This window comes from Pygocentrus nattereri, chromosome 2 (assembly GCF_015220715.1).
Source record: "Pygocentrus nattereri isolate fPygNat1 chromosome 2, fPygNat1.pri, whole genome shotgun sequence".
NCBI lineage: Eukaryota > Metazoa > Chordata > Actinopteri > Characiformes > Serrasalmidae > Pygocentrus > Pygocentrus nattereri.
The window spans coordinates 37,931,531-37,986,489 of record NC_051212.1 but is presented as its reverse complement, the minus strand read 5'-3'; the positions used below and the strand labels follow the sequence as shown (position 1 = coordinate 37,986,489).

Here is a 54,959-nt window from a genome sequence, read left to right as displayed (position 1 = left end):
AGCACAGTGCTAGCCAGCACAGGTGTCTGTTTGCTAACATAGCAGAACTGGCAGTTCTAGTGGAAGCATATTAAGCTGTCCAATGTTGCGTAAGTGGCAGTTTGACCAGATGTGGCTGGTTTGACATGACTTGGAGGAAAGACATGCTAGCATCCAACATTTTATCACTGGTAATATCACGTGATTGGGGGAGACCTAGCTAGTGGGTGGAATTAGACACAATAAAATGGGGGAGAAATTTGGGGAAAACGGCAAGAAAAATAGGGAAATGATGGCTCTATTTTCATTAGAACGTCTGTGGAACGTCTTAATACATCTGGCATCTGTCAGCAAAGGAACTGAACTTTGTTGAGCTCTGTTTTTTGTTGGATCTTTTTCATCTAAAATTAAAGAGATAAAATGAAAATGTAACCATCCCTATATCTATTTTAAACAAGCCTACTTGGTTCTTAAAGCGGTGCTGCAGTAGTTTGTAAAGCAAGATTTTTTAGTTTAAAGACTAGGAGGGCACCCTTCTGATGATGTTTTAAAGTTGGAAGTCAGTTTTTTCAAATACATTCAGGATGGATACTTGGGCGTGGGCTGTTTGTAATGTTAACACAACAAATAATATCAAACACTGGTTTAAGGCTAGAACTCCCCTTAAAATGCTAAAGCTTGGAGGTGAGAGAACCAACAGAACAGAATTAAACACAAAAAGAGGAAGCTAATGCCTAAAATATAACTCTTGTACAAAATAGATTTCTTTCCACAAATATACATCCAACGTACTCAGGCAACACAATTCATTTAAATACATGTAACCAAGTCAACAAGCTTTTACTCCCCGTTAGTAATAAAGTTGTGTTGTCAGGAAATATTTGCCCGTTGTACCGAGTAGCTTTTCTTTATTTGTTTTTGGAGACGAGTTGCTCCTGCTGCTTACAGACATCCGTTTATTATAATTGCAAGTCGGTGAAAATGTGAAGGTGCCTTAATATCTCACTAACCAGCTCTTATGATCAGACATGTGTCTTAAGAACACAGAGTCTTAAGAACGACTGGAGAAGTTGAGTAATCACTTTTCTCAAGAATTGTTCTGGATCTTTTTGCATCTGTAAAACTATCAATTACGCATTTGGGTTAAACATCACCAGGTTTACATTAAACGTTAGCTTAGTTCTCTGTCTTCGTCAGCACCATTTGAAGATGTGCTCATGACTGGCTTTGACTAAATTGCTGTGTCATCACATTATTGCCATACAAGAAGAATTGGAATCTAATAACATGGGTTAACTAAATGAATGCTTTGAGGTCAACTAGAGGGTCTTCGAGGTCCTGAATGGCTGAATAAGAAGATTTATGCATTTACTTCAACAACACACTTAATCTAAGACATCTTAAAAGAGTAGTTCAACCAAAAAAATTGGGAACTTTGTCCCAATTTCACATAAACAAATACATATTCTCTACAGTAAACAAACTTAAATATGGTATTTTTATAACGTTCTATTTATTTGCTGATTTTAACATTTTGGAAAAGATTTATTGCTGCTCTCGGAACAAAACCTTTTATCTCCATTTTTGTCGTTTTTCTGTTTTTGACTTCATTTGAAAGTACCTGTTGCCCTTTATGTTGTCTGTAAACTTCATGATAAATGGACCAAAAGAAACGTCCTAAAATTACTTGGACTAAAAGTCGAGTAACATTGACTTACATTAAAAGTAAAGGATGTTTTTTCCTTCTCCTGTAAAGTTACCATTTTGGAGATACGAGTTATAAAATGTGCCATTTTTTTGCATACGTTTCTAGAATTTCTTAGCCTTGTAGCCTCCAGTGTAAAACTAAAGAAGTAAACTTAAGACAACAAACATGTCTTGCCAGATTGACGAGAACATTGTGTAAATTTCATTCTGTGGACGATAACAGTAAAAGTGGCCTGTGAAGCTGTTCTTCCTGACGCTTTTGGCAGATCTTTGTAGGTATGTTTGCATAATGGTCATCTCCTCCACACCAGCGCAGGCTAGCTGGAGCACAGAGATGTTGCACAATATCAGAGATCATGCCAGTTAATTCTGCCATGATGCAGGCACTTTATCCTTTCTTATTTCCCAGAGAGATTTGCTGGGATGCAGAGTAAGTCTCTAAATGCAGACAGGGAGACTCTGAGCCAGTGTCTATGAGACCCTTAATCACTGGTTGAGCATTAGACATCTGCAGCATGGGTTCCCATCACCTACCTTACCAAGTTGGGACATAACAAGACCACACGGAGAGCGTTGAATACCCAAAACAGCCACACAGCTCACCTTTCTCTGCGTTATCATTCATTTCTTCTGCAGTACAGTGATTATGGGCTTAAATGTAATCTACCCATTTTGTCCGCTTCAATGACACATTCTGAGTTTCTTGTTTGAGCTCTCTGTAGGTGAATCAGTTTATGTTGGGTTGAGCCCACTTTAACACCAAAATAGCTTCGATCAGGCCTGTTACTTCTCGGAGTGGTCAGTTTTAGCCGACCATAATTGCTAGCTAAGCTGCTCTGCGGAAGAAGCAAATGAAGATTTATGAGGCCTTTTGCATCTTGCCAAGCCTTTGTTAATTTTCTTCTACAGTGTGGTTTCTTGGCCTGCAATACACTCACGCTCTCTCTCTAGGAATGCACCCCAAGAAGTCCCACTTGTGTAAGATGCTTCTCGTCTCACTGTCACTTGCCAGATCCTTGAGGTTCTTTTTTAAATGAGTTGTGGTGGTCTTTAATGCAACTACGTTTATAGCTATTAATCTGGCACTTTTCCTCAAATATCTCTTTCTAGGGGGCTCTTTGCTCTTCCATCACATTCTCCTTTGCAGCTCAGCAAGTTAGCAAGCTAATTTAGCAGATGTGAATGGCAGTGGTGGCACAAGCAATGGCTATGACATGGGACTTTCTTAGTGATTATTCTGCTTACAGCAGTAACCTTGTCAGAAGTCACCTTGTCATCAGACCCAACGACAAATAAGACTATTTAAAATGATAACTTAAAATAATCTTATTGAAAAGTGATCTTGGAAAGGCACCATGAAGCAGTAGTCTGCCCACTCCTTCTTAAAAGCATGTCTAAATAAAAGCTCTTTGTTGTCTGTTGTGTCAGAGTTTACAAACATTTTTAAAGTGTTGAACAATTTTAAAGCTTCATTGCTTTGCAACATGTTATGATTTTAAAGCATCTCAAACACAAAATCACGAAAAACTACAATATATTAATTAGAAATGTGTATAACTGAAATCACAATTTGAATAGTTTACTTAGCCTGTATATATTGTTGGACAGTCATACCACTTGACATTAATAGGCATAAATGGCTAAAAAGAAGCACATTCACAGGGAGATATTGTACAATAATGTGATGTACATCATGTATTTATATTAAAGGAAAATAAAAGATATGGTCGCAAAAAATACATCGTCATTGATCCTAATATATTTTACTCTCATTCCCATCAAGTTAAGTTCACTAAAAGAACTGAACTTTGATCATTTCAAGAGTCTCTAGACGAATCCTTCAGTTTGGGCAACCCTGGCGCTGAGCTCACTGCAAATGCCCTGAAAGGCATTAATCTCTTACAAAAACAGGATCTCAGGCTGTACCTTGTGTGACCTTAGTTTAATTTTCAACATGTAAAAGGAGGGGGGAGGTGAGGTGATGGTGGAGTTTGCCCCCTGACTTCTTGGGAAATTTTTGCCCATCTTCTGGTTCAAGGAATCCTTTTCAGGGAATCCTGAGGACCCACAAGATGCCATTTCTGATGACCAAGCTGAGAAAACTACAGTTGTTTTAAGTACATTGTGTGTGTGTGTGTGTGTGGGGGGGGGGGGGGGGGGGGGGGGGGGTGTGGGGGGGGGGGGGGGGGCATATCTGAGCATATTATGGATATTATACTATACACTGACTATATATACAAAGTGAGCTAAATAAGGCCTGTTTCATTTGAATTAGCATAGCATAGGTTGTAAAACATTGAATAAGAATCATTGCAGATGTAGATTTATTATATTACACTACATTATTTGGTACTACAGGTTCCATTGTCTGCTCCAACTTATTAAATCTTCAAAAAAAAAAAACCTAAATATTATGATGCATATTGTGTATCTTGAAAATATCCTGATAATAAATAACCACACACACACATTTTCTAAGCCGCTTCTCCTTCAGGGTCGCGAGGGTGTGCTGGAGCCTATCTCAGCGGTCACTGGGCGGAAGGCAGGATATACCCTGGACAGGTCGCCAGTCCATCGCAGGGCAGACAGACAGACATACACAATCACACACACACACTCACACCTAGGGGCAATGTAGCATGTCCAATTGGCCTAAATGCATGTCTTTGGACTGCGGGAGGAACCCGGAGGAAACCCACGCAGACACGGGACGAACATACAAACTCCACACAGAGAGGACCCTTGTCGCCTGGCCGGGGAATCGAACCCAGGCCCTCCTTGCTGTGAGGCGACAGCGCTATATCCTGAAGTATTGTGATATAATATTTTTGCTGTATTGCTGAACTCTAGCATGTAGTGTGAATTGCTGAGTCATGATAATAAAACCAGCTTAAACAACACAGGAGAATCATAACCGATCACACTCATTATTCACGCTTGTCTTGATTCAAGTGTACCAAGAAAACACAAGGTATTAACATCCTGTCTTTTCCCATGCACTGATCACTGCATATTAGCATTGGCCCCTAAGTTCACTAAAGCTGTGCAGACAAACTTTTAAGACTAGAGTGCTTTCTATTTATTAAATTTCTGCACCAGGAAAAATAAACCAGTTGTACATGTGCGCTCTCAGCCCTGGGACCCTGCTGGCCCCCCTCTTTGGCCTACACTACCTGTAGCCCCTTGGGTTTGTTCACACTGAGCTGTTACTGGAGTTACATCTCTTTGTTTCTTTGTGTATGTGATCTAATATGAAGAAGGTGAAATTAAACCTAATTTCCTGAAAGCCAAGCTGAAGTCGTGAGATTTTCCCCTGCAAGCTAGGATGAATTCCAGATGTTGAATTATCTGTCTGTGGCATCTGTTTTAACTGTAACTGTACGCGCCATCCACACATGCACACCGTGCACACATATTTTCTTAACCTTGCCTCCCCAACATGGGTTAAGTATTAACATGCTCATGTAAATCATGCTATAAATTAAAAGTGAACAAGTTTGTTTTCCATCACAAGTGAGTGGCAGCAGCAGCCCGGTGTTAGGAGGCTGTTCTTTATTTCTTATGGTTTAGAATATGAATGGATGACAATGGACTGAATTTGGATTTGAATTTAGGAATTGGGCACAGTTTTCCTGAATTACACCTGGATTTCTGAATTTCCACTGTGGGATTCTTCAATACTGGGAATTGATCTTTTTGGACATATTACTGTTTTCAACATCTCTACTGTCATCAAGGAAAACGTCTCAGGATTTTCAGGTACCTTTTGCCTTACAAATCTACAGCATTTTTAGCACTTCAGCTCTTTATATAAGCTGAAATGACAATGCGGTCTACAACAGTCTAATAAAAAAACACACTGAAAGAATCCAAAGAATGCACCCATTTTCTTTTTGCAGTTTGTGGGTAACTGCCTTTGTTTGAAGTTCTACAGCTGATGGCTTCTTGAAAAGCACATGTTCAGCCTCGAAATTTGAACAGAGATATAACACCACCGTCAATATCACTGAGTTAACGATTCAGGTGTTCTATTCAAATGGAAAACAGTAAACAAATAAAACATACACAAATGCTCAATAAATAATTGAATATTAATAAGAATAGCAAACAACAATTCCTCAGCCAAGCACCATAGTTCGCAACCAGAATGGCAAGTAACATCCAATGAACAGCACAATGGCTTCAGAGACCTTCATTTATTTCACTCACAGTCAAAATGGCCATTAGGTTTTAGTTATATATTAACATATATTTAACAGAAATTAACTACAGATGTTTTACAATATTTAGTGTGTCCATTCTTTGTCTTTATTAGAGCTTCTTTTATTTCCAGGAGTCTTGCTTTCAGTTTTACAGAGAAACTTGCAGGAATATTTTTCCACAATTCCAAAGTTCAGTCTTAGAAGTTGGTTGCATTTTCTGCTTCTTACAATTGAAATAATGCCACACACATTCAGTGATGTTGATTTCTGGACTCTGGGTTGGTCAGTCTTTAGTTTTGAGAACACCACCAGCTTTGTTTTAATTTGCAAATTTTCTTCATTTCTGTCTATTACCATTTCTCAGTAACAGCTGCTATGACAGCTATGCTATGACATCCTTTCACACTCATAATGTTGTCTTCTCTCAGTGGAAGGAGAGACAGACACACTGAAGTTTTTCAGCTTTGAAGCAAAAAGGGAGCTTGTAGCCTTGTAGCCTAGTTTTGGTGGTCTTCCAAGGCTCGTACAGTTGTTAGGAGTTCAATGTTACCATGTTTTCATTTTTTTCGGAAAAGCCTGTTTATTCACTTATTTTCATTTGACTTGCCCCTTCTTATATCTAATCTCCTCAGAAACATCTCATGAAAATGAATTGTCTGTACATTATGGCTGTTTTGACTGGAGATGAAATAAATCAAGGTTTTGCACAGTACTGTATATCCAAGAGGTAAACTTTTCAAGTGCATGAACAAATCCCCAACTGCAGTCTCAAAGTAAGCCTACTGAGAGATGTATTAAGTCAAGAGAACTTAATATTGAAATTGATATGGAAAACACAGGGGGTCCTGTGAAGCACTCAGTTGCTTTGCCATTAAAAGCTGAAACAACTCACCGTATTTGTTCTGTGCTTATATAAGTAATTCCACATATAATTAAACGCATGGATGAGAATGCTAAGTGCTTAGTGGATAAATTCTCATGTCTCTTAAACTGCAGACACACTACTATAAAAGAAAAGCTTTTCTGCTTTCTGAATCTCTACAAATGTTAATCGGATTAACTTCTCTCACATGCAGTGTTGTTTTTTCCCACCCTACAGTATAATCACTCCTCTGTTTACTGCAACACAACCACCTTTCAATCAACATGCCCTTCTACTATGGGACAATTACTTCTAATTATTATCAACACTGTTAGATGACAATAGAAGACGCTAGCGTTCCCATAGTTCATCTGTTTGTAGCCACTTTATTCTCTTTCTTAGTGTAGGTAAGGGCCGGTTTGACGTTCATGGGAAAGAAAGGCATAATTACACACTAATTTCACATTATCTTTAGAGGACTATAAAGAGCATCAACTGAAGTCCTGTGTTCTTGTGACACAGAACAGTTAAGCTCAGTCCCATTCCTCCTGTATATTGTTTTTGGTCAATTGACGCAAACTTGTTACAGTAGCACTTTTAGCACTTATCAGATTGTTAGTGGTATAAACTTAGCTTTTTCATTATGCAACGTGCTGCAGGATTCAGTAATATCTTATTACTGAAGCATTTTCCCAACCAGTTTGACCGTGGCCCATGTCTATAAATAATCTGAAAGTCGAAGCGCTGATCTAAGATCAGGTGTCCCAATGCTCACACTGATGTTTCATAATGTGCTGAGTTGCCCTTACTGACCTTAAAGCAGCATTCATCCTCCGAGATGCTTGATGAACATGCCCCTATTTATTGCATAACTGGGAACTGTTACCTACATCTTTTTTTAAGCCACACCATAAATTCAATTTCTTAGGCCTCTGAAAATCTCCAGGTTGCTTGCTGAATTTCTATGAAGATGCAAACTGCCATCACAATTGATCAATTTAACTGGATTATTATTTGAAAAATATTCAAATTTACATTCTTAATGATTCACTGACAATTTGAATGATATTGCAGATGTTAAATTCTCCTACTGGACTGAGAGGCAGGAGACACATGTAGGTTCACTGGTGGTTTTGAATAGTAAAAAATGGCAAAGTCTGGATTATAAACACGGATTCTATCACCTCCGTTATATAAAAAAATCAGTTTGTAAATTTGTCTCTAATGAACCATTTCACTTTAAAATGCTCTGAAACTCATTTAAATCTCAGCAAACGCATTAATCTGAAAAATTTGTGGAATTCCCTTACAAATTCCCTTTTATTGTTGGGCCTTTAAAAAAACTGAATACTTGAGTAATTATCAAAATAATTGGAAGATTATTGAATCACTAGCATAAATGACAGTCCTGTGGATTGGGAGAAAGAGATAAAAGCTTTCCTATTTCTGGACATTTCAGAGGTTGCTCAGCACTCATCTATAGGACAAACACAGACCTCAATATAGCAGAAGAATGCTTCACATCATAGAGATGCATCAAAGCACAGCATGAGGACCACAATGGCAGGAAAAGGCCTGGGGTTAAAATAACAGAAGGGTTATGCTACATAAGCAGGACACTGACTTGAACATTAATCTGCAGATTTTTGCTGCTCTTTTTTGCTGTTCTGTTGGCAGTGATTTACTGCAAGGATCAACAAGGACAAAACCAGACACAGCTTTACAAGGACATCATGTGACACACACACACAAGGTATTATTTGAAAAGTATAGGCAAAACAGTCAGAAAACAAAATGTCTGATAGGAAAAAAAAAAAGTCACCACCACGTACAACATGTATACACACGGACACAATGGAGTGTGAAATTGGGGGCTAATCTGTGTGCTGTACGTCTGGAATGTGACTATGTTGTTGTTGCCACTCTCTCGGCCACTCTCCTTATTCCCTGGGGATTTAAAGGCTGACCAATTAACACATGAACATGCGCACACATTAGGCCATCAGTCTCCTTATAAAGTGTGCCCTGTTCAAGAACTCACTAGCTTTTCTGGGGGAGCTCTTGGGAGAGCTAGTTTATGACAGTGACCCTTACCTGTCTGACCTTTGCATGCTTCTCTCAGAGGAAAATGCCTCGTTTTTGGTCACCTTAAGCGTGCTTTCTCCAGAGGCTTGACTTTACACCATCAAGTGCACTATTTTCCATCAGGACGTGACAGCCCATTCCCTTGTTCATTTAAAGCACAGGATACACCTGGGATGACCAAAGGAAGGTAAGTTTGTGTGAGCCAGGCACACAGGGCCTGCAAGGGGGAACTTTTGAGTTGTTTGATGTGAACTGAAGCATTGTAAAGAAACATGTTTTCTTTGAGCATTTTGCCCTAAACTCCCTCTATGGACCTACCTGCCATAAATAGATACTTAAAAATATGTTAAGGGGCACAACCTCAGCCCAGAATTGTCGTAAAACTATGTCTCAGGAATTGGCAGTGTTTCAACAATGATTTATCTTTAATGATGCATCTTTTAGAGGCATTAAATGCTGTTGATGTCTGGTTCCTATCACCACAACTGTGAACAAATCTCTAGCTACATTTCTCAATGGGGCAGTTCACATTAAACCATATATACATTTTGAAAAATAGGTGAAATTACCGCTTGAGTCACTGAAATGTGACCATTTTTAATCCACCCACACTAATTACACATTGTTTTGAAGCTGTCACTTTATCCTGTCTTTGGGCAAATCTAGGGCAGGCCTGCATCTGTGGACGTTTAACTACCTTTCCACGGCCACGCTGAACCACAGACTTGGCTTGAGTGCTGACTAGCAGGCTAGCTAACTAAAGAAAAGAAAAGTAACTTTTATTCTTTAATTTTAATTCTCATCATTTATAAAAGTAACTTTTTGGTTTTGTTTCTAATAGCTCTTGCCTGTGTACATCAGCCTGTATGGTCGAGGGATTCCTTCAGTTAACGTTAGCTCACACTTTCCTCCACAGCCAGTTCAGACCGGCGGTACGGGTTCATTTCACGAAGCCTGGTGGGCGGTTTGGAAGACTTGTGAGGATTCTGGGTTGGTAAATCATTTTTCAGATGAGACACGTGGAGTATCCAACATCGCTAACCTCACATGAATTGAACAAAGCGAAAAACAGTCCACGTGTTTGGTTCTCCAAAGCTGCAGATTTATGCCCCCCTCCAGTAAACCGAGACAGGCGACGGTTTAAGCCCGACCTCCATTGGCCACGTTTACTTCTTCCCCTCTTGTTGGTTTTTAGAGATGGGCGAATGCTTTCACAAAGCTCCGGAGTGTGCAGGCAAACCGGACGGCAGGGCTGGTCATAACTAAAAAGACCACAAGGGTGCTGCTGTGTTTGTGCCAGACAGCTGCTTTATGGTCGGTATGTGTGGGTTGGTCTATTTTTTGCTTCGTCCTTCTTCTGCGACCAGTATTGTTTCTCTAACCTTGCGTTCGAGGGTGGTTGTGTGTACATGTGCGCTGCCCTTGTAACTAAATGAACCTACTCTGATCGAGTACTACTCTCTCCTCTCAGTAGGTGTGATGAAGAGTCAGGCTGCTGGGTTTATCTTAGTTGATTGTTTACCACTGAGACCGCTGAATTAGTACAGATTGTTCAGTGTAGGCTACAGCAGTTTAAAAAAAAGTCCATGTTCCATTTTCATGCAAAAAAATTCCTCTCGGCCGGAGGAAGTTTGTCATTAGCTCGCCTGAATCATATGTGAGACACGAATAGAAGACTGCGCAGGATTTATTTCCAGACTGAGGATTGGATGTCAGCCTGAGCACCAAGTCTGCAAATATAAAGGAACTTTACCATCAGAAGAGCTGAGATGATGGTCTGTCATTAAGCTAGAGTTTCAAAGGTTGAGAGGGTAAAATAAAAGTGTGACCGGTGAAGGAGTAATTAGTAGACGTCTGTTAGGAAAACTAAACAGTGCCCTAAACAGATGGTTCTTTAGTAAAGAGAGTGGTTCTGTATAGAATCATTTCATGCTTAATGGTTCTTTGCATGGTGAAATAGTTCTTTATGATTAAAGGAGGATGTTCTATACAGAACCTCACAACACCCTTTAAAAAGGGTCTGTTAATCTGAAGATCCATTTCACCATGTAAGAACCATTTAAGCATTAAATGGCCCAGTACTTCCTATTCCAGTCTCATGTGAATGGCCAATAGTGAGCTGGTGGTGCTCAAATAACACAGAATGGTGAGTAGTTAAAGGGGAACCCCAGCAGTATTTCAGAATTTCTGTATAATTAAATCATTAAGATGTAAACAAAGCCACTCAGTGGTTTGATGTGAAATCTGATGTTCTAGAGAAACTTACTAATTCACATTTGTTCTCAGTAGTGCTGAAAGGAAGAAGGCATCTGAAACCTTTTAAAGTCAGCTACCTCACATAAAGCTATAAATAATGAAACGTGTATATATATTTTTTATGCATGCATGCTGGCAGAGAAGTACATTCAAGGTGTTACAACCCCAATTCCAATGAAGTTGGGACAATGTGTAAAACAAATAAAAACAGAATACGATGATTTGCAAATCCTTTACAACCTATATTTAATTGAATACACTACAAAGACAAGATGTTTAATGTTCAAATGGATAAGCTTTATTGTTTTTTGCAAATATTCAATCATTTAGAATTTGATGCCTGCAACACATTCCAAAGAAGTTGGGACAGGGGCATGTTTACCACTGTGTTACATCACTTTTCCTTTTAACAACACTCAAGCGTTTGGGAACTGAGGACACTAATTGAAGGTTTGTAGGTGGAATTCTTTCTCATTCTTGCTTGATGTACAATTTCAGTTGCTCAACAGTCCGGGGTCTCTCGGTGTCGTATTTTGCACTTCGTCCATGATTTCCAAAAACAATTTGAAATGTGGACTCGTCAGACCACAGGACACTTCTCCACTTTGCGTCTGGCTATCTCAGATGAGCTCGGGCCCAGAGAAGCCAGCGGCGTTTCTGGGTGTTGTTGATATATGGCTTTTGCTTTGCATGGCAGAGTTTTAACTTGTACATGTAGATGGAGCGACGAACTGTGTTCACTGACAGTGGTTTTCTGAAGTGTTCCTGAGCCCATGTGGTGATATCCATTACAGAATGATGTCGGTTTTTAATGCAGTGCCGCCTGAGAGATCGAAGGTTACGGGCATTCAATGTTGGTTTTCTGCCTTGCCGCTTACTTGCAGAGATTTCTCAAGATTCAGAGAATCTTTTGATGATATTATGGACTGTAGATGATGAAATCCCTAAATTCCTTGCAATTGAGAAACGTTGTTCTTAAACTGTAAGACTATTTGCTCATGCAGTGGTGAACTTCGCCCCACCCTTGCTTGTGAACGACTGAGCCTTTCAGGGATGCTCCCTTTATACCCAGTCATGACACTCACCTGTTTCCAATTAACCTGTTCACCTGTGGAATGTTCCAAACAGGTGTTTTTTGAGCATTCCTCAACTTTCCCAGTTTTTTTTTTGCCCCTGTCCCAACTTCTTTGGATCATATTGCATCAAATTCAAAATGATTGAATATTTGCATAAAACAATAAAGTTTATCCATTTGAACATTAAGTATCTTGCTTTGTAGTGTATTCAATTGAATATAGGTTGAAAAGCATTTGCAAATCATCGTATTCTGTTTTTATTTATGTTCTACACAATGTCCCAACTTTATTGGAATTGGGGTTGTATAAGGCAAAATAGTACCCAGTAAAAAAAAAAAACAGCTTTTTTCAGATATTTACAGTCATCAAGATTAGACTGTTGTAGATTCACTAGTCATTTTGGATAGTAAATAAAATGCCAGAAAGTCCATAGGTTTTTTTCCCCATAATGCACCATTTTACATCAAACCACCCTGAATGACTTTGTTTCTTAGTGATCGAATTATGCAGAAATTTGTAAAAACATTGGCGTAATTGCCCCGTAATGTAATGTAGGTGCTGTCTATTGTGAATTACAATGTGTATTTTCAGTAGATTGTAGACTTCAGCTGTAGTAGTTGATTCAGTGTGATATAGTATCAGATTAAAAAAGGTTCATTGTGTGCATGTCTCTTCAGCTGGGTACACCCATGGTATGTTGAATGGACTCCTTGTATCATCTAACCTCTTAGTCATGTTTATTTGCATTACTTCTTAGTGATTATGGGCACGTCATGTAGTCATAGAGCATTTGGATGGCTTTTTGTAGACACAGCCTGCAATTCTTGACTTAAATGGATAATCTCTTTTGACTCATTTAGTCTAGGATTAGGTGAAACCTATGGGGGTGAAACACCCCTGACCCTGTCAGTTCCAATCCTGACCAAACACACCTGACACGCCTGTAATCAAAGCCCTCATGAGCATCCGATCCTGGATGCAGTGCTATGTTTGTCTCTAGTGATATTTTTCTCTAATATTATGAATATTTTATAAGATTTCATGTAATGAGCCTGAGAAAAATGGGAATTGTAATGTCTGTACAAACATCCTTGTTTGTATGACATGGCAATTTTGGTCTCAAATATAGTGAGGCAAATGTGGATTTGAAAGGATAAGTAATGTGGGTTTATTTGAAAAGAGTTCAATGATTTCAATACAGTATCATGTATTGAATGTTTGAATGTTCAAGTGTATAAAAATTGCATATCCTGTGGGTTTTTTCCTTGACATCCTCCATAGAAGTCCATGTTCTAAAGTTGTATGTCGTTCTATAGTTGTCTATGAGGAACTCTGATTCTAAACATATTTTCTCTATGTGAAACATGAATTTTGAAGAGCTGTGCTGTTGCGTCCTGTTTTAAACTAAAATGTTCCAAAGCTGATATGTTTTGTCCAGCGTACATTTTCCTTGACTCTCACGCCTGTCAAAATATGAATAAAACATCAATACTATTGAACCTGTGCATTGATATAGCATCATGAAAAGAAGTCTACTGTTAACCTTCAGCACTGTTATATACCAACACCAGTTGCTCAAACTGTAGGTTGACTACTGCCAAAGCCACTTAAGCTGCTTTTCCATGGTGTCGTCTAAATTTGACTAGACTTTGTTCACCTTTTACTATTTTTGGCATCACCTACGTCAAGGTTCAAGTGAATTGGGCCTATACCAAAAGGTGATTGCTGATTGGCCAGGGAGAATCGTCACCATCACCCTAAACATATGCTAATGTTAACTAATAGGTAAGCATACTCTCCTTTGTCACGTTTGAGAAATCAGAATCGTCTCATCCTCGGAACTTTGAAGTATTTTGTCTTGCTGCCAGCAGCCTTTTCTGAACAAAATTTGTTTCCTTCATGTCTCCTTGTGTGCATGTCGTCATTATGATGACTACCACGTGTGATCGGTTCAGTGTGCGACATTATTAGTTTGCGTGCAGCAATTGCTGTATTTTGACCTTATATTTTTTCACTACTGAGGGGTTTTCCTGGCAGTTCAGGTTTTTGTACTGTTTATCATTATTATTATTAATTGTGCTCTTATAAGATCTCCCAGAAAGAGATGCTGCTTTTTCTGAGCTGAAACCAACCGATGTAATACATAAAGAGAGATTTGTTGAATCAAGACATTTTTAACACATTATGAAATTCAGGGGTCAGAGTGTGTTCAACACAAATATAGCCATTTTATTTGCTATCCAAAACCACCAGTCAACCTACACAAGTCTTCTGAGTTTTATACGTTTTATGTGTTAATGAAAGTAAAATAGTCATACATTTAATAAAAAAAATAAGAGTGGGGACTATTTTGCCTTAAAACACCCTGCGTGTACCCCTCCTCCTTGAATAGATTTAAATAAATAAATGGACTAAAATACATTTTAAGCCAAAACTATCATTAAGAAATGTGTCAAACACCACCACCACTGTGAATAATTCTGACTCGACAAGTTTCTCTAGAACGGAGCAAATCTCACCAAACCGCTCTGAATAACTGTTTACACGGTAACCACTGAATGATGTCGAATTTTTAAAACTGGTGGAGTTCCCCTTTAAGAATTTCTTTTACGCTCTCTCTGTGTAACCGCCCATGCGCCATATGATTGGCTTAGTGACGTCTTTTGTAGAAATGCGATTGGCTCACTCATGCGTTCAGCTGTGATATGATTGGCTGAGGTTGCGTAGCGGGCTCGAAGTTGAAGAACTATAGCTTCTGGCTTCGAGAAACGGCCATTCAGTCCGAGCCGAGCCGAACGGAGCGGAGCCGAGAGAGCAGAGCAGCAAGTTGCTGAACACTAACATGTTCGTCCTGAATAAGTACTGAAATCACTCTGCCAATAACGCCCACGAAGAGATCGCTCACAGGAACCCTGCCGCTGTCCGGAAAGGCGAAGCTTAGTCACAACAGTAACTTCACATAAGCTATTTGCTCCGCGTCTTAGCGAGCTAACTCGAGCTAACAGTCAGAGAGCCGTGCTGGATGAAGCAGAGCGCGACCTCACAGAGCCGCTGTGAGTCAGAGCAAATGACTAAACTGGCTTGGTAATAGGAAAAAACTGGGTTAAACTCGCCCGTTACAGGCAGATGTTTCCGCTGAAAATACAATGCGACAGTAATTTTCTCAGTCGTATGTCAGGGAGATAAACAGGAGGAGCGCGGATCCAGGTGAGCGTTATCTGCTGGAGTCTTCTAGTTGCCTGAGGTTTCAGTGGTTCACTGGTTAGGCTTAAAGGAATAACGTCAGTCCAAGAGTCTGCTTTTCATTTTTCTTGAACCGTGAGAGTATAATGCGTTTCAGAGATGATCTCCAGACTTGAGGCAGAAAAATGCCTCCAGAAATCACTGCTGCTGTAACACCGTGTCATTGTCACCGTGTCGTAGCTTCAGACTATGTAACGTTATAACTCATCTGACACTATTTTACAGCTTTTAATAATAAAAAAAAAGAAACGCATTTATTTTAATTTTAATTTTATGTGAAAATACATTGGACTGCTTCTTTAGCCATGATGCTAAGAGATGACCAGATTTGATCCTACCATTTGATGCTGGTTGAGGGGAAGTCCACCACATGTTTAAAATTTTTGCATAATCAAATTGTTGAGATGTAAACCGAGTAATTGAGAGGTCTTCACAGTAGTTGTGAAGGGAACCAGACATCTGAAAGCTACTCTCCTAAAGTTATTATTAGTTGTTGTAATTGTTGATGTATTATTTTATAGGTGTTATGAGTTATGCTGCCTGATCCCTGATGCACTGTTTTGCAGTAATTCTGAGGGAACACATTTGTCTGAAACGTTTATAGAAGTATATTTGAACTGTAGGAAAGACCCCTGGTTTACAGTCATATGGAAAAGTGTTGGCGCCCCGGTCAAATAACGTGTTGTTGTGTGTTTTTTTTTTTTTTTTTTTATAAAGTGAAAATAAGTTACACAACCTGTACAGAGAACACAGTTGTGCACATTTTGTTGAATTTAACACATTAGAGGGAAAAAGCATACAATATAGCCAGTGCAAAAACTACAGTGTATTTTATATATTTCTTTCCAATCTGTTCCCTGTAGATGATGTGTTAACTGCATGTGATTGAGTACCAACTTCAAAATTGATGAAATCCCTCTTTAAAGTTATTTCAAACTATGTATTGTGTGTGTGTGTGTGTGTGTGTACCCTCTCCACCATTATGAAGTGAGTGGAGATGTCAGTCCAGTTCTGCATTTAAAATGTTGAAAATGTCTCGCTCATTGTCCGTAGGATTTCTGTCGCGTTGGCTGTTAGGTGTGTTAATGGAGAGATTCATTTTCAAGAATATGAAACGTAGGAATGAATGATGAACATCACCAGCCGTTGCTGTGTTGCAGTACTTCCCGAGATTGTGCTTCCCTTCGTTTGTGAAATAAGGGTGGATTTCTGTCCTTCCTCCACTTTCTTGCTCTCTGATGTGTTCAGTGTGTAAGAGCCTAATGATTTTTAAGAGGAAAGCCCCTTTAGCTCAACGAGATTATATAGTTGTGGTGAGAAGGTAGCGGTTTACTGCTGGGTTCTTGTCACAGGACACTTGCTGGAGGTTGAAATGGACGTAACACATGGCTAGTCCAATTCAGTGCACTTTCTTTGAGTAAGCGCAGTTTGTGCCGACCTGCCGTCCGTGCACAGTTCTGTGAGGGTGTGTGTGCGTGCGCATGCATTAAGTCTTAACGTGACCGTTCAGTGAAAATCAAATTTCCCCCCTCACCCCATCCCCATTAGTACAGTAAGGCAGCCAAGACACGTTTGGTGTCCGGAGTTTGCTTCTGTAGTTTTGCGCTGGTGCTACAGTGTAACTAACAAGTAATGGAAGCTCATAGCTCATCATTCAGATGCCTCAGAGTCAAGTGACAAAATATAGGCTTCAGTGTGATTTCAATGTGGCTTCTACTGCTCATAGCTGTGCAGTATACTTCTGTCCATGTTTACAGATCTGTTTGTCATTCGGTACATGAAACTACATGAAAACGTCTTATTGATATAAGGTATTGAGGTAAGTGTGTGATGGTTTAGTCATGCACTTTGCATAATGCTATTAAGTGGGGTATAAGCTTCTGTTATTTCTTGCCTACATTAGTCATGTAGCCCTAGTGCAAAAGAAAAGAAGCAAACTTCAGATCCAGAACAGGTCCTGGCTGATTGACTGCACTGTAGTCTTAGCCTACGTGTAAATGGAGTTTCATGATGTCTGTTTCACATTAAACTGGCTACAGCTATCATGATTTAATTGGTTACCTTCTAGTTGCCGCTCCACACGTTCATGTGTCCACACTTCCATGAAGCTGATTTCATCAGTATCACAATAAACAAGCTTTTGCGCGTAGTTGGCCACTATGTTCGCCATGACTGAGCTCTTCAGAGGAGTATAATAGGTGGACTGACAAAAAATCTGTGAAAACTTATTCAAAAGTGTTTTCTGAAGCATTTAGTTACTTTTAAGTAAGATTTCCTTGCAATTGCTGATATGCATACCAGTATTTTTGCATGCAGGATTGTTTTGATCGTAGCATCGTTTTGAAAATCCTGTGCCTTGTGTGTGACGCTGTGGTTGGTTGTAGGAATGCACAAAATATTCGTTGTTAGCAGATATTTACTTTAAAATTTTTTAGATTTTACAGGCATTTCAAACCTATAATTGATGATGTATCTTTTTGTGCTCATTTAGAAGAAGCTACAAACAAATGAACATTTTGTTCACTTTATTGCTTTATGAATATGTTCCATTTGTCTTTAATACTGTTCCAGGTTTCCAAATTTTGTCCCAATTTCTACATTTTATAAATGTTTATAAATCAGAATTGTATTCAAATGTTTGAACACACCTGGTCAAATCACATGTTTTCTTGATTTTCTAAGTGAAAACAAGTAAACGCATCCTCTAAAGAAAGCACACTTAAATATGGTGTTTTTCTGTTAATTTTAGTGCACAGTTTCTGTTTAATTGCTGATTTTAACATATTGGGGGAAAAATAAAACACAAAATATGACATGTGCCATAACTTTTACACGGACTACTTTTTGTGTTTCAGTCCCCCACCTGTATGTTAAATTCAGTCAAAAACATCATTGTGCATTAAAATGTGCAGAAGTCTGTTCTCTGAAGATTTATACTTTATAATGTATAAATCTATTTCTGTATAAAGTATAATGTCAGCATCAGCCTCCAATTCCTATTTTGGTGCATCTCTAGTCATTTTACACCGTACTCAAATGACCCCTTTCTGACAGCAAGCTGTTCTTCACCACTAGGCTTTCTGATGATGGGCAGAACTCAGGCTTGCAAAGACTAACTATGTTGAAAATAAAGGGTTTTGTTTAAATATTTTCCCCAAACTGTAACTTTAAGGATCAGAGCTGACATCAGAATGTGTGGTTGAGTGTATTGGGACATGAGGGGTGTTCTTGTGTGTTTAGTGAGATTTCTAGAGTTTAGGGCCCTGAGCTGTAGTGTTGAGTCATGTCCCCATGGTCACATGTTTGTCAGAAGGCTAAAGGAGGAAGCCTAATCGCAGGGGTAGGAGGGTGGTGGTGGCGGAGGGGAGATATCAGTGGGCATTTTTGTGTTTGGAAGTGAACAGCACATGTGGGAATGTGTGTGTCAACGAGAGAGGAGGAGGTAGAGGAAGAGTGTGAGGGCTGGAGGGTAATGTAAAAAGGGGGTAGTGTGTTACTGGAGTCAGAAAAGCGGTGCCGTTCTCCAATCACAGCCTTTTCTTCTCTCCTCATGCCCCTCCCTCACTCTCCCTTGCTCTTTCTCTGCTGCTTCGCGCCTGCTCTCGTTCACAGTAGGTTTGCCATTGCACTACAATGACCACTGTGGCTGTAGGCTCCCTGCAGTAAGCACTTGAAAGGTAAGCCCAGCTTTTATGTCTGTCTCTTTCTCTCTCTCTTTCTGTGTCTTTGTCTCTGTGTTTGCCTTTCTTTCTCTTTGTCTCTTTCCCTCTTTCTGTCTGTATGCCGTTCAGTGCTAGCTTGTTATATTTTCCCTCTCTTGCCAAATTACACTCACCCTTCTGTCAGTGTCACTCAGCACTGATTGAACACATGTTTTTTCAGCCCTCTCCAGTGCTCGCTTTTGTTGGTATGTGTGTGTGTTTAGCCTTTGCTCTGCTTTCTCTGTCTGTAAATTTGATTCCATTTTGTCACAGCAGCTCATATTGTTGTGGTGTTTGACAGAAGGGCTGGTCATGTTTGCGTGGAAGAGGATGGGCACATACTTTTGGTATTTGCCTAGAAAAACCCTTAACAGCTCCTCCTGTGTTGCAGAATGTTTCCTGTCCAACTTAAAGTGATTTTCGTCTGTTTCTGCTGGCAAATGTCTCCAGCAGAAATATGCAGACAGAAGCCGCATAGCAGACCGCACCGCTGTGCTGCTCCGGTTCAATGCCGTTTAGATTCTGGGTTTGTGAGCGCTTGGAATGTGACTTTCTCCTGTCCTACATCGCAGCGCAGCGGTGATAATGCGTTCTGCTGTTACATGCGTCTCACAACACCGACACCGACTTTTAATGAGAGCTGTTCATGATTTGGCGGTTTGTCTCTTGTAATCCTTCCGTGTGCGCTTGGAAAAAATTTTACACTAACTCAGTTAACCTATTTTACTAAGCCTCGTGACAGCTGTTGGTCCGAACACTGGAAGTTGTTTTTTAAGCGAAGATGCGCTTCGTCTCCTCCATTGACATTCTTCTACTCCGTGTAAGGGGGGTGTTCAAGTGCCTCTGATGGCATTCTTTCCATCACTGTCCACTCACAGAAGCTGGACCTGCACTCAACATAACAGAGAAAACAAAGCAGACTGTTAATTTATTATGTAAGATTTTCTGAAATTGTCCAATTTTTTCATTATGTATTTTCTACACATCTTTTTAGTTATTAAAAATAGTTATTTTCATCTTCTTTGGAAACGTTTTAACGTTTTTCCTTTTTGCAACCCTAGACTCCCTCTTTCCATTTTTTTTTGTCATCAGAGTGTTCTCTCTGCTGATTCACTCTGTTCTTTAACTTTGAGTAGGCACTAAACATCATGGTGCCAATTTTCAAAGGACCTTGGATTTTAATGTACATGCAAAGTTTTGATTTCTTCATTGCAGTATCGTAAAGTTTGGTTTCACAGGCTTTTGTTTTCACTTTTCTTCCTTTATACCCAAAGACTGAGAGCTGTTCTCCTGCTGATCCCCTGTGTAATCACATGTTTATAAAGAGTTTCTGTTTAGCAGGATGAAACTTGGAAATGAGACTGATAAAGAAAGTTCCTGTAATTAAAAAAGGCACTCAGATCGTTATGTTTGCTTGTGAAGGGCTGTCCTGAAATGGAAGTGCTTACTTCACTCACATTCTGCCACTTACACGCAATCTGAATGGACAGAGCGAAGCAGGAAGTTTCAGGCTATAGTCATTATAGTTAAAGGAAGTGGATAAGGAACATTTACCAGGCGCATTAGTAGAAACCCTCGGAGGAACTCCATTGCGTTCAGAAGTGGTGCAAATAGAAATTCTTGTCTGCTCAGTCTTCAAATCAGTTTTTCGTTGTTGAACTAAGGCCGCTAATATGACTAAGCACCTTGAATCTGTGAAGTAATCAAGCTTTTTGTCTGGACCGCACCTCCTGGGGCAGATTTGTGTAATGCTATTTAAACTCCTCACCCTGAAAAACGAGAGTATGTACTGTAGAGTGTGTCGTCTACTGAATGTATTGACACAGAAGCGTAAAGCAGATTTCTGATTGTTAAAATCTGAACCATCCTTTTGGTGTAGCTCTAGATAGACCTGTAACCCAATAAACTGTGGAAAATAATGAACAATACTTCAAGTCTTGGAAAGTATCCAGACATTACGTCAAGTCATTATCTCTTATCACAGCTGACTATATCAGCTGGACTGCAGAATCAGGTTGATGACATATCATCTGCCATTCATATGATCTGAATTAGTCTGTTGGCTTTTCTGCTTTATTTGTGGGATAAACTCTATACTGGGGACTTTACTATGATTCATTGTGGTATTTTCCCTTGATTGGTGATGGTTTATCAAGAATGGGGAAAGGCACGAATCCAGGTTTCACAGATACTTTTTGATGGTGAATTTAATTTAAATGGTGAATTAGAAGTTAAAGACGGAATGGTATCAATTTTATGTTGATAGATTTAACACTATACAGCCTCAAATTCTTCCCCAGTGGTTATGGAATACTTGTGCCTGTCGTTATTTTGGTTGCTATTAGTATGACTAGTTTTTTTACTCTACCCACCCATCCCCAAAACGAGGCTAAATATTTATTAATTTATACAATTTTATTTAATGTGTTTTTTTTATTGTTTTATGGGACTTTTTTAGGCTTTTATGGTTACTGTTATCAGGACAATGTGTCATACAGGGCATCATATTCTCTGTTTCTGTGTTGCTTCTGCCTGAGTGTTCATTATGTAGTGCTTTACATGATTAATGCTTGGGAATTTGTGCTGTAAAATATGATTGTTATACTTGTATGGAGACTACGTAGTTCAAACTTCTATTTGCAGAAATAGATAATAATTAATTTTTGATTATAACTCACTCACATATAAATATATATGGAAAATAAAGAATAAATAGATGCAAGTATTCAAAGGGAGATAATCTTGGTCGACTGTAAACGCTACGACTCCCTTCGAGGAGACATCCCTGCTAGCTTTGACCTTGGTGAGATCCCTAGACAGGTCTGCAGAAGGGCTTGTCTGAAACAGCATACCGAATAAGAGGTGCCTGCCTTTGTCAAGTGCAGCGGAGAAACACAAACCTTCCCTGATGGACTCTGAGGTCTTTTTGTGGGGGAAATGCAAGCCAAAAATGTTTCGAAGAAATATCTTTTTGCCTTTTGTTGTTGGAAAGCCAAAAATTTATTAGATGGTGGTCGCATGATTCACTCTTCTCTCTCTGCTTAGATGAAATCAGAGATAAAGTGCCTGTTTACTTGAGCCTGATGGTTTCTCTCTGAGCCTTCCAAACCTATGTCATAATGAAATTGCGATCAAGTTAGCAGCTGACCTCCCAGAAACGAAGAGGACGCTTCCTTAGATAAAGCCGAGCAGTGTGTGGCTATTTATTGTGTAAAGAATATGTCTAGGATTTTGATAAACTAAATGTTGTCTCTTTGTTTTATTTTTTTTTTGTTCACTCAGGTTATGCTGCCCGAAAGCTCCCAGCTGAGTCTGAGCGAAAGAGAAAAAGGCTAACACACAAAAGCAGATCTACGCACGCAGACCTTACGGAACCATGAGTGACTCTCAGGACGCCAGAGACGCCACTGCCACTGCAGGGCTGGCTGGACACTTGGTAAGTACGTGCTCGTGGCCGGTTTACCTAGGCTCATTCACACGCTTGTCACTCACCTGAGCTGCCTGTTAACATAAGATAAGCTTTCTAAACAATTAGTGGCCAAATACTGGCCATCTGTTTTGGCCGCTGTGCTTTTGAACTGTATAACCATTATGATATAACCATATTTGAAAGGGTTTATGAGGCTGTGCATTTTTGTCTCCCTAATTGTCCTTTAAATCAGTGTTTCCCAATCTAGTCCTTGAGGACCCTAAATGAATTCTCTGATTCAAGCTACCAAGAACTGAAGCCTGGTGCTATTGTACTGGAAAGTGAGAGAGCGAAAAAGAGGACTGGGGGTTAAAGAGAACTGGGTTGGGAAACTGATGGCTGATTGGAAATCAAAACCATGAACTAAGGATCAACCAGAGGTTTTTGTGGCTTGTTTTTTTAGGGGCTATGCTAAAATAGCAATGATAACTGTAATATCTTAATAATTCTTGAAGCTTTGGTATGAAGTGCTGTGGCAAACTCTCATGTTTGTACCAAGTAGACTGCAGATTTCAGTTCTTATAAGGAGTGTTAAAGAAAGAAAATATCAGGTTAAATATCCCATTACAGCACCATTATGAAAGTATCACACTTGGCGTTTAAAGACTAATTCATAAACAACCCTCAGATGGTTCCACTAAAGCAAGAGCTTTTCAGTTGATTTGCATTCATATCTTTTTTCTTAGCTTAATTAAGCAAAGGATCCAATAGAAATAATAAGGTAATAACATAACTGTATTGACACACTATAATTAGACAATGGAATAAAACAATCAAAACGAGCATTAGAGCAATAAGAAACCAACATTAATGTGATTTATATGATGGAGTGAATGCAGTTTTAGAGTCTCCTGTGACTTAGTTCAGCTTACTGGTGCTTAATAAATGAAACCTGCTTTTAAGTTCAATAAAGGCTTGAGATATTTGAAGCATAAGCCAGCTGTTGGTATGTGTTTGGGTTTGGTACCGTTGTTTAGACAACATAAATATGATATACTATGACCAAAATTATGTTACAACAGCATCCTGCAGTGCTTCATAAAACAGGTTTACGTGGCTGAGCAGCTCCACATAAGCCTAAGATCACTGTGAACAATACCAAACGTTGGCTGGAGTGATGAAAAGCATACAGTGACTGGACTCTGGAGCTGTGGAAACATGTTCTCTGCAGTGTTGAATCCTGCTTCATTATAGCTACAAAGCAGGGGCCAGCTCCATATGCCCTTGATTTTGAAAGGGGATGTCCAACAAGCAGCAGATATAGGCATGATGGTCAGGTGACCACATACTTTTGGCCATATAGCATATATTACCAAAGAAGGCTTTAAGAATATGGACTAAACATAAGAAGTAACGTTCCAGATGAACTTGTCTGAAGAAGGCTGGACGTGGACACCCTGGAAAAGTCTAGATCCAGCACACTTAATTCTAATGTTTAGATGCCTCTGAATGCCTTTGCTGTCTGGAGCAGGTGTGTTAGATTTGGGTTGGCCTGAAACTACAGGGTGATGGAGAAGTCTCGGGTTAAGCGCCTCTGGGGTAAAACATTTGAGGATGCTGTGAAAAGGGGAGAACATTCTAGAGTCTCCCTCAGATATGGCTGATCAGTAAAACGTTTTGGTTTGTTAATGTTTGCTGGATTAATGTGCTGCACTTGCTGCTTGTTCGTCTGCACCTCTGCTCTCCAGTGCAGAGAGGACAGCACCTCTCTTGTCTTGCAGGCTCACTTTGAGGTTCCTTTTGTGACTCCTGCTTCTTGTGTCTCAGCTCTATTACAGGCTGTTCCTCCCTGAATACAGCTCTGCCCTTGATCGTGCAATAGTGCCAGTGTTTTGGGTGAAAGAGCCTGTAAATTCAGCGCTTTGAAAGTGGCCCTGTTTGGCTTAGAGCTGCAGTGGGTCATGCTAAGGGCTCTGGTGCAGGTCAGGCCCGTCCTCTGCCGTGGGTGACATGCGGTGGTACAACACCTACGCGCCAGCATTCCAGCGCAGCTTTACTTATTAAAATCAGCTTTGCTTAACCGAGTAATCACTGGGGTGTGTTCGTAGGAGGTCGATCGTGAGAGCGGGGGTGTTGCGTGGGGCGTGTGTGTGTGTGTGTGTGTGTGTGTGTGCGTGTGTGCATACGTGCGCAAGTGCAGCGTACGACAGTAAGTCCACTCTGGAAAACCTTGCATGGTTGTTTTTGCTCTATCAGCTTAAGGACAAGTCTAATCACACTGCAAAACAATGGCCATTGATCCTTCAGTGGTTTGATCCAAAACGCAAAAAGAAAATAAAAATCAGTCGAGAAACACTTCTTGTCACTATGGTGATGGGGGCACCTGCACGCTGTGTTCCCAGAAATCAATTTACGGCTGAGGGACTTCATGCCATTATGTCAATTATGCAGCTGTGATTAGGTCTGAATGTGCAGCTGGTGGATTTAAAAGTCCTCCCTCTGCATCGTCTTTGGAAAAATATAATGTTTCAGTGGTTTCAGCGGTTTTAAGGGATGATCCACCCCAGGTGATTTGCTTCTCTGCCAAGAACAATACAACCATCACCATCAGGCTGCCTTGATGTCCAGCTGAAGATGTATAGATGACCCATGCTTGCTTTAAATGGCTCTGTCAACTTGTTGCACAGTCTCAGTTAATCACTGCTCAGTTCGACAACCGTGTGGGTGCTTTTAAAGCAGGTCAGTGATTACCACATTGATTTGGACTGTAGTCTTCGAGCAACTGGACCTGTCTGCTTCCTGTCTGGCCTTGCAGCCTTGGTCATGTGGGGAGTCAATAAGCAAGGCCAAGAATTTCACCAGACAACAGAGGAAAAACAAACTTTATTGGCTCTGCCATTTTTGTAATTTGTGCTTTAATGCCAGTGTTTTAGTTCGGTTCCTCCCTCACAGCCTCGGTTTGAGACACTCTGCATGACCTCATGGACTTGTTGCTCAGATTGAAGGTGTGTATTATTATGCTTTGCAAGAAAAAAGTCAGTAGAAGACTCAACCCACATGAAATGATGAAAACAACTAAAATGATGTAGTCCTTCAATAGTAGGTTCTGCATCTCCAAATATTGCTGTGTAATCGTGACTACTTCCTGCATATCTAGCTCCTGTATACTTAGCTGAGGACAGTTTCCACCCATGGCTGTAAATGTTTAAACAAACATTTCATTTCAGAAATCTGGTTCATTCAAAAAAAAAATACTTCAGCCAAAAAGACCAAAAACAAAGTTTGAAAAAGGGCTTTTATAGAAAGCTTGGTTAAAAAAATCTTTTGCACCGTCCCTTTATGTGAGATGTGCTCAGTCAGCCAAAATATGTTTATTTCTTTACTTTAGCACTGGAACTACAAGGCTAATGTAGTTAAGAAGAGATGGAACCTTTTTACAATGAGTTGTGCAAACTGTTAAATCACATCATAGTAAATAATATCAATCCTGTATAAGTGGATTCTGACATTGTATGATTGATAGTATCTATTAAAATACACAAGATTGTTGCATAGCTAAAAACAGCAGTAGTATCTGTCTTGAAGCCTGAGTTTTGTCAGCTCCTTTGTCCATTCATTGTGGATTGTTCCTTTTAAATATACAAATATTTTGTCTTTTAATAACAGTACTGTTGGATGTAAAAATTTTAATACAGCCAGGCAAATCATCTGCACTTAAATATGGAATTTTTCTGTTAATTTATTCTATTAAACATCTCACAAAAAAAAAAAATCCAAAATGTGCCATAACATTTTTCTTCCCTCAACAAATAAACAGTAATTGTGCATGTCACTTGACCAGGGTCACCCATTTTGCTCGCGACTTTGCATCTGTCATTTGTCGGTCTCTAATGTACAGTGTCTCTCTGTTCTGGAACGTACTTCTTTTATCTAACAAGTCATTCATTTTTTTTTTTTTTTTATATGCGACCAATATCAGAGGAAACAGCCTGTGACTTAAATATCGCTTTTGAGTGGGTGGCCTTCCTGACTGATGTGATTTCATTTTTAAAGGTCCCTTCTAGCACATGATTTTAGAGGATTACTCTGAAGGTCGATGGCTCTGATAAAAGCCATGTACTGAAAGGGCATGAGGAGAGCCAGAAGCAGCGTATTCACGGGGGCCGTTGTGTCTCCTGTAACGCGATCGCCCGATTCAGCTAGATCTTGGCTCTATTAGCGCCGGCTTTGTACTCAATATTAAAATAGTGTCCAGAACCCTGCTGAAGCGACACAGTTTCTGTGGGAAAAAGTAACCCAATACGTAAGCTTTGTATGTTTGCTGGTGGTGGGGGGGTGTGAAGCACCTTTTGAAAAACATCTCAGAACCCAGCAATGAGAAGAGTCACTGTTTGGAAAGCCAATTTAAACAGAGTTTGTTTTTCCTGCAGGTTATGTTAGCTGTATTTCAGTCAGATGATTTCAGTCCATGATGAAGCTGAATTGAAAATGGGTAGACCCTCATCAGGAGTGCGTGTGCTAGTCTGTTGTATTTAAAGCCACAGATATGCTGTGCTTGTTCTCGCACTATAAGTAAACACAATCAAATTGTGCTGCTTCTCTGCGTATCAAATGCGTCTCTTATTGTTTATCTGAGGGACTGATAGTTCCATTCACTGAAGGGACACTGCATGTGTCATTGGAAATAGTGATGATGTCAGTGGCTGGCATGAAGATAAGTGCTAGATTGCGGGGCTGACGCGTGGGGATGTGGTCTGCACTGTGATGAGTTAATCACATCCTGTGTCAGAGGCCACTCCTGGGTCGAGTAGCCATGGTTAAACGCAGCAGGTTCATGTGGGTTTCCACCTCTGCTAGTCTGTAGTTTCCCTGTGACTTTTCAGTCAACAAACACTTGCAACAAACACAGCCTACACAGAGTCTTTCCACCAGAACATCAATACTTACTTTTCATCTGAAGTTCAGTCTGAGGTATTGGAATTACTTCTTGAAGGAGTAATTTGTCAAAACGTAGTATACTCGAATTGCTTCTCTGATTTTTGCGTGGCTGATGTGTCTAATAAGTAATGAAATCTTAGACCCCACCTCTTAGCACTATGCAGACTCCATGCTTAAATCATCGCTTGCCTCAAACCAACATAAGCTCAAATGGAGTTTGTGGTTTCTGACACTGTATGGCATAATGTACAAATCAGCAATACCAGATCACATGGCTAAAACAGTGCTACCAGTAATCTTGAATTGTGAAGTTTGTCTTTACTTTTGACTAGGTTGGGGTTAATTGGTGTACATAAGCTTCTTATCTTGTTAGCTACATTAGACACACAGCTCCAACAAGAAACTGAAGAAGCAAACTTGTTCTGAAGTATTATGATAATTCGAGATGTATATTTTTACAAGTTATTTCTTTGAAATTGAGGTGTTTTCCCACACAAAGGCTATACTTGGCCCTCCAATGTATGTTGCCAGCCACACAAGTGTATATATTGTCGTGTGTGTGTGTGTGTGTGTGTGTGTGTGTGTGTGTGTGTGTGTGTGTGTGTGTGTGTATATCATTAACTTATTGAAAAGGAGTGCTGTGCATCAGTGATACCATGAGATTATATATATATATATATATATATATATATATATATATATATATATATATATATATATATATATATATATATATCTCATGGTATCACTGATGCACAGCACTCCTTTTCAATAAGTTAATGATCCAGGTGGTCACATCTGAAAAGAAAAAACATGGGAGGTTTAACATTCACTTATTTGATGCCTTTTTCAAATTCTTGAATAAGTAAGCAGATGCTATGAGTTTGGATATCCCTGCTTTAAAAGAACCTCCCCCACTCCTCCCACAGTGCTCTCTCTAGGTTTATTTCAGACCTGTGCAAAACACTGAACTCATTTAGGGGCATTCCAGACAAAAAATAGCCTTCAAACTGTTATTTTTTGTGTTCAGTTTGCAGAATCTATGGCACACCATTGCATCCCCCATCGACTCACTTATTTTCACCTAAAAAAAAAAATCAACATTACGTCATTTCACGAGAGAGGCCGTACATTTTTACATTCCTTTTACATATGTGTGATTTGTAGATCTTTGTTGATCAACACAGTGTCTATCTGTTCTTAAAAAAAAAAGAAAAAAGACAATAAAAAAATCCTTGTAAAATGACTGCCACTCTTTTCATCCCCTTTGGGTTAATGTGGTCTCACTAAAGATCTTTTTTTGTTGATATTTTAATTCCATTTGTGGTTTCCACACTATTATGATCAGGGCAGAGCATGCGCACATTTCAGAGGTGGTCATGTGGAACCGCTTGCTTTCATTAAGCTGTGGTTTGGTACAGCTCGTGCATTGGTTTACGTTCCAGATTGGGCTAGTAAAGTTGCAGCTTCTGGTGGGTGGCTTTTAAGAAAACCCTGGGCTGAAGATTTTTGCTGGACCTGGCAACCTTGATCTAAATAAAGATATGTGGGCGAGCTTTAAAAAGATAAACAAATATGCTAGCCAGTGAGAGAGGTCTGGAGCTTATGGTCTTTGGGGATTGCCGTAATTATATGAAAGGCAAACATATATAAATGCTATATGATTTGCAGCACTGAGAGTCGCTCCTGTTTTACATTTTATAAACAAATGCTAAATGGTAGTACAATGAAAATGTAAGATGACATTGTAAAAGTTATATCCTGCACTGCTTGTAGGTTTTGAAAAGTTCTTAAAGATACATCAGCTTCTAGAGATTATTGTGGCACAGCTGTTGGATGCTACTGAGCATGTTCTCCATCGCATGCGGCAGCCGTTGCATCTCTCATTTTGAGTAAGGTGTCCCTTGAAGGGTATGTGTATAGCTAACTGATAACTCTGGAGGTCATAATGGATCTTCACTTCCATTTAGGATAAATAAATCAAATACGCTGTCACTTCAGCCAGACCTTCTGCAGCGTAGTCATGCTGTAATGGTTTGTGTTGAGAAATGAGAAAAATGTTTCTTGCTCTGTTCAGGTGTGTTTCTTTCCAGAAAGTGTCGTGACTGAGGATTTAGGGCCGTGTCAGTAATGATGGTGAACCTGCAGTGCTCTGCTGCATTGAGCCACAGTAGGTGTGCTGAGTCACTCTTTCTCTCTCTGGCTCCGCTGTCAGTGGGACGAGCTTGAGGACACCGGCTGCTCCTCACTGAGCATGTGCCACAGCCCGCCTCGTCTGAAGAAGGCCTCCTGCCCAAACACACAGCATTTAAAAAGCACGCTTACGCAGACCACAGACAATCCCTGTGATAACATATCCTGGACAGCAGGGGAGGAAAATTAGAGAAAGAGAGGACACGCGCGCACGCACACACACACACAGATTAAGTGAGATCCAGTGCATCCACACTGAAGAGAAATCTTTTGTCACATGTTGTGTATTTCATGGATCCAATTAGTGGAGGTTGAGAGGCTTTAATTATGGTTCAGCCCTGTAGAATCTTCAGAGTTGTTTGGTAAACTTGGGAGTTGGGTGGAGTAGTTGACAGTAAAATCGTGTAATAAATGGTCTGCAAATAAATGGAATGCAATTTTATTTATTTTATTTTTTTGCGTAGCTCAAATGTCAGTTTTATTGTTGAAAAATGCAGCTGTTGCCATGTGCTTGCTTATTTTAACCATCACGTGAATGTTTTGTCTCCCTCTAGTCTCAGTTTCTGGCTACTGCATAGTCTTTTCTCTCTATACTGTAATGGATTTTTTTTTGGGTGTGATTTCCAGTGTTTTGCAGCAGGTCTTTCTGCATGGATATTATTAAACCGCAAATTTTTGTATGGAAGCAAAGCGTGAATCCAAGTGTTCCCTTCCCTTTATTTGTTTTTTTGATATGCTTGTAATATAGACATATCTCTGTACAGTGTATATATTCATAAATACGTAAGTAAAGGGAATATAAATACATTATTAAAACAGGTGCGCACATATTTTACTGTTATTGGGATTTTAAACAAGGATTTTTTTAACTGCTATTTAACCAAAGGTTAAAAATATCTTTAGCTGAAATAAGCAGCAGAATGTATAAAATTAGTTTCAGCATGTCAGGAGACTCATTCAATCATGTTTCCGTCACATATTCTTTTTTGCTTTTAGCCGGCTGCAGTACTCCTCCCCCCTCGACGGCATGCTGACGATGAAGACGACGATGATGGGGACCTGAATAAGACTCTGGGAGTTCAGCGTTTCCAACAGATTCTTTCTCCTGCGCCACGAGTTCCTGCTGAGCAGCACCGCACCTTCAACGAGGAGGACTTTGAGTGTAAGAATTGCTGTAGTCAGCATTCCTCCTTCGTTATTGTGGTACATACCACAACGTGGACATTACTCTGCAAGTCCTACAGTACTAGAATGAAAATATGTCTGTGTGCGCAAAGCTGTACACCTGTGGCATTCTAGGGTGCATTTCTTAGAACACTAAACTGACAAAGTCCAGGTTTTTTGGGTTAGGTTAGGTTTTTAGGTTAAAGTTAGTTGTGTGTGTGTGTGTGTGTGTGTGTGTGTGTGGGTTTTTTTTTTTTCTCCTTAAACCTAAATTAAATTTTTTTTTAATGAATATTTCAATGATTAGTTAATTCTTTAAATAAAACTATTTATGGATCCCCAAACCTTTATTGGATTTGCCATAACAAGGTCAATAATCTGACTAGACTAACATTTGGCAAGTTAGACTAAGAAGTTAGGTTGGTAGTGCTAGTATAAGCAATATAGGTTTTTAAAAATACTTTGTTCAGAAAGTGTGGCTGAAAGTGCCTGGCAAATACTTGTTAAACCACCACAAACATTCAAAATGCAATGTTGATGAATTAATAGATTCTAGGCTGTTAAAGTCAGTATCAAATAACGAATCAAAACTCTGCCAGACGAGCTTTAAGTGTGGACCAGTGGTGTAGGAAATCAGTTTATAGCAGGAAAACTTGCGGACGTAGGAAACTGAGAACTGCCTCTTATTGTTAGCAAGACTGGTGTTCTGGTAGTTGCTAATGTTTGTCAATATTCTGATGGTTGTGCTGTTTGTGCCATTTTCAGACCACCGCCACTCCTCACTACACATCCACCACCCCCTATCCAAACACCTGCCCTCCGAGGGCCGAAAGAAGAAAAGTGGACGTAAGAGGAAATCCTCCGGCCGCAGGAGGGGCTCAGCTAGCAGCGGCGGTGGCAGCGGCGGCACCGCCCCAACTATAGAGGAGGATGAGGAAGAAGAAGGAGAGGAGGAGTCCTATAGCCAGCCAGATGGAGATGGCAACACCACCACCCCTACACCTGATACAGATACAGATGCGCACACGGATGCAGTGCAGGTTGGCGCTCGGCTCTTCATACTAGTATAAAGATACTCTCTCTGTCTTTTGCATGTGTTGTTGTAGTTTGAGTGGTGCTTGACCAGACATTTTCATATTTAATGTTTCATTTTTACAGTATGTTGAGCTCAGCAGAAAAGTGGAAATGTTGCTTTAAAATGTGCAGAAAATATTTAAGTGTGTTCTCTGTAGAGGATGTGGTCGTATCTTTTCACTTAGAAAATCAACAATGTGTAATTTGACCGAGGGAGTTCAAAAGTTTCTAAGTTGGTGGACTGTTTGTGGGGTAATGACTTCTCATTTACAGAGGATAAATAATGCTGCCTGCACCCAGCCGGGCCCTAACTTTAACACCATTAACCAATGTGAAATCTTGGCTATTACTGTTCCAAATAAATATATATTTTGGTCAAAAGTTTCACATATTCAATCATCCTGGGAACGTTTAATATCCACAGAGCTAAATATGTGGCCACACATACCCACTGTGTGCAGTCTTAACGTTTCTGCCTTCTCTTCTCTATGTGTTTGATTCACAGTTCTATATGTGTGATGAAGAGTCTGGTAGCTCTACTGTGGTTCGGGGAGATCTGAGCTCTCCATCCCGACAGCTCATCATCGTTCCTGAGTCAGCTGTGCACTCCATCAGCAACACCCCGGAGGATGCCACCATGACTGAGTGAGTGTAGTGTTTGCAGTAACATGTCATGTCATTGTGTCATATTATAAAGAAGACTGTTGAGATATTTGCCATCTGCAAGTGACTGAAAGTGCTATTTTGCCATACTTCATAATGATGTCTCGATTCTGTCAGCTGGACTGGGATAGAGTCCATCCAGACATTGGATGTCGACTGAAATAAGCCTGATCCACTTACAGTCCATCGTTTTATGCTCTCTCAGTTTATGCTGCTGTCATTGAGGTGCCATGAATTAATGTTATCTGCAACCTTTGGCAGTGTTTGCAGACTTCAACAAAGCCATTTAAATATCTGCAATATGGAGCCATTTTACAGTGGAATGTGAAAACGTAATATATGCAGTTCTGGTGTTTCGACTGTGTCTGAACTTTCTGCCTTTCGTTTAAAGAGAGCCACATAAAATGTGAACGCATGGCTGCTAAATCTATTTTTGCCTGTTTACTGCAGACAACATGTCACCAATGTCGTGTAGAAAATACTCCCTTGTGTCATTTTCACTTGTAAGTCAAGGAAATGTTCTGCTTTACTGGTTGCAGTGCCGCAGTGCTTCTAATGGGATAAACCAGCATTTAAACAGCTCATTCAAAACCAAGAAAAAGGAGCAGGCTTCTGTGCACATGATAAAGAAATACTCATTTGATATTGTTATTTCACATAAATAGTCCAAGAAAAGCAAAAGATATTAGCTCAGACTGTATACTGCTGTGCAAATATCAAAAACGAAGTGATTTTACTGCAGCAGTTTAAAGTAACTGGCAGCCAAATTTATTAGAGAGGTCAGTCAAATTTGATCATAAGCCAGCCTCAAATACGCTGTAAAATAGTGGCTTGTAAAAGTAGGCCAAAGCAAAACATAAGAATGTAAGATGTCACATTAGCAGTATAAATTAGCAGGCTAGTGTATCTTGCCTAAATTGTATGGCTGTACTCTTTGAAAATGCAAATATCTGACCATTGTTGGCAAATGATCAACATGAAGGTACTCAGAGGCCCACTCCATGCTGTGATGTCCACTTTCAAACATTTCAGCTGTTTAAATGACCTTTTGAGGCAAAATATTTTCACTGTGTGTGTCCTTTTAACAGTTGTTTGGGAAAAGCTGTGAAATTATGTATTAGAATTTTATGCTTTTCAGGCATTTTGTTCTGAACTAAAAAACAGACTGATCACTGGGTCTTTTGACCTCTGTAGAGATGCAGACTCCGTGGTTATGCAGGCCAATGGCAGGAGATCCTCTGTGCCTTGTGTGTTCCCACTGAGCTCTCCTGAGGGCAGCTTCAAGCCAGGTCGCAGCTACGACCTGCAGGAACGCCGCCGCACAGGAGACCTGACTGGCACTGAGCTCTCTCGCTACCAATACGTGCCCACTGACGAGAGTGAGGCACAGATGCTGGCCACTGTTGATCTAGATGGCATTAAGAGTAAGTGTCTGTGTGTGTCAGTGTGAATTTTTAGGGCCAGTCTGATGTTTAGACGTGTGTATTTCTAAAAAAAATTTTAAATATGGTGAAGGCACCAAAAATATGAAACGCGTGTCTGGGGTAATGCAGTGACAAAGAAAAATAAACAAAGACTTTATATTACATTTATATTTTGGGTTAAAATCAAAGTATGTGTTCAGAAAGCTTTGCACATTCTTGGCATTCTTTCAAGTAACATTATGAAGAGTTAACGGAGCTGCTTTACCAGAAGGCTTATAGGAAGTACACACATGCCAAGAACCTGTTGTCTACTGTAAACTATTTAAAATCAACTTCATTGTTTCTCCTTATCTTTAGAAACAAATTTCAAGTATTTAGTCATTAGCCTTTAGAGCAGAAAGATCACATCTGAGCTGTTTGTTTTCTCAACCATTTTATGTGTGTTTCAAATGTGGATCTAACTGATGTTTCCTTGTTGACTCTTGACCTCTTTTGCACGTTTTTATAAGGGGTTGTTTTGAAATACAATCTTGCGCTCTTCTAGAATAAATCACATTTTCAGTCATTCTATCTGGCCATCTGTGGCAGCGATTCAAGAATGTGGGCATTTTATAAGCGTCCAAAGCTGCCCACGACCACTGTACACACACTTCTACTTCTCTTTTGTTGTTGTTGGGGTGTGTGTGTGTGTGTGTGTGTGTGTGTGTGTGTGTGTGTGTGTGTGTGTGTGTGTGTGTGTGAGAGAGAGATTCACACATCCAATTCTAAATCTGACCAAACAATAGTTTACTTTGACTGTGCAGACATAATGAAGTATGTTCTAACGTCAGAGGTTAGAGACGGAGGCAAGAGGTTTGGTGAGCTCAGTTGATCGGTCCCGTGAGGGCAGTTGCAGGAACATTCAGAGGATGCTGTATCCATTCTAGCTAATTCCAACTTTATAGTCAATATCTGACCTATGGTATGTAATATTGTTTTAATTTGCAGACTGGCCATTATGTAGATATGCTTCTAATGTTTTTTTTTTTTTAATGCACTCTCTCTTTCTTGTTTGTGTCTGACTGTCCCAGGTCATCGACTTGAAGATGTCCCCGGTGTGCGACGTCACCTGGTCAGGAAGAGCAGTAAAGGTCAGGTGGTTCACATCAGCAAGGACCACAAAGAACCCAGCGGCCGCAGCCGCAAACTGGACAGAACTCCACACGAGGTGAGGCCCTTCTGGAGGTTACTCCTTTTCTCTGCAGCAGTGGTACTGCTGCCCTGCATAGTTGAACAGTTTCAGTTAGAAGAGCTTATTAATTAGTTAAATCAGCTGTGTTGGAGAAAGGGAAACACGAAAATACTCCAGGGCCATGACTGCAAACTAATGCCCAGCACTGTGCTTTTACCTAGGATTTTAAAAATGTCATATATTTTACAGAGGAGTTAAAAAGAAAATAACACTCTCCTAAATAATAACGATCTCCCTGTCCCATATCAAGGGGTGTCTACACAGTAGTGGGTATATATGTTGCCAGCCTGCAAGATTTGATCACAAGCTAGACATGTATGTCCATTTACTTGACAAATATTCTTTTGCCTTTATCGGGATTCTGTATTTGATTAGTATTGGTATTTCTGTTCTGGTGCCGTCTGGTGAGTTCAGGAGAATAAATTTAAGCTGCATTGTCATCATGCTCAGTTAGTGGGTTAGGGCCCCTGCTGGGACTGATGGCTTACCCAGACTGCTGTTTTTATCAGAGGAGATCGTGGCCTTGCGCTGCGGACTACAGCAGGGTCCGAGTGGCCCGGCAGCTCAAGGTACGGCTGCTTGAAACAAGGCTGAGTGGTTTGGTAGACCAGTTGTTTGCTTAGGCTTGTTCACCTTTTTTGATTTGCTTCCAACCTCACATCATGAATTGAGTGTCTGTGTGCGTGTGTCAAGTTGACTCTCAGCATGTTTTTGTGTCTAATGTTGTCGCTACATTAAGGAACTTTTACAGTTGTAAGGATTTATTTGGTAAGAGTATCAGATTCTCTTCATTTGGCTGATGAGACAAAGCATGTCAGCATACCCAGAAATTTGTGCATAATACATATGTCCGTTGGTTTACTATTAACTGTGAGATGTCTAACTAATACCTGCAATGCAAAGTGGACTGGATGTGAGGACTTGATTAGTTAGAGCAAAAATATGAACTTTCACATGATCTGAGGTTTCCACATGCATGGGTGTGCAAATATTGTCTGTTTTGGGTTGCATTTGCCAGTTCTAATGAACTAGATTGTGATTTGGAATCCTGAAAATGCCTCTTTATCAAGCAGCTTTTAGTCCTTCAGGCTTTATTCTATAACTCATATTTCAGCACAGTAAAAGCAAGGTAGATATAGCGACATAAGTTGTCATATTTGTTAGTATATTAGCAATCCTGTCACTTGGCAGCACTATGTGTGTTAAACTGTCTTTCTGGGTTGATTCTCAGGTGTTTGTAGAGCTAAACGAGCTGGTGATGGATAAGAATCAGGAGATGCAGTGGAGAGAAACTGCTCGTTGGATCAAGTTTGAGGAAGACGTAGAGGAGGAGACGGATCGCTGGGGCAAACCTCATGTTGCCTCACTGTCGTTCCGCAGCCTGCTAGAGCTCCGCAGGACCATCTCACATGGTAAGCACAAGGCTGGAGCCAAGTGGGCAACACATGCACACACAGAACCCAAAGCCATAGACGGCTACATCAGTTTCTCAGTTTTGGATATATCAGGCATAACATTATGACCACCTCCTTGTTTCTGTGCTCATTGTCCATTTTATCACCCCGCACATATAGATGCACTTTGTAGTTCTACAATTACAGACTGTAGTCCATCTGTTTCTCTGCTTACTTTGTTAGCCCCCTTTTACCCTGTTCTTCAGTGGTCAGGACACTCTTGGACCCTCACAGACCAGGTACTATTTGGATGGTGGATAATTCTCAGCACTGCAGTAACACTGACTTGTGGTGTGTTATTGTGTGAAGTGCTGGTACGAGTGAATCAGACACAGCAGTGCTGCTGGTGTTTTTAAACACTGTGTCCACTCACTGTCCACTCTATTAGGCAGTCCTACCTTGTCAGCCCACCTTGTAGGTGTAAAGTCAGAGACGATGGCTCATCTGCTACTGCACAGTCTGTGTTGGTCATCCTCTAGTCCGTCATCAGTGGTCACAGGATGCTGCCCGCAGGACGCTGTTGGCTGGATAATTTTGGTTGTTGCACTATTCTCAGTGCAATAGTGACACTGAGGTGTTTAAAAACCCCAGTAGCACTGCTGTGTCTGTAAAAGGAGCTGATAAAATGGACAATGAGCGTAGAAACAAGCAGGTAGTCATAATGTTATGCCTGATCGGTGTAGACTATAAAATGGTATCTCTTAAAATTGCATGAGTAAAAATGCATCAGGGTGTCATGATTGATCTTAATACAAATATCAGTTCAAAAAAGTTGGAACATCATATATGAAATGCAAATTGAACAACAAAAATCAGTGATTTGTAAACCTGTTTTGACCAGTATTTAAATAAAAAAAAAACAACATAGTACAAAGTCAGTAATTTTATTTTATGTATTCTAAAATTGATGCCTGCAACACATTTCAGAAAGTTTGGGACAGGCATTTTAAGACTAGGAATGTTATGAAATGTTAAAAAAAAATATCTTAAACGGGTGATTCAGTCATGCTTGGTTATAAATGGAGCATCAAGGAAATGCCTAGGCCTTGATGAGCGTGGATGGGTCGAGGCTTGCCCCTTGCCAAAAAGTGTAGCAGCTAAAAATCCAGCAGTGTAAGGACAACAGTGTGAGCAATTGTAAGGATTTTAGGTGTTTCCCAACACCCTGCGCAGTGTATAAGATTCAGGGGAAACCAAAGAAATCTCTGTGTGTAAAGAGCAAGGCTGAAAACTCTGACTGCCTGCCTGTGACTTTCAATCCTTCAGACAGCACTACATTAAAAACTGGTGCGCTTCTTGTGATGGATATCACCACGTGGGCTCGGGAAAACCATGACAAAACGTAAATAAACACGGTTTATCACTGCATCCACAAATGCAAGTTAAGACTGAAATATACAGAGCAGGTGCCGTATGTCAGCAATATCCAGAAATGCTGCAGCTTCTCTGGGTTTGAGCTCGTCTGAAATTGGTTGATTTTACAGCTGTAACATGTACTGTTGTCCAACTAGTCAACCTTTCAGAATGCTTATATAAATAATGGACAGTGTTCTTAAGACTTATAAAGAAAAGGACCAGATTGTTACTAATGTAAATGTAAAGGGGGTTGGGGTTGGCATTATTCATGAGTAAGTTGCAAATTTGTGAGGACGCTGAACACATTCTGTGTGTTGCAGCTAAATTACTATGTAATCAGAGTGTGGCTGCTAGATGTGTCTGCCTGCAGTCCAGACCTGTCTTCCACTGAAAGCGTGAAACATGAAACACAAAATACAACAATGAAGATGTCAAATGATTCATCAAATTATTAATTAATTAAAAAGTTTTTTTGTCTTGTTAAAAGGAAGGTTGGTGTAACACAGTGGTAATCCTGCCCTTATCCCGTCTTTGGAACATGTTACACAGCAAATTTTTGACAGGGTGTATACTTACAAAAATCCTATGAAGTTCATAAGGAAAAACCTGTTAGTTTTTGTGCTGTTTTCAGTTTGAAACAGGCTAAACAGAATTTACTGACCACTACTTTTTGTTTTTCTTAGCATTTTTATATTGTCAACTTTTTTACAGTTATGTTTTGCAATATTCAGTAAAAGATGCATTCATTTAAAAAAAAATTGTTTTGGTATGTTGTCTGTGTTCACTGACTAAACAGTTCCTAGTTGTTTAGCTGTTCACCATATTAACAATCATTCTTAATCAAAATTTGAGATTTTATGATGCATTAAATAGTTGCCTGAAGAATCATCATTTATTTGAATTGTAAGGTCAGAGATTTTACATGCCTGTTGAGTATTTGATTGTGGGTACTGAGATTAGTTGTGTTTGTGAGCAGGTGCTGTGCTATTGGACCTAGACCAGAGGACCTTGCCTGGCATTGCTCACCAAGTGGTGGAACAGATGATCATCTCTGACCAGATCAGAGCAGAAGATAGAGCCAATGTGCTCCGAGCTCTGCTGCTCAAACACAGGTTAACACCCAGCCCCCCATACATACAACGGTTCCTACACATTTGTGCTGTAAAGTGTGACTGAAATGCATCTTCTTTCTTCTCTCCTGTCAGCCACCCAACTGATGGTAAGGAGCACAGCTCGTTCAACAGAAACATCTCAGCAGCCAGCCTGGCTTCTCTGATGGTCCATCACAACAGCAACAATCACATCGCCCCTCCAGAACCTTCTGCCACAGATCCACTTATAGCAGGAACTGGTGACTCCGACTCACAAACTCGCGTCGACATTGAGAAGAATGAAGTACTGCAGGTAGTGCTGTATGCACATGTTTAACTGAGAGAGACTGCTTTTGTTTTTATCTGTGTGTATATAACTGGTGTCTGTGTTTCTGCAGAAAGATACTTCAATGTCAGGCATGCACAGGTCTAAATCAAAGCATGAGCTCAAGCTTCTGGAAAAAATCCCAGAAAATGCAGAGGCCACGGTCGTGCTTGTGGGTCAGTTGGCTTCCACTACATAACATATCAATTAGGGATGGACTTTTTTAACACTTGTGTGGTGTTCATGTTTTTGTTGCTCAGTGGGTTTCTTGGACCCACTGTATTATTGGTGTATTGGTTATACAGCCTTAACAATTTATGTAAAAATACCAGATGTTAAAATATCACAAGTGGCAAGTAGAGTTCTCATTTAGCTGTAGCCAGGCAGCAGCCTGTCCATGTTGTACATGTCCACACACACACACACACACACACACACACACACACACACACACACACACTAACAGCAGGCCATGTAGGAGGAGGACACGGTGAAGAGACACGACACTTCCACACTTTTATTCCCCTTGGGTTCACCCCAACACCACACGTGTAATATAACTGTATAGGGGTGAACAGTGTGACGTGATTAAAAAATGTGGTGTTTTCTGTTCATCACAGAAAATGAGTAAAGGCCAAGAAATCTGGGGTTGAAATAATAAAAATTGCATAATTTTTGCTTTTTGTAAACATTGAAAATGGGTCCCACAGACCCAAACACCACACAAAGGTTAATAATCTTTGCTGTTCAGATGTTGACGTATTTAAATGAATAATATACAGGTATGCTCGTGAGGAAACACTACTGCTACTTACAAAGAAAATCACAGCTAATATAAAAAGGTCATGCCTCATTTGGTTGATTGTCATTTGTCTTTGTGCTCTAGTCGTAGTAATTTAATACAGCACTATATACACTTTACCTTTTATTTTTATTTTTCCCCTTTGTAAAATTTTAATCTGATACTCAATAATTTAATGCCAGTGTTTTTGTGACTGTATACTAGATGAATGGAATATGATTTTTTTTTTACCACAGGCAGTGTGGATTTCCTGGACCAGCCATCTATGGCCTTTGTGCGGCTGCAGGAGGCAGTTCTGTTGGAGTCGGTTCTGGAGGTGCCAATACCAGTGCGCTTCCTCTTTGTCCTTTTGGGTCCCCCTATTGCCAACATGGACTACCACCAGATTGGCCGCTCCATATCTACTCTTATGTCTGATAAGGTAACTTTTGAAGAAAAATGTGTAAGTTCATTACTTCAAAAGGTTATTTAATAACCAAAAGTACACAAGGTTACACTTATTTTACATTTAACTTTTTAATGACCGCTTATGTGTGTTTGAATTGTTATTGTACTTTAGATTAAATATAGATGAAATGCATTTAGCTGTGCTTTTGAGTGTGTTTTTAACTTAAGTTGCACTTAAGTAGATGCAATTTGTAGACATAACTCTTATTATACTTGGAATATATTATAAATTTCAATTTAGGTTACGTACCACTTCAATTTCAATTTAGGTTACGTACCACTAAGTACACTAAAATACAACAAATACATTCAACAAATAAAATGGGTTTAGGTATTTTTTTTATGTATTTAAAATAAAGCAATTTGGTATACATTTAAATGTCTTATTGGGAATAAGTAAACACAGATTATTCAAACTTATATTTAAGCAGTGTTGAAATACATTGCCTTTACCTTCAAGTGCTTGTGTGTTCTTAATTGGAACAACTGTTGCAGTGAAGTTAAAAAGTTAAAAGTAAGCTTAGACAATCCACTGGATTTAGCTTCACAGTGTTATTTAAACTGTTACTTGATGGTAACAGTGCATCACAAGCTTGAAGTGTATCTTAAATCAAGTTAGACTCATTTGGACATATCCATCCCTCCACATGGCAAATACATGATCTTGTCCAATAAGACCACTTTTTCTTCCATCTTGACTGTAATTAATTTGCCATTATGCCACCTGACCCGGTGTCTTCTTTTCTATTAGCACTTTCATGAGGCAGCGTATCTGGCAGATGAGCGGCAGGACTTGCTGACGGCTATTAACAGCTTCTTGGACTGCAGTATTGTGCTCCCTCCCTCTGAAGTGGGTGGAGACGAGCTACTCCACTCAGTGGCTCGCTTCCAAAGAGAGATGCTGCGCAAGAGGCATGAGCAAGAGGTCAAGCTACAGGCCAAAGAGCCCAAGAGCCCTGAAGATGAAGGTACAACAACAAAGACACAGATGCAAACTTTCATATACACAATTTTTTCCTCATTTCTGGTGATAAACATTTTTTCCTGCACTTTTGTCCAGCTCTTTTGCCCCCATTTAAACCCCGAGATGATCCCCTTCGGAGAACAGGCCGCATGTTTGGTGGTATGATCCGGGATGCGCAGAACCGTTACCCCAAATACATCAGTGACTTTAAGGATGCCCTCAACCCTCAGTGCATGGCTGCTGTCATATTCATTTACTTCGCTGCCCTTTCTCCTGCAATCACCTTTGGAGGACTTTTGGGTTAGTTGGTTTAACATGTGAATGTTTTGAAAAAAATAATTGCTTTTATTGTTTGACTGTGATTTCTAACACTGGTACTTCCCTGCATATTTTGGTTTTCCCTGCTCTGATGCATTGGATCCAACAAGTCAGCTATTACAAAGCCCTTCCTGAGTGAATTGGGTGTGGTAGAGCAGGAAAGGCTCTAAAATGTCCAGGCCAGGGTACTCCAGGAACCACTACTTAATGAAAAATCTTTTTGCACTTCTTCCTCCTTGCAGGTGAAAAGACTGGAGGGTTGATTGGTGTCTCTGAGCTTATCATCGCCACTGCAATGCAGGGAATCGTGTTCTGTCTGCTAGGTGCTCAGCCACTCCTTGTGGTTGGCTTCTCTGGGCCACTACTGGTGTTTGAAGAAGCATTCTTTTCTGTGAGTATCTTATCATGCTCTTATATAACCATTCACCTGCACTTTTAACAGCTTTCCTTTGCATAAACATCTTCACACTATTATCATATATTTGTGGTAGTTCTGCAAGTCCTATGGAATGGAGTACCTCACTGGTCGTGTATGGATTGGGTTTTGGCTGGTCATCATCGTAGTGCTTATGGTGGCTTTTGAGGGAAGCTTCCTGGTACGCTTTGTTTCCCGCTTCACCCAAGAGATCTTCTCCTTCCTCATCTCCCTCATCTTCATCTATGAGACCTTTGCAAAGCTTGGCAAGGTATAAATTGACGTAGTAGTAGTAGTAGTAGTAGTAGTAGTAGTAGTAGTAGTAGTAGTAGTAGTAGTAGTAGTAGTAGTAGCTATAGCCTCAAGGTTTGCAGACATTCAAACTCCCCTTGTCTCTCTCACAGATCTTCAAGGACCACCCTCTCAGGCCCTGCAACAGGACAGCAGAAAATGAAACTACACTGCAGTTACATAGCAATTTTAGTAGCTCTGCGGACACACCTGGAAAAGTCCTGAACCAGCCCAACACAGCTCTGCTGTCTCTGGTGCTCATGTCAGGAACCTTCTTCATTGCCTTCTATCTACGTAAATTCAAGAACAGTGCCTTCTTCCCTGGCAGTGTAAGCTGCTTGTTGTCTCAAAAATGCTTCAATTTACTTAATGGATAAGATACAGAGAAAACGCAGTAAAATAGTCTAACTATTACATTGTTATTATATTATAAAAATGTATCTCTTCTCTGAATCAGCTCCGTAGGGTAATAGGAGATTTTGGAGTTCCCATTGCAATCTTCATTATGGTTTTGGTGGATTACAGCATAAAAGACACCTTCACCCAGGTGAAAACCCTTTACTCTCAATTACACATTTTCATACATTATTTCACATTAGGTTTGAACAATTAATTGTTTTTCAAACAATCAAAGTCACAATGTGCTGCTGTCAAATGTCAAGTGTTGCAATTTTAATTATATCCTACATTATTAATATGAAAATATGACCCAATAATGCAGATTTTGGGAAATGGCACAATACATCCAGTGTTTGTCTGATGCATATAAAATAATTTCTTTTTAATAGCAGTCACACTATTAGATGGTTTCCTAAATTTTGGGGCAGTTTTTTGGGGGCAGTCATGAGCTGGAGGTTAGGGAACCAGCCTGGCAACCAGAAGGTTGCAGGTTTGATCCACTGAGCTGGCAATACATGACTGAGGTGCCCTTGAGCAAGGCACCTAACCCCCAACTGCTCCCTGGGTTTTGTGGATAGGGTTGCCCACCACCTTGGGCAAGTGTGCTCACTGCCCCCTAGTGCGTGCTCATTAGTGTGCACGTGGAGTTTCACTGCACGGATGGGTTGAATTTCCCCATTGTGGGACTTAAGGATCACCTAATCTTATTTTTTCAGCCCTTGTTTGCGTCATAGTTGGCAGAGAGAAGTTAAGGTTCAAGAGAGCAACATCCACCCTCCAACTTTAATTAATGTCTTACTTCATTATGCTCTGTTTTTACTAGCATTGCTCCTTTCTCTCCACAGAAACTGAGTGTGCCAGATGGCTTCAGTGTGACCAGCCCAGACAAACGTGGCTGGGTGATCCACCCACTGGGCTCCGATGGCCAGTTCCCCATCTGGATGATGGCTGCCAGCATTCTGCCTGCCTTGCTTGTCTTCATCCTCATCTTCATGGAGACACAGATCACCACGTGAGCAACCATCCCATTCCATCTCATGTGTGCCTTGATCTCTTCAATCATATCTGCTTGTTAAGATGTGACCTACTGATACGTCATGTCAGGGTGTTGGCTGAGGCAGCAGTGCAGCAGTACGGTGTCCCTTGATGTTCAAGAGTCCAGAAACTACTCTATTGTCATTGTGCCGCTTTCCTTGCAATGAGAAAGAGAAGAGGAAATGGATGCAGTTTATAATGGTAAGTTACAATTCTTAAAGGAAGGAAGGAAAACGAAGATTGGCGCCAGTGGGCCCATAGCCTATATCAAGGGCAACTGCAAAGGGCCAGTTTGGCTTTTGTCAGTGGATACTAGTGTTAGCAAGGTTGGGTAGCTAATGTTCGAGCCCACTGGGACCAAACACCATTTTTCTTCAGTCGTTTAAAAATTGTAGCTCACCTTATCAACTGCAGCCATTTCATCCTCTTTCTCATTGCAAGGGAAGCAGCAAAATAACGATGAGGAAAAAGAAAGGGAAATACTTTCCACACCAAGGCATTGTTTAAGTTCAAATTCAAATTAAATTGACATGTCCCAGCGGAACTGTTAAGAAATGCCCCTTGATGCCAAAGAACACTCACATTTTATAACAAAGCTTTTCAATACAGAGCATGTCTATAACTACCTTTCTAAAGCTTTAGAATGAAAATTGAGTAGGAGTAGCTCAAGATTCAATGCCTTCTCTAAATCTGCTTCACTCGCCATGCGAACTGTGAAAACCAGCTGGTGACGAGTTGGACGTTGTCGCTTTAGATTCCTTTAAGGCAGAATAAGAGGGATTTGTACATTTGCCGTTTAAGCATACACAGATCAGGCATAACATTATGACCAACTCCTTATTTCTATGCTCATTGTCCATTTTATCAGCTCCACTTACTATATAGGAGCACTTTGTAGTTCTACAATTACAGAATGTAGTCCATCTGTTTCTCTACATAATTTGTTAGCCATCTTTCACCCTTTTCTTCAGTGGTCAGGACCCCCATGGACCCTCACAGAGCAGGTACTATTTGGGTGGTGGATCATTCTCAGCACTGCAGTAACACTGATGTGGTGGTGCTGGTGTGTTATTGTGTGTTGTGCTACTACAAGTGGATCAGACACAGCAGTGCTGCTGGAGTTTTAAAAATCAGTGAGTGGACAGTGAGTGGACACTCACTTCAGCCGCACTGCTGTGTCTGATCCACTTGTACCAACATGACACACCCTAACACAACAACACATACCTGCTCTGTGAGGTTCCATGGGGGTCCTGACCACTGAAGAACAGGGTAAAAGGGGGTAACAAAGTATGCAGAGAAACAGATGGACTGCAATGTGTAAATGTAGAACTACAAGGTGCACCTTTCTAGTAAATGGAGCTGATGAAATGAACGATGTGTAGAAACAAGAAGGTGGTCGTAATGTTATGCCTGATCGTATATCCAGAACTGTAAGAAATTGATGTAGCTGTCTATGGCTTTGGGGTGGGGGGGTGTTTTGCTCACTAGGCTCCAGCTTTGTGGTATACTATTCAAAGCTGGCCTCTCCAGCTCAATGAGAGAGAAAGCAGTGATGGTTGATTAAGCTACAGAGAGAATGAAGAGAGGGAGTGGCATTAGCGAGAGCAAAACAGTGAATCATACAAATAAGTTATTTTCTAATTGTTTCATGGCAGTTACATTCTAAAGCACAAATAAACATGGCAGCAACACCTCCGCACAACCCTGCATGTGTTTACAATGCAGATCATTGACGTGAGGACTGGCAATGTAAGTAATTTCGTGCTGATAAACCTATTCAACATATGTGAAAAGAAATTATATTGCTGGGATGAATCTGATCCAAACCTTTCACTTTCATTGTCATAGTGATTCATTTCATTGATAAATCCAACCCCTGCCCCCTAAAAAGAAAAAAAAATTTAAACAGCTCTCAAAGCCATAAGAGCTGGTTTAGGCTTCAACTAGTAGAGGCTTGGACCAGGACGCTGGGAGATTGATGCATCATGTTTTAACAAACGAGTTGGAGTTGAAAGAATTAAGACCTTTTTTAACCCTCAATGCTGCCTCACTAAAGAAAGAAATGATCATGAAAAAATTCACAGGTTCCCTTCTTGTTGTTAGCTTTTGGGATCTGAAGGAGCGTCTAGAAGCGAATGGAAGCATGTGAACCAATCACAGCACTGTTTCTTGCATGGTGTCAGCTATTTGTTGGCTCTACACATCCAATCCAGTTCATGAAGGAATAGATACTCAGCCCAGATACTCAGAAACTGTATCCCCAGAGGGTTCAGAAAACTCTGCTCTAATGTGTTCATATGCTTCTTTTGATTACCACTTCTGAGTAGTTTAGAAGGCGTTTAGTTCTGTCACTGTATCTGATGTGCTGTCAAGTACTGTTCTATGTTTGTAAGTCTGTGAATCTCTCTCTCTCTCTCTCTCTCTCTCTCTCTCTCTCTCTCTCTCTCTCTCTCTCTCTCTCTCTCTCTCTCTCACTCTCACTCTCACTCTCACTCTCACACTCTCACTCTCACTCTCACTCTCTCACTCTCACTCTCAGACTGATTGTAAGTAAGAAAGAGAGGATGTTGTTAAAGGGTTCTGGCTTTCATTTGGACCTGCTGATCATTGTAGCTGTGGGTGGGATGTCAGCATTGTTCGGCCTCCCATGGTTGGCTGCTGCCACAGTGCGTTCTGTGACCCACACCAATGCCCTCACAGTCATGAGCAAGGCTGTTGCCCCTGGTGATAAACCCCGCATCCAAGAAGTGAAGGAGCAGAGAGTGACTGGACTTCTTGTAGCAGTTCTCGTTGGTAGGCTTCTTTATAGTATTGGTGCTGAGAAAGGGGGGATATTTGGGAATATTTTAAACACTATAATCGTGTCTTTCCTGGTGTCTCCACAGGTCTCTCTATTGTGATTGGAGACGTTTTAAGGCAGATCCCCATCGCTGTGCTTTTTGGCATTTTCTTGTACATGGGGGTGATGTCGCTCAATGGCATCCAGCTGACGGAGCGCATGATGCTGCTGCTAATGCCTCCTAAATACCACCCGGACCACACCTACGTGCGCAAGGTCAGTCACCTTTAGGGCACAGCTACCAAACCACACTGTCCACGCATAGTAAATAAGTACCATGTTATGCCTGCATGTTAAAGCAGCAATGATGATTTGATGCTGTTACTTTGTGTGTGGTTTAGGTTAGCCTAGGATATGAATTGTAGGGGTGGGGCTAAAAGTGATCAGGCTAGGATTTGCACTGATAAATTAGGCCTTGCCAATGTTCCATCACACGTCATTAACCTTTTGACCTGTCTATTTCAGGTGCGTACTCTACGCATGCACCTTTTCACTGTTGTCCAAATGGTGTGTCTGGCTGTGCTCTGGGCCGTTATGACCACTGTGGCCTCGTTAGCCTTTCCCTTCCTGCTCATCCTTACTGTGCCCCTCAGAAAGTTCCTACTCCCACGGATCTTCAACCATCGCGAGTTGCAGTGTGTGAGTTTTCCTCTGGTCCACTGCCTTCGAGTAACTTGCAGATAAAACTTGGTCTGTAAAAGTGCCATTGTGATGTGTTGTAAGTGCTGTTGCATATTTGTTTAACTTAAAAAATAAAAACACAGTCAGGGATTTATAAAGCTGTTTTTGTGTACATCCCAAAAAGAGCAGGCATTTTTTAAATGTTAAAGGTTTGAGCAAGATTATTATTATTATTATTATTTTTTTTTTTTTTTTTTTTATAAATGTACACATCTGCTACAAACACAAACATTTGTTTAGAGCACCACTGTGAACAATTCAGCCAAAAGTGATGAGTAAAAATGTAACTTAAACTTTTATTCTGTAGTTGGGGTTAGTTGTAACAGGAAAAGTCTGGTAAATCGATGCAAACACAATAAATTCAAAGCAATCCTTTGGTGAATATCACTGGCAAATACATTTTTTTTACTAAAAATTAGCATAGCAAATATCAACATCATGAAACAAAAATATTTTATTTAAAAAACATAAAAAAAAATGTAATGACATTTGTAATACATTTGATTTGAGTGTATATGGGGGAAATTGTTACTTTAGGAGGTTTAGTTGAAATACTGTGTTATAACTAATCCCTCCATGAGGAAGGCGTACTTTCAAACTTCTAACTCTCGCTCTATATCACTCTATAACTCTATATGCTTCAAAATTGTGCTGTATTACAGCCACTGAGAAGGTGAATAAAATAACATGCATGTGAATTATGTGTCTTAAAGACACAACTCTGTAATTGGAAAAGCGTATAATGAAAACAAATACATTTAGAATGTAAAAGCAGTTTTTATGATAAATCTTGAAGTATGTCAGACAGCTATTAGACTTCATTGATAATGTGACTAAGGTAAAATGACAAAGTGGCTAGAAGCATGTTTTATTTGAACCTGTTTAACTAAATTTAAAAATCTGTGCTACATTTAACCCCATGTTAGATTGTGCCCCACTCTCTTTACATACCATACAATTGCATAAACCAGTGGTACTTTTTCAGAATTTCCTTTTTTAGGGATAAAAATATTTGCGACATAATAACACAGGCAAAAAAATCGGTGGTATGTGAGTTTGTCAGTAATCCGATCAACATGTTTACATGCACTTGAGTAATCAGATAATGAGAAACTCCAGGTCTATGAGAGTCAGGCACTAATCAGATTTCTGCTTTGCAACCAGCCAATAAACTCACAGAAGACATAATGTAAACTTTTAATAATGTAAAACTTTTTTTTTTAACGTTGCAGCACTTTACCTGAAAATATGAACATGTATCATGTAAAAGATGAAGAATATTTAAAACCTTCATTACATCGAGCATGTAGTTGGTTTCATCTTGCGGCAGTGTTGCTTGCCCATTTTTCCGATGCCGCAGCCTGTTTTCGGACATGCGCAGACTGAGAAAATCGAAAGAAACCTAAGAGTTTACATGCACTGAGAAATCTGAGTACTTGGCTAAATTCCAGCTCTCTTCATCGGATTTCTAGACCTTACTCCGATCTAAGAAATCAGATCATGCTGTTTGCATGACCATTGTGCATGTAAACTCACTCATTGTGACCTCTTGAATTATTTTATAACATTCCACATTTTGCTTGCTTTTCTCACAGCTTGATGCCGAGGATGCAGAGCCCAAATTTGATGTAAGGGAGGGACAGGACGAGTACTCGGAGATGCATATGCCTGTGTGACCCTGTCCAGGGCTCCTGCTGGTCTCTGACACACTTCTTTGCCAGAGGGGTCCAAAGATAAATTTTCATTCTCACTGAATTGGTAGAATCACAGACATTATCCTGGCTGTGGAACAGTTCCAGTCACATCTTTTACTTGCAATGCACATTACGCACAACAACATTCTGACAAGTCATCTCACGAAAGGCTGTGCCAGGTCAAATCAGTCACTGCAGTCCTGCTCCCAGGAGCACGAGATTCATGCCTAAAGAGTAGTTTTTTAGCTTAGTCTTTATCGTTTTTTTTTTTGTTTTTTTTTTGATGGAAGAGCTATATTTATATCTGTATTTAACGGTTCCCTGAGTGTCTGTTGCAAGTGGATCTTATAGATCATATAGATCTTACAGAAATATATTTCTTATAACCAACATTTTATTCAAGATGGTTAGTGTCCCTGTGCAGTGTGAGCTTTGTATGTTTGTGTTGTAAGTGGGAAGTGAAACCACCAGGTAGCTCATGTCACATGAAGCACTTTATGACAAATGCTTAGCTACTGTCTACCTTTTTAGCCTTTTACCTTTACATCTCACATAAATCAAGGTGAAACAGCGAAGACTGAACAACTGTATGAATATCTCAAAGACATTAAAGTAGCAGAGCTGTTTTCAGGACGCTCCTTTTTTGTACCACACATAAAAAGCACTCATTATTTTAACTTGGATGTTTCTTCGTGACTATATATGATGTCTCTCGTGAAAAAATATGCAAAGCTTTTGACTGCAACACACGGTTATCTTTATATTTAAAACCTAACGTATTAAAAGACCAGTGTGTTACAGAGCTGTGGTAGTGCTCTACAGTGAAGTCAGCTAATCACTAAACATGAAAGTCCAAATGTTGGCTTTTACTAGTGTCGGTGTGGGCAGTGTGTTTGTTTCAGTCGCAGTGTTTTTACTACTTTGACACCACACAGCTTTGTTGAAATTAAACAATTAACAAGCAAAGCATCAAAGAGGCCTAACAGCTGAATGCTTAAGACTGAAATAAGTGGATGTAAAATAAGAATAGTGTAATTGATTCATTTCAATAGTAGCAGTGTTTTTAATAGTCTGTAGGAGTATAACTGAGAAAGATAAGGGAACTGCCAGTCAGTCCAAATGATATAATTATATTTTGAAGGGGACTGTGGCATACATCATTCCGATTACTGAGCAATTTCTGTTAATTATTAGAGATTGTTTAGGAGTCTGTAGGGTCTGATTGATTTGAATACTTGTGGCAGATGCCAATACCAATTTTAGATTTTTATTTTATTCTACAGTTGTAGTTATACAGTGCTTACTGCTTACTGATACACTTGGTACGTCTCAATTATCACACTTAAAATCAAAAAGAAACTTGGTCACATATATTGTAGCACTAGTGGTGGAGCTATGCAGTATTCTTTGCGGTTTTCTTGTTTTTCATTAGTTCTTTTCATGAAAGTTTTTTTTTTTTTTCTTTTTTTTTGTGTAAAACGTTCTCACACTAAAGGTTAGTTTTGGCTACATTTCGCATGTTGTAACATTAACCATGATGGTGTTTTGTGTTCAGGTTTACCACATTTAAACAGGTTTAAACATTGCTGTTAGTAATTTAAACTCGTTTCCTGATGATGGTGTTATTATTTATTGGCACGTTACTGGTGATGTTTATGGCGACACCAATGAAACCACGAGTCATCAATGTTGGCTGAATGTTGAATTATTGGCCAACTGAAATGTTGGGTGAGCCCTGGTAGTCAGCAGATTGGTGATCTTTCAGCATTTTAATTAATTATGGGCCTCAGTGAGTTCAGCTATTAACAAGTCACATCTGTGCAATAAGTCATTCATTCGATATGCTGATCTCTGAATTTTAGTCTGTAGTGTTGTGCTTTTCTATAAAAGCAGTTTAAAGAAGCAGCAAAAAGCTGAAATTGAAAACATCTATGCATTTCAAAGTTTTATTTTTGTCTTATCTGTGTTATAATTCATCTCGTCTCTCTGATTTCACTCTCTGAAAACCTTTCGTTGGGTGGTAAACGAAAAGAACGTGGATTAATGATTACAGATGCAGTCTTTTTTTTTTTTAAATGGAAAAATGACTTGCTCACATTCCAGATGATCCAAATGAGTTTTTTTTTTTATTATCTGTGATTTATTTTTTTTTTAATACTTTGTAAATTATAAACTTGTGTATTTCCCAGTTACTGCCTGAAGTGTTTGCGTTACAACCACCTGAGCTCACGTTGTAGTGCCTTTTAATATCACTAAGACGTGCCGGAAGAAACTGTGTGTAGTTGCTTTTGCTTGACGCCAAACGAAAGATGATCGCACAAATGTGAAGCAAAAGTGACCTTGTCTGATCCTGTACGGATTATGTGAGAGAGTTGAGCTGAGAGACTGCTGCAGTCTGTCAGTATCACTACCACTAACTTCTCTGTGTGTATGTATACACAATGCAGACAATAAAGCAATTCAACATTCCTTTCTATGTGTGTGCCATTCTTTTAATGCATTTACACTGTTTCCAGAATAAGCAGTCAGTTTCTTTTTAGTACTGGTACTGTAGTTATTATAGCTCATATGTAATATCTTTAGGTGTTCTATATTGTGATGGATGTGTTTTTGAAGGTCTTTTATTAAATTGTCCTTATGCACTTGGTGAAAAAGGACCACCTATGTACTTAAGTATTTAGCTGTGTATGTTGTGGGTGCTTTGATTTATTGTGATTTATAAGTGCATCATATTCTTTTGGGCATTATGGACAACCTAGTATTTTTATTTCACAGCATCATAATGAAGTAAACTATGTTATGGTCAAAACTTGGACTGTTATAAAACACTCAAAAAATAGAAAAATTTGAAGCCACATATGAAAGTATGTGCATTGTACTTGAGTACAATAATTACTTTATTGCCCACCACTGCTCACTGTCCACTTTATTAGAAACATGTACCTTTTAGCTTCACCTTGTGGGGGTAAAGTTAGAGACTAGCTCAACCTTTGTTGTACAATTTGTGTCAGTCATGCTCTGCGCCAGAGATGCACAACTTGGGTCCTGGAGATTTTTCTGCTCATACAGACCTGAATCAGTTCGTTTGTTAATTGCCAGGTGTGGTGGGCGTTGGAAGTAGGGGATCTATCAAACAGTGCTGAACACCAACCTTCCAGGGCTACCATATTAGTGTCACTAAATAATATCTGGATCTGGACAACAGTGGTCCTGAGGTCAGAAAATTACCAGTAATCGCTGGGGTACAAATGAGCTATCGTCTGTAACTGATCACTTTAAGAGCTCCAATGTGTCACAAGGGCAAGGCAGGTGTTTCTAACAAAGTGGATGGTGAGTGTGACACTGCTGTTTAACAGTTCAACTGAAACTCTCATTTCAAGGAAACCTGCTGCCACCTGCTGGCTGAACAGCTCATAGCAAATTAGAATTAGAATTCAACTTTGTCATTGCGTATGTCGCAGGTACAAAGCAACGAAATGCAGTTTGCATCCATCCAGAAGTGCTTAGCAGAAATATAAATATGTATGTTACAATGTACAGTAAGTATAGTATATAAAAATATGAGGGGTATAGACATGAAGAGGGTTATAGAGGTTATAAACAAGAATGTACAGGTTATATAGAGCAGATCTGTCAGCCAGCAAGAAAATACAAAACAAAATGTATAAAATTCATTTTTTAATTTGCTGAGCTCTACAAAATAATAAAAAGTTTTAAAAAACTGAAAAACAGACAATGCAGTGGGACAGAAATGACTGTCCCAGGACAATAAAATCTTGAGTGGAAAAAATAGTATGTATAATGCACAGGCCTTAAACATGGCTATCCGAGCTACATCTAGACAGCTGTTTTTGGATGAAAAGAGTCCAAATATTTTATCCTTGTGTATTGAACTGATTAATTCAAGTCAACTGCAACGTATATATATATATATATATATATATATATATATATATATATATATATATATATGGACTATGGTAAAGATGCACAATGATTTCAGAACCACATCAGTACTGGCAGAAAACTGATGAGATGATTTATTGACTGAAGATATTTACTGCATTCCGGAAGAACAGAACATTTGCAGGATGCTAGGTTAATATGCTAAAATGTCTCCTTTTGAAACAATCTACAAATCCCCAAAAAAACTGCATAATGATAATCAAGGTAGATAAAGTCCTATTTGATTTTATGAATGTTTCTACACTTGCCGGTCACTTTATTAGGTACACCTTGCTAGTAAAAGGTTGGACCCCTTTTGCCTCTAGGACTGCCTTAATTCTTCGTGGCATACTTTCAACAAGGTGTTGGAAACATTCCTCAGAGATTTTGGTTGGTTATTTGAGTTACTGTTGCCTTTCTATCATCTGGAACCAGTCTGCCCGTTCTCCTCTGACCTCTCACATCAACAAGGCATTTTCATCCAATATGGATATTTTCTCTTTTTCAGACCATTCTCTGTAAACCCTAGAGATGGTTGTGCGTGAAAATCCCAGGAGATCAGCAGTTTCCATGTTAAAAGTCACTTAAATCACCTTTCTTCCCCGTTCTGATGCTCGGTTTACACTTCAGAACGTTGTGTTGACCACCTCTACATGCCTCAATGCACTGAGTTGCAGTCATGTGATTGGCTGATTAGCTATTTGTGTTAACAAACAATTGAACAGGTGTACCTAATAACGTGGCCGGTGAGTGTATATCAGCATCAACCAACAATTCCACTACCAGTGTATCACTGGACTATAGATTTCCGATGTGGATTGTCCTTCGAGCCTAAACTTTCCTGCTCTGTCACATGCAGTTCTGCTCACGAATCAAAGGCTTAATACTTAACTGAGGATCCAAATTATGTAAAAACCCTAAAATATGCTTTGTATCACTCATGTTTAGTAATGAGCTTTTTGACCTGCTGACCCCTGCATAAACCAATCTCTTGAAGCTGGAATCCTGTCCTACACTTATAACATCTCACCATGTACTCATAATTCACATCCTGTTTACATCTGACACAAACCAGGGTGCCAGGTTACCAGGGCGTAGTTGCAACTGGACAATGTCTGTTGTAAACAGAGCGAAATAAATAAAACTGAATTCTATGACCACTCCACAATGATGACCCGTTCTAACCTATTAGTGTCATTCAGCGTTTCAGAGGGCTGAAACTGGCAGTGCAGGTGGGGCAATTAGACCCCTTTTACTGCTACTTATGCAATATAAACCAATTATTCATGTGAAACAACAGCAGTAATAAACAAGACTATGATAAGCTACAAGAATTAGTGCAGCAACTTTGAGACAGCAAAACAAGGAACTAAGCAAATGACAATAGGCCTCATTCACCAATTTCTTTCTAAAGGTTTTAAATTTGTTCTTGAGAAAAGTCCACTTCAGATTCATGCCGTGTTCTTAAACTGCACAACTCTTCACACCTTTTTACTCTTGAGTGTGTGTAGACCGTTCTCTCCAGTAACAAATCCCAAAAAAGAAAACACTGGTGAACATCAGAATCTATGTGAAAACTGCGTGCCTGTGCTTTAAAAAGAAATTTCTTCTAAGGAATGGTTGGTGAATGAGAACCATGGTCATATTTATCCACTTAAAATGGAACTGCACTGATTTTCACGTCTGCATATTT

At 39.8% G+C, this 54,959-nt stretch overlaps 1 protein-coding gene across 5 annotated transcripts; it reads left to right on the top strand.

Annotated features, from left to right (window-relative positions):
* Positions 1–5,231: 5,231 nt before the first annotated feature.
* slc4a2a (solute carrier family 4 member 2a) lies at positions 5,232–51,790 on the top strand. Of its 5 annotated transcripts, none has more exons than XM_017685998.2 (23): positions 5,232–5,445; positions 22,394–22,547; positions 30,648–30,813; positions 31,581–31,855; positions 32,395–32,534; positions 33,747–33,976; positions 35,047–35,183; positions 36,439–36,619; positions 38,994–39,129; positions 39,223–39,424; positions 39,507–39,609; positions 40,472–40,656; positions 41,434–41,650; positions 41,743–41,946; positions 42,207–42,355; positions 42,456–42,650; positions 42,784–42,999; positions 43,128–43,217; positions 43,915–44,081; positions 46,647–46,900; positions 46,993–47,162; positions 47,412–47,585; positions 49,223–51,790. In XM_017685998.2, the coding sequence occupies exons 2-23, from the start codon at positions 22,488–22,490 to the stop codon at positions 49,301–49,303; spliced, it is 3,732 nt and encodes a 1,243-aa protein (XP_017541487.1). In that variant the 5' UTR covers positions 5,232–5,445; positions 22,394–22,487; the 3' UTR covers positions 49,304–51,790. The 5 variants fall into 5 exon arrangements, with proteins under 5 accessions (XP_017541487.1, XP_017541485.1, XP_017541486.1 ...); XM_017685996.2 differs by lacking the exon at positions 5,232–5,445 and adding an exon at positions 8,817–9,022; XM_017685997.2 differs by lacking the exon at positions 5,232–5,445 and adding an exon at positions 15,018–15,374.
* The last annotated feature ends 3,169 nt before the right edge of the window (positions 51,791–54,959 follow it).

Excerpts from the sequence above, each read along its gene's own strand:
- slc4a2a (XM_017685998.2), top strand. The coding sequence starts at position 22,488 with ATGAGTGACTCTCAGGACGCCAGAGACGCCACTGCCACTGCAGGGCTG. Across the intron at positions 43,218-43,914 it reads TAAAAGACACCTTCACCCAG|AAACTGAGTGTGCCAGATGG; the intron begins GTGAAAACCCTT and ends TTCTCTCCACAG. Across the intron at positions 47,163-47,411 it reads ACCACACCTACGTGCGCAAG|GTGCGTACTCTACGCATGCA; the intron begins GTCAGTCACCTT and ends TGTCTATTTCAG.